This window comes from Pagrus major, chromosome 11 (assembly GCF_040436345.1).
Source record: "Pagrus major chromosome 11, Pma_NU_1.0".
NCBI classification, from domain to species: Eukaryota; Metazoa; Chordata; class Actinopteri; order Spariformes; family Sparidae; genus Pagrus; species Pagrus major.
In genome coordinates, this window is record NC_133225.1 from 14,085,813 (window position 1) to 14,156,314 (window position 70,502).

The window sequence follows — 70,502 nt, forward strand, 5'->3', positions numbered from 1 at the left end:
GTATACTGCAGGCCTTTTCAACGACTTTTTTTAGAAGTGCCAAGGCTTTTACTTTCCCTATGTGTGTAAAAAAAATGCACCTCCTTAAATCTTAGAAAGAGGATGTCCGTTTGACACATAAATTCCCTCTGCTTAAACAGCCTTTGTTAAAACTTTTAAATGAAGTGTTGATGAAGGTTATTAGTCATCCAGGTCATGGTAATTCTAAGTGCTGTATCGTAGGCAAGGCAACTGGACGTGTTTCAGTTTCTTGAAGACGTTGCACCTCTCATCCAAGAGGCTTCTTCAGTTCTAACTAACTGGAGGGGAGTTGCAGGCTTTTAAATCCTGTTAGGGAGTGTCCTTACAGAGTCCTTAAGGACATGTGTGAGCTCTGAGTTTCAGAGTCCTGAGGGCCACTTGTTGGTCGTTGACCCAACTGGCCTTCATGCGGGTTGCTTGGGTTAGTTAAGCCCAGGTGTAAATGGTTGTTAACCTGTCTGGATACAACACAGCGTTCAAAAGCCTTCAACTCCCCTCACTTCAAGAAACTGAAACACGTCCAGTTGCCTACGATACAGCACTTAGAATTGTAAATGAAGTATTTTTCTAGGGAGCCACTGAAATAACTAATGAATGGGCTAATTAGCCTACCAAAAAAAATACGTACAAAAAAAACCAAACATGATTTTTGGGTTTTGAGAGGTGTAACATTCAAACAGTTCCCTCTTGCTGCCATATGGGGTCGCCAGCGTGCGAGCTCGTCAGGTGCAGCGGCATACAGCACAGTGATGCCCACAGGATAGATGCTCTGTCTCTTTAAGACAGGAAGCGGACATGCCAACCCAAATAAAGGCATGTGCGAGAACGCACCATGTTGTCTGTCGCCAGCAGACCTGTGAACAGTCTCCGTGTCTCCGGTGTCCTCAGGAGAGCTGCAGTCACCATGGCAGACGCTCTAGCTAAAATCCCCGATGTGGAGATTGATCCAGAGGGAACCTTTAAGTACATACTGGTCAGAGTGAAAGTGAAAGATGGCGATGCGAATAAAGACATAGTCCGAGGCACAAAAAGTGCAGAGTATCACAGTAAGTTGATGACTGTAGTTTGCTGCGGAGGAGCGTCAAGTGCGTCAGTTCAGCTCGTGATAACGTGCAAACTGACAAGACGCAGATGACCTGTATTGTTGCAGCAGTCAGGGCTGAGTTGACCCACTTACAGTCTGTTGCTCTACCCTGCAAACATGTGCTTAGATACTAAACAGACAAAGCAGATGCAATGCTGCCAACCTTCATATTGCAAGTTGTTGCTTTTTTTGACTGCTAGATTGAAGGCTGTGTTTTGTTTGATGGAATGATTTGGATTATTTGCAGATCATATATTTGAGAAGGTCAATCCAGCCATGGAGGCCTTGGGGATGGAGTGTAAATGCCTCGGAGGAGGGAAGATAGAGCACAACAGCCAAGAGAAAAAGCTAAGGGTGTTTGGAGAATCAACTGTAAGTTCACCTGATTTGGAAAGCTGTTGAATCAAATACCAAATAGCTACTCTGTAGTGTTTTTATTCTCTCTCATTCATTTTTCAGGCCTACGGGAAAGCAGACCATTCTGCGTCTGTAGAGAAGTTGAAGGGTGCCTTCAGCGACTACCAGATCACCTGGTCTGACGACAAAAAATAAGAGTGTACACCTTCATCTCATTTCAAGTGTCTGCATTTATTTATCAGTTCCGAAATGATAACCAGAAAATAACGCTTTGACTTTTCTGTACAACCATCACCTAATTCAAATACACCATGCTGCATTCGACTGTTTGCATCTGATTTTGTGACAGCACAAAAACTGACTCCTAAAAGATATCTATACAAAGCTCTGCAAGTGCTGCGATGTGTTATTTATAGATTGATTGTTTATTAATTTTGACTTTTATTTGGTGGTTAATTGACTTCATCAGAATGTCAGTCCGGGTGCCAAGCGTAAAGTCCATACAGGAAGGGGAGAGCAAGCTGGAATCACGAATATATCCTGTTAGTCTGAGTCAAAGCTTCTTGTGTGTAGAGAAACACAGATAAGGGGGCTTTCACTCGTCATCATGGTTACGCACTTTCGGTTTTGTGGTCACTAATGTTAAACTTCTAACTAAATTCCACCCTGCTTTACAAAAGAATAATACAATAATTAATAAAAGCCTGAAAAGGAGTTAGGGTGGGATAGAATAGCCTGAGCATGGACACAGTCATTTTCCCTCCGTTCCTCCACCTCATTTCAGCCTTTCCTTAGATACAAACGTTTTTCTTTTGTTTCATGCATTACTCAGAAAAACTTGTGAAACAGCTGAGATAAGCAGGTGAATAGATTTAAGGTTTTCCCTCTGTGGTCTGAACAAACCAAGGAAAAACACACTGATACTGTGTTTCAAAACAATAATAAGGTTTCTAGCACGTTGTGAATTCCCCCTTTTCCCTCTCCTTTTTTAATTTGCTGTTGATGCACTCACACAATATGAATCAGAAGGTAAATGGAGGGCATACATCACTACTCAAAACCATCGGGGGGTTTAAAGCCCAGTAAAACTATTTTGATGTCTGTGTGGTTTAAAAGGAACATGACATGACATAGTTGCAGTTGTTTGGCAACCAAAATCACACATACTGTATCATTTCACTGTAAATATAAAATGATACTGTATGTTATTTTTTTTTAATACAAACTGCTCAAACAGTATACAATGATGATTAGAATGTAGTATGGATTCAGGACAGCCATGTTAGCAGCTCTGTGAGGGGTGTACTTACAGTACAAGTACGGGCGATGCTTGTAATAATAATACATCTAATAGTAATAATAAATATCTTTATTTATATGGCACCTTTCTTTACAAGGTTACAAAATAGATTTTATTTAGGTCAAATAAAATACAGTTAAAAGACAATGAAAAAAAAACATCATGCAAAATATACAAAATAACACCGAGACCAATAAAATAAAATACAAAACAAGTTAAGTTAAAATAAACATCACGCCAAAGTCGAAACAGTGAGAAAAACAATTTGAATATCAATTGCCTAGAAAAAGCTGGAATTTCATGGAGACCAAGCTGCCACCTTAAAATAAAAAAAAAAGCTATTTCATAAAAATTCAAAGATTCAAAAGTGGGTACTGACTGATGACATATTTGCTCATAAATTGAAGTATTGGAAAAATTGAGATTTATTTCTGATAATGGCGCTATAGAAAAAGTTCAGGGATATCTGAAGATCACAATTCATCCTGAGGGGGCATGACTGTCTGAATCAAATTTCATGGCAATCAATCCAACTGATCACCGAAGTCCTTTTCCATGTGAGAACCGCACCATAAATGTCTGTGAGACCTTTTCAGCCAATTCATCTGGTAGTTTTCACAGAGTTAGTGAAAAGTTTGACTTCCTGTTGACACAGAGGAAGTCAGAGGATCACCAAAGTCGGGATTCATACTCTGGTGAACATGAAAGTCTGTACAAAAGTACAAGTATACTCCATACAATGGGTCGGACGATTGAATTCAATATTCAGCTTTTTTGCAGTTATTGGAATCATTGTTTTTTCTTATTTGATTGCAGATAAAATGAAGCAATAAAGAATGCTACTTCTGATCTGCCAAATAACTAATAGGCTAACTATAGTTATCAAATATACGTAGTGGAGGAAAGAGTACAATATTTTCCTCACAAAATGTAGTGGAGTGGAAGTTAAAAGGAGCAGAAAATGTACAAGTACCTAAAAATTGTACTTAAGTACAGTGCTGGAGTAAAAGTACTTACGTTATATTCCATCACTGATATCATTGTTGTATATTTCAATCTGGACCAAAGTGGTGGAGCCTTTGAACATCTGTATGTAAAATGCAAAAAACACCACCTAAAAAACAACAACAACAAAAAACCCACTTTATCATAAAGAATAAAATTCAGCAAACCACAGGTCTAATCTGTGTCGTTAGCAGGCTGTTCAGATGACTTTAAGGGGAGATGGACTTGCTGTTGTGATACAATGTCCTGTTTTGTCTCTTATTTGCTGTTGTAAATCTAAGTTATTGTTATTAAAGACGTAATATACCTTTCCCATGAAATTCCACCATCCATTTCCATTGGTCTGCTTCAATTTCCTCTGGGTTTTCCCACAACAGGTTGACTGAGTCTTTAATAGCAAATGTGGAGAACATTCTTGCCCTTACTTTCTTTTTTTGCTTGTGACTCACCATGTGCCTCATGAGTAATAGAGAAAACACCAAGAGGAAGAGTGGTGTGTTACTCAGCAGACTATATATACAGAATTTGCCACTCTGGACACTAAAGAGAGTGCCATTCTCCTTGACCTCAAGTGTAGACTTAAGGTAGAAACCTGGACTGCATGCCAGTTACCCTGTGACCTCAAAAGAAGAAAACACAAAGCGATCTTCCCTCCGGTTTCCATCCCAAATCCGGAGCTTGTTTCCTGTAAACTGATAACCTCTGCATTATCTACAAACAGGGAGGTCAGCACAGAGGGGAGAAGACTTAAAAAGTGTTAGACTCTCCCCTTTTCCTGGAAGATGCATATGTTACAGGTAAATGACGACACAGACATGTTTCCAGTGAAATCTCATTAATGAGATTTCACTGGAAACGTGTCTGTGTCGTCATTTAATGGTTGAAAGTGAAAATTCAGTTGGAGACCTTCATCATAATCTTTTACAATCCCTCAAAACAAATACCCAAAGAATAATATGTTTTTTCATTTGTTTGAAAATACCCTGTTTATGTAATATATTGTGTTTTCTCTTTTTTGTGTACCTTTAAAATGTGTACTTTGTTAAATGAAAATGTGTCTATTTTTTTTATTGAAAAGCTTTGCAGTAATGGATAAGATTAACTTTACCTATAATTTCTAAAGAGTTGTCTTACAAATTAAACAGTACGATTAGAGAAGACAGACAGTCCATCTCGAAGTGCACTCGGTCAAGATGCTGTAGAGATGCTGCACATTGCCCTCCTTATCAACATAACAAGTGAAAAAATATTATTTTACTATTGTATTCCGCAGTTTACAAATACCCATGTACATACACTGGAAGCAGCACTGCAATAAACTGCACGTGATGAGTGATAAGCATCAGTGTGGAGTCCTGTTACCTAAACAAGAAGTCAGCCCCTTCCTGCATGGATTGCAGCTCACACCTCAGGCTGTTGGGAAACAGAGGTCCAGCTCCAGCAAGAGCGTGATGATTTACTTCAATGCTCCAGATCTTATCAGTTAAAACAATAGCCTACCAGACGACTGTTTTTATGGTGTCATTCAGGTCACAGCAGACAGAAATCCCAGACTCCTAAGGGAAATCATCCTTCCCTTAACTGATTTAAATACAATCTAAAAATTCTTAATTCTTAATTTTTCTTCAGGGTCCCAGGAGGTGTTTGCTTAAGTTTTAGAATTAAGAATTTGAGAATTAATAAAAATAGTGCATGCTGCTTTCATTTCCAGTTTATTCCATCTGTTTAGTAACAAACGTTGATAACTTCTCCTTGTTTCCATATGCTTCTTTCTAATCTAAAACTTTGCGGATGTTTTTGTCCCTGTGTACTGTCCCTGCTATATGTCACTTGTTCACTGCGATTGTTGCCTCCAGAAACCTAACTCACCAGGGTCAAGCCAGTAACCATTGAAGCAATCAATCGCAACAATGATATTATCATTACATGTCATCAAGCAATGCCCTTATGAAATTTACACTTAATTAGTTACATCATTTAAAGTTCATTAAAACATACTATAGAAATGTCACTTTTCATAGGTCAAATGAAAAATGCCTAAAATATATGAATGACTTTATATTCATATTATTCACAAATGTATAACATTATGTTATTGAGACTTCAAGTCATAGAAAATATGCATTTTAATATCAATATTGTATACTTAAAAGTCTCCCATACGGATAGTACTTGAGTAAAAGTCTTAATGTATCTGATATTAACTGTATCAAAAGTAAATAAATGTACTTAAGTATCAAAAGTACATTTAAAAATCAACTATAGTATACTAAAGGTCGACTGATTATTGACTCTGTCAATCTGACATTCAATATTTTTTCAGATTTGGTGTTTTTTTTTTTTTATCCGATTGCTGATTAAATGAATACACTTAAAAATACATTACTTTGGCTCTGATGCAGCCTGTAATCTGCAAAGTAATTAGTAACTGAAGTTATCAAATAAATGTAGTAAAGTCAAAGTACAATATTTGTCTTTAAAATAAAGTGGAGTGGAAGTGTGAGGTAGCAGAAAATGGAAATACTAAATTAAAGTACCAATACCTTATAATTGTACTTGAATACAGTACTTGAGTAAATGTATTTAGTTACATTCCGTCACTGTTTAACATACAGTATGTATAAAATGTATATTTCACCTTCATGGGGACTGTTGTTATTTTCAGCGATTTGCAGTCGTTTAGTTCTCTGATTGGTTGAAATCTTCGGAGTTTAATATTTCAGCCAATCAGATTAAGGGTAGATGAGCCGCTGTTGTTACAACGTCACATCCGACTCAGTCAGCGGCGGGCTGTATGTTTGTTCACAGCTCAACTCTGCACTTTTCCCTCATTGTCTTCTTCATATCAGTGGCTAAATAAAATATAAAGGTGGCGTAAAGAGAAATAAACTCGTAGTAACGTTTGCGTGTCTTTATGCTCCTGAACTGTGAAGACACGGTGTCGCATTTATGGTAAGAAACATAAAAAGTCACGCACTACCATGCTAACGTTAAATGTTTCCTTATAGCAAAACATACCGTAGCAAACACAAGCTAACGTTAGCCTCAGTGCTCTCTAGTCAAATCTGTAAGCGACTTTTCAATCACATCAGCGTTTTGCTTTGTAAGGAAATACTAACAAAGCTATCGTGCTAAACTGAGCCACAGAGTGATTCACTCGCTGTTATTGTTCTAAAACTGTCTGTCGTCGGGACAGTTGTCCTGAGCTCCCCAGTGACTGCTGTCATCATGTCCCAGACCAACACTCCTCTTCTGGACGAGGTGGTGCAGTGGAGTCAGGAAACCTGCCGCCAGGAGCTCAAGTCTGTCCTGCCTAAACTCACTATATCCTCTCAAACGTAACCCACTCACAGCTCGTAGCTATAATACAGAAGTTTCCATAAGGAGAGTCCAGTAATATCCACGGTCTTGCAAGGTTTCTCTAGTGCTTTAAATATTGGAAAGGGATGATACTTTCTTTGCGATTTTAATAATGGGGAGGTTGTTTGCCTGTTATTATCAATCACATTGAACATCTAAGTCTTAAAATTCTCTCTTGATGATAATGTTTGGTTAATATTAAGTGTATTCTGTGTGAAGCTGTCCACAAGTTCGTGTTATGCTCATACTAATCTATCATTTATTTGCACTACTATTGCAGTCCTGACATACTGTATTTGGCAGCCTTATAAAATGAATTTGCTGTAATGCTGTGGTGTTCCTTAACTGTTTGCACTCTTTGCATCATAAGTCTGAGAGTTGGGATGATCAAATACGTAAGTTTCTTCATTGCACAATGTGTTGTTACTGTAATTTGTGATGTGAGTATGAATTGTCTTAAAAACATAACGTCCCTGCAGGTATAATGAAGATAATTACGGAAATGTTCCTCCCTCATATGGGATTGTCAGAGCTGGAAGATGAGTGCTTATCCAAGATCTTACCAAAGGTAAACATGATGAATTCATATTGTCTTTAGGACCTATTATGTGAGTACCTTCACTAGCTTTTACTAAATAATATACAGGTCCTGGAAAAAGTCTGTAATAAGGAATTAAATAATCTAAAACAGGACAATTTAGTTAATATAACATTTTATAACAATTAGGTTCAGTTTTCCATGTCAGTTGGCACTGTTGTTCTTGTCGTGAGACCTGTAAACACCCTGAACCGCTTTTAATTAATACAGTGGGTTTTCTGCAAAATTAGCCAGATTAAATATTTGCCTTAAGAAGATTTTTTTCCCCCTGTGATCATAGGATTTGTTGATTGAAGTATTATTGTCTTGTGAATTACTGGTTTGTTTATATCTTCCCTGTCATGTATTGATTTGTCTGTGTGAATGTCTCTGTCCTTGTCTGTCACAAATGTCTGCAGGCGGTGACGATGTTTGACAGCATGGTGAAAGAAATCTTGGACCAAGTTGGAGGGTTGTCCAGTCAAAACACAGAACTGTGTTCCTTACTGAGGAACATTTTGCAGGTACTGTTATTATTGTGTATTTCAAATGGTGCAGTTAGTACATTACAGCTTTATAGTATGTACAGCAGTATGGCACATTTTTCGAGGGTCTAAGGACAGAGGATGTCGTTCAGTGTACAGATTGTAAAGCCCACTGAGGCAATGAGATTGTGATTTTGGGCTATATAAATAAAATTGATTTGATTCATAATAAAGTGTATATGACTATATATTTTCTGAAAAACATTGTTCTCATTTCAAACCTTACCAATATTTTGACATGATCCTTCTGTCTTTTTCAGGCAATGATGCAGATAATTGATGCACTGTCCACTTGTGTGCGTCACGTTGGCACGTTTGAGGAAGCACCTGACCTAGTTACTATCCGCTCGTTACCAGCTTGTATCCTGAAAATCCTGAGGGAAACATTTCAGCACTGCAAGGTTGGTCTTTTTGGTTCAGCAGTGCTTGTAACTGCTACATTTATGTTCAAGATAATCTTTTGGATAGAGACAGTGAATATGCAGAAAGGAAACGAGGGAGAGAGAGGGGTATGGCATGCAGAATGCAGTTTAACCATTTAACTATGGCTAGATTTAAACTCTGTGCCAAGCTCACTTCTGTAATGCATGTTTTTATGATGCTTACATTAGGCTATGCAATTATTTCCTACAATTCTGGCTGAATAACTTGATGAGTATTTATAATATTATTAGTTATAAAACATAAAATGTTAGTTATTCAGATTGAATTATAACGATTTAAAATATAACTTTGTATAGATATGTACAAAAGACTTGTAAGGTAAAGTGAAATGAATGGTTTAAATTTGTGATAATAAAAACGTTTATACATAGGACTCATTATTTTCAAAATTAGGGAATTTTACAGTGTGTAGTTATTTACTATTTGAAAATGGGTTAAAATTTTATTAAAAAATGATCAGAGATTCCAAAGTTCAAAAGTTCCTAGAGGGACTCGGTATCTCATCTGTGTTTCCTCCTCATTTTCTTTCTTGTTTTATCTGAGGTGTCACAAGTTCCTGAGGATGTCATTTAGAGAAACATGTTGTGATAAACATCTTGTTGCAGCAGGAAACATGACCACTTAGGGATGAAAAAGAACATAAAAGCCTGCCACAAATTAGTTTAAACAATCTCTATCTGTTTAAAAAAAAAAAGGGGGGGGGGGGAGAGATCTTTGATGATAAGTTAAAGCGTACTGCACGTTGTCCTCAGGACAGTGAGGTGGTGTACTGTGGTCGTCTGTCCCTGGTGGCTGACCTGCTGCAGGGACTCTTCAAGGAGGCCTACACCCTCCAGAAGGGTCTGTTGGAGCTGCTGGACAGGATCTCCCTTGACAGCAGCGCCTCAGAAGAGGAGGTCTTTGATATTGTAACAGGTGTGTGTCTTTCTCTTTACTACCGCCAACCCCTTTATCATAAAGCCTTTTCATTGTTGTTCTTGTATACCTTCAATGCAATCTACGGTTCACTCAAGTTATTTTTTCTTCTTACTCAGTGATTCACAGCCTGCTGGATATCTGCTCTATTATCTCCAACCTGGACATAGCACTGCATGCAAACACATGGAAATTCCTCATCAAGTCAGTACAACAGACACTCTGTTTGTCTTGTTTTTATTAATGTCAAATCTTCATACTAGATGCGTCACTTGGTGGTTTGATGCATGTAGTTGTCAATTTGATTACTGAGTGACTTATTTTAATGGTCATTACTTTGTTCAGGCAGAGTTTAAAGTACCAGTCATTGGTTGAGGAACATCTCCATCACAGTGACATCAGCAACAGCCTGTGTGACAACCTGTTGGCCTCCTTTCACAACTGTGTGGAGCTGGCTGAACAGATTAAACATGTAGGTCTGCAGGTAGGAAAGCTCTGACTGGTAGTACTAAAATATAAAACATGTATTATTTGTAGCTTTTCAAAGTTTTACAGATGCAGGGCTAATGAAAAAATGATTGATGAATTTTGTAGCTTTTTGTTCTCAGAAAATGTGTTTATCAGTGTAAGGTCAAGGGTAGACCTGATCTGTGTCACCTTTTTGTATTAATGCTCTTCCTTTTTTTTTTTAACAGGAGGCAACACAAAGCACAGAATACAAGCTGTTCCAGAAATCTGCAAAGATGTGCAGATTTTTTGCCAACACTTTGGTTCATTACATAAAGGTACTAAAAATAGTATCTTCTTGGAACCCTCTTGACTTTACAAACAAAAACACTGAGCATGTTCACATGCACACTAATAAACCGATCATTATCTGATTTATGGAGTTACCAGATTATTCATGTCGACAGGATGTTTGAAAAAAAATCAAAAATGATCAGTTTTACGAATTGACTGAATCATGTAAACCTGTTTTTTCCATTATCGCATTACTAAAGTGCATGTAAACATGTCAAATCAGATTATTATCATAACCTGATTATTCCCAGTTTATCGGATTATTGTGGTCATGTAAACGTGCTCACTATTATGCTATCACTGTTACTTTTTCATTCTCTACTTCAGAATAAGGAGCTGCTGAACTTACTTCCCATCATTTGTTTTCTTCTGAACAGGAATTCAAATTTTTTCTGGCAAAGTATTGTAGCTGCTTTCACCAACTCTACCTCCAGATCATCAGGTATGTGTGGTTTTAAGAAGCAGATTTAGACTACAATATAGCCTATGATAGATAGCTAGCTTTATTAATCCCAGAGGGGAAATCAGGTTATCATAGCAGCAGGTACATTCAGATACAAGTACAATCAAAATACAAGGGCAAATATAGAAACAATAAAATACTATATACAATAAAATGTATAAGTAGCTATAAAATAAGAGGTAGTAAGTAAAATAGAATAAAATTCTAAGTAAGTATAATAGGAACATAAGGTGCGAGAGGATAAGTATTTGCAGTATTTACAGTCATACTAATTTAAAACGCATTATTTGTGTGTTATGGAGTGAGCGTTACAAAATCTGACGGCACCAGGAAGGAACGATTTCCTGTGCCGTTCCTTTAGGCAGCGGGGTTGAATGAGTCTGTTGCTATGAGTGACAGTCATTGAGGAAATATACATTCTGATGTCTTGCAGTAAGTTCCCTCCCAGCCTATGTGCTCCAACGCTTCCCTCGGCTCTGTCCGAGGAGCTGAATGCAGCAGCTCTGGTTCCCATGGAGGCTCTCTTACTCCAGCTGTTGGCTTTCAGGCCCTTTGCTGATGTTGTCCTCCAGCAGGACCTGCGTGAGTTTAAAACTTTTCCTCTTTTTTTTCCAGATACTGTGGCAGGGTTGATAAGAGCTCTGTCCACCGTACAGCGGAGACATTGTTTTATAAACTTTTCATTGATAAGCTGTGACCAGTTCCATTCCCCATTCTAAAGCTGTAAAGTAGACCATATGTACTAATAATTTGCACTATTTTGTTGCAGTATTTATTGTAACTTTAACAGAAAATAATGGAGTTCTTCGGGTGGTGAATCAAACTGTGGCTTTGGAACTGTGCTGCCAATTTAAAATGTGAAAACTTAACAAAGAGGGCAAACTTAGTTAAGGTTATTCTACCTGTTCTTGTTTTATTTTTTTAAACTGTTGCACCACCGTCCACTATTTTTATTTGTATTCATTTTCATCTGTAAGTAGCTCCTTCATTTCTGTGAGAGAAGGCTGTTATCATATCATATTTAAATAACTGTTTTTATTTTCATTTTTAACTACTGTTTGGTTGTTACATTAATTGTAACAGCAATGTTAATAGGGTTGACTTCTCTTTTAAATACACTTAATATTCAGTAAAGCCAAACTCAAAATAAGACACAATTCTTTTAAATTTTAGTCTGCACAATAATATAACTTTTTAAATGACAACAATGTAATCTATACATAATCTTTTTATTTTCCAAGTGTGAGCATTGCCGGTCAAAACTTAATAGCACTGGATTATACTGCGGTAGAAATAAAGTTACATTTAGAGGAGGCTTCAGGATGCATGCATGCTGACTCTTTTGAATCTTTGACAATTTGCATATTTAAGACATTATGGAGTCTGCGTCATGTTTCTAGCTGTGGACTGACACTGAAATATTCATCAAACAACCCTAGAATTACTCCTTGTCTTGTTTGTCTGCAGGGTTAAGTCCTGAACATGAGCTTCCTCAGTGTCTTTTGCTGGTGAACGCCCTAGGTCAGCTCAGTTCCCAAACAGAAGAGGAGCTGCAGCTTTGGTACTCTGGCAGCCAGTTCTCAGAGGAGACACCCAGGTAATGATGGGGGTCTTGGTTTTTGTCATCAGCTGACATTTGGGTTATAAAAGTTAGAATGTATGTTTCATTCATGCAGTCCTGGAAAAGATTATACTATTTTTTTATTGAAGCTAGTGTGTAAATATATCTAAAATGGGTCTTAAGTTGTTTTTCCATCCCCTCTGTCTCCAGGCTGCCTCTCTACCAGGCCTTGTTCACCAGTTTCAGGCGATGCAGTACTGAGCGTCAGGTGCCGGTGCTGTTGCCAGGGGTGATGATGAAGGGTCAGGCCCAAATCAAGGTCACTCTGCACCACCACATCTGTGTACAGCTCTGTGCCAGTGTGGCTGCACTTCCCCCAGTCTACTTTCCTGTGCTGGTGAGGTCTACACACAGGAGCATGTACACTGTATTATAAGCAGCATCAGTAGGAATATTAACGATGTTTTGACTTTGTGCCGTCATGTATGTTTTGGGTCAGGCTTCATCCGTACCCACTTCTCCATTGTCATCGTAGCAGATATAACTGTTCAAGTCGTAGTTGCAAATGTGCTCTCATTTCACTGGCCAGAGGAAGCCGATCGGCAAGCCGCCTTACAAATAATCAAGAATGTTTCATACAAACAGGATTTGTTTTAGTTGTGGGTGTGGTGCTTTAGAACAGTGGAGCCCGACCTTCTCACAGCAGGGTTACGATGAAACGTGCCAAGATGTGTCTTTCATCAATTTGTCTCAAGTCTCACGTGGACCTGACCTGACCTCAAACTCTTCTGTAAATGGTTGCTTGGCATGAATTTGATTTTATCGCTTTCTTATTTCCTTTGATTACGATAACTGGCTTTTTCTTGGTCCAGAAAGGGATATGCTGGAGGATATTACTGGCCAGTATTGGTATATCACAGATATTTTATATCCATACTGGCAGATGTCAAATATTGGAGGGCGTTAGCAACCACAGACTGCATTCTTATTTTTAAACTATGAGGACATTGGTTTCAAAAATAACTAATTAGTTGGGATGTCGTTTGAAGCAATTTGGCATTTTTCGCATTTGGCCATAGCTGTGTTTTTGTTCAAGATTTCCTGTAATTTAAGTTATTCTTTCACTTTCATTTTGATCGTTTGTGTTAAACTTCTTGATATTTTGTTTTTTTGCCCCCTGATACTATCTGGCTGGCTGACTCCCGCTCTCCTTTATCTCTCTCTTTCAGGAGCGTTGTTTGGCAGATGCTGTACTGCAGGCCGACACTCAAACAGCTCTGCTGGCAACAGATGTGTGGTGCTTTACAGCGCGGTGGGAGCTTGTATACATAATCATTCACATAAAACAAAAAAGCATAGAACTGCTTCTTTCTATTCTATATTGAATCAACTGCATATTTTGTCATCTTTGCTCACAGGTATGGGACAGCAGAACTTTGTCTTCATCATGTCTGCCTCATTGCTCAGCTGGTGGGTAGAGACCAGGAAAGGGAATACAGTTTGTGGCTTTGATTTGAAAATGGCACTTTACTGCCCCTTTTCAGACATGACTTATAAAGATGCTTCATATTGCTGACTTGTCATATTCTGCAGATGTAGTTTACAGGATCTCATCTCAACTTCTGAGATCTTGGCTCTCACCTTGCTGATAGACACTACAAGGTCATGGATGTGTCTCCATGTCTATGACCTCTCTCTGAGCGCTTTCTAAAATAACTCTAAATCCCCTTAATCTCTCTCTGTAGGGATATTTATTAGTATGGGGTCCTCCCTGTTTTCTGTGGCACCCCGACAGAGGTGACAATTGGTGTTGTTGGACCTTGGGGCCACTTTCTCATAACCTGTTACGTCATTACGTCATCAGATTGAACTGGTTTCAACTCATCTCCATACACGTCCCCCTCCTTCAGCTCTTCACCTTTCCTCATCCCTGATGCCCTGGTGATTTTACTCCCCCTGAGCCTTCACACTGACACTCACACTGTTCCTCACCTCCTCTCTGCTTCTCCTTCAGGTGAAAGCTTGCACCACTGAGTGTTACCAGTCATTCCACCTGGGCCTGCTGCTCAGACGCATGGTCTTCCTCATGACACCGAACCACCAGGTTAGAAACCCTGGTAACTGAAATCAGAATTTTTTGAACTCACAAATTATGTGTCACTGCATATCTAATTTATACTGGTTGTATATTGACATTCATTCAAAAACTGAGAACCAACAGATACTGCCATTACAACAGTAAGTATTTGTGATAATGGAGAGAAAACTTCAGAACAGTGACTTAAACAAAGGAAATTTGTATTGCAGGTATTTGATTTACTATTAAGTCATAGTACTGACAAAAACTGAGGCTGTATATTTTGAACATCATTCAAAACATACTGTAAGATTTTTCAGTGGTTTCAAACATTTGGAGGAATTGGGCTTGGCATTGTTATTGTGTCACCCAAAACAATATATATTAGAACAAATTAAATAGGACAGTATATTTACAAACAATTATAAAGACTTTTTTATACTTCATATACATATAGGTGGCGTGAAAAATCCACAAAATAAGGTGCTGTGCCACCAAAACAGAGAGGACATTCTCCCATAGGTCATCAGCTGGGTTGAGATCTGGTGACAGTACAGTCCATAGTATATGATAATTTTCATGCTTGAACCATAAAAAACACATTGAACTGTACAACTTTATTACCTATAAGGTGATTCTTTATTAATCCAAAGTGTTTGTTTTTCCAGATGGAGCTGGTGGCACGGTTCCCACCGTCTGAGGTGGAAAACCTTCCAGTGTGGGGACATGTCCTGCTCAGAGCTCTTTCACAAGATGCCCGTTACCGTGTAGAGACAGACATCATCGGCCTGACTGAGATAGCTCTGACTGACTGGCAGAATGGAGGGTACAAACTAGGACAAGTGCACAAAGTGGTGAGGGCAAGTTCAGATAAACACATGCTCATGTAAACTCTGCATAGATGTTAATTCAAATTGAAAGATAGAAATAAATGATATTAGCGTGCATTTACTCGCATTTACCTGAAGGTCAAAAACATTGTGGAATGTTTTATCTAAATTTAACTTGACACATGAAAGATCTGTCTTTCCATCCCCCTTCAATAACAAGCGTCTGCTTCAGGGGTCATTTTGTCTGGCTATTTTATGTTAAATTCTTGCCAAAAATGATTAAATCCAGTGTAGAGAACAATGCAAGGAAGCAGGGTGGGGGAATTTCGGAATGGAAACATACAGAAATGTAGTATTTACAAAGTCCCTCCGGTGTCCAGAATGTGGTGCTGTTAGCCCTCCTAGCGGCGGTTCGAGGGCAGTCATCTCCAGAGGAGCAGTGTGTGCTGTCTGCAGTGAGGATCATCACACAGCTCTGGTTACGAATGAGTCCAGACCAGGTGAGATCCAAATACACAAACACACACCAACAGACACACACACACACGCGCAGAGTTTATGCGTAATTATTATCCCTGTAACCCATCACACTCCAGGTGCAGACCCACCCTGTCCTCCAGTGTACTCTACAGCTGCTCCTGTCAATATCAGCCATTTTAGTGAAGAACCTCGAACATCAACTCATTCTTCAGGTATACTATTAGTTTTCACAGTGCACATTAAACAGATGCCGAATGGAGAATACTTCTGTTGACTCTATGTGTGTGTTTGTGTGTCCTAGGCTTTGTTGTGTGTGGATGCTGTTGTGTCTCAGGGATGTGCAGAGCCTCAGCTGCTGCTGGCTGCTCTGGAGTTCCTCTCCTCTCTGGGGAAGATCTTTGTCCCTCTTGACAGCCAGGTAATGAAACCATATTATTACTACTGAGGATCTTACCTTTCACTTCCTTGCAATCCTTAGGTTGCACAAGGAAAATTATTTCATTGTTTTTATTGGAAGTCACTCTCAAAATCTTAGATCTTGCAAGACTCACGAGTGATGCCTTGCGTAAAAAAGAAATTGGCGTTCATGAAGTTAATTCAAATTTTGATCATCTGCCGTTTGTAATTTGCCAACTTACAATACCAATAATTTGCTGTTTATTAATTTAGTTGCTTTTTTTCTCTGTCATATATTCATTAATAAGTGAATCACCAACTATTTTGGTAAGCAGTTAAGTGTTTCAATCATTTTTTAAGCAAAAATGTCAAACATTGGCTGTTTCCAGTTTCGTAAATGTAAGGATTTGCTGCTTCTCTTTGTCATTTATGATAGGAAATGAAGAGAATTTGGGTTTTGGATTGTTGGTTGGACAAAAGAAGCAATTTGAAGACGTCATTTTGATGAGCATTCTCTCAATTTTGGGAAATTTTACAGACCAAGCTATTAATTGTAAAGACAATCGGCAGATTAATCAATATTGAAAATAATCATTAGTATGCTGTTTGGAAAATCACTTTGGTATCGTGCATTTTGTGATGATTTGTTTTCAATTTTGACATTTCATGGACTAAACAAATAATTTATTATATGAACAAAATAAGTTATGTTAAGAAATGTTATTTCTGAATTTGCTTTTCTGAACTCCACAATGTAAACATATTCTCATATTTTCTCTCTCACACCAACTTTTTTGTCCCTCAGAATCAAATTCTGCCGAGGCTGAGCAGCCTGTTTGGAGTCCTGTTGTCCGACAAATCCTGGCTGCTTCACCAGCACGCCCTGGAGGCCTTTTCTCACTTTGCAGAGGTATGGTTGGAAATCAGTAGCCCTTACCAATGTTTCAGAAGCAATCCTCCCTACTGTTGATGTCAAAAACTTAACGTGTTCTTTTGACATTTAAGATTACAAACCATGAAGAGGTCATCTCCCAGAGTTTGTGTGAAGAAGATACCAAGACGAAGGTGGTGAACTATCTTAGCAAGGTAAGGAATGCCAATATATTGCAATGAAGATTAATTTAAGATGAAACATATGGACGTGAACAAGTATGTGTTTTGTTGTAGACTGTAAACGCACAGGGAGATGTGGACTCGCGGCTCCAGAGGCTTAAGCTGGAGACTGCAGTTATTGAGCAACACAATGAGAAGCTGGAAAACAACAAAGAAAATGCTTCCAACAAACAGGCTGCTGACGCTGTTGCAGATTCGGAGGTTAGTGATGTCATCAAGTTAAATCAATCAGGTTAAATTAAAACTTTATTCACAGGCTTCCTGTTTATGCTCATGCATGCAGATTCTTCACATTTATACTGTTTGGCAGCTGGACAGCACCTCCTAGTGTACATGGCATAATATGAACCAGGCTATTATTAATGATTATTTTAGTATTTTATATATTATTTTATTTGATAATTTACAGAAAACTGATATGTGACCAAGTCTCTGGCTAAAAAAATGAACTGGGAACATCATGATTCCCAGTTAAATTTGTTTCTTAGAAATGTATTAATTGGTGAGATTTAAGTGTTTGCTATCCTGAGGTTTATAAATATATTTCTAGTAGCTCAGTCCAAACATCCCCTTGCAATAGCACAAGCACTCTAAGATATTGAATTAGCAAAATACTTCTCTGTAAAAAGTATTACATAATGTCCTGCTCAGCAGGTTTAAATTGAATCTGTAAAATCAAGACTTCTGCCTTGTCTGATGTAAAAAAATAATAATAATAATTTCAGTGAGTGAGAATTTAATTCATGAAGATGTATTTTCCCTGTAATTATTCCTCCCTCTCAGCCATGCCCAAAGAGAGCTCGGCAGGAGACCAGTGCAGAGGAGGAGTACAGCCGCTACATCCAGACAGCTGAGAGCGCTTTGAAAGCCCTTCAGGCTCTCAGTGAGGGTAAAGCCAACACGGCTGCACCACCTCCACAGTGGCTGGAATCCAGACTAAAGGAGCTGCAGACCCTCATAACCAACATCAGTACAGCCAGACACACAACCTAGCTGCTCCAGTTTGTTTACTTTATTGTATAGAAAAACTATTTAATCACAGTCTGACCCTGTGGAAGGCTGTTTACCCTTTACTGCTGCTGCTGAAAATCTTCTATTCATTTTTTAAACCTGTGTTCAGTCTTGATTGATGCTGTTGTTTATTAAACTTGTTTGATTACAAAGCATTAGTCATTTGTTTGTATTTACCAAGTCACACAGAAGTGTTTAACAACTTAGTTATCAAAATTGCGCTGTTCTTACTGACTACCCATAGTGAATCGAGGCTTTCCCTGTCTGTAAGTAAGAACTTCCTCTCAGCTGCCCAACACAAGTGCAATTATTTAATAAAATGTAAATCTGACATACTAATAAAACAACAGGGTCATACTTGATGCAGTAAATTCTTTACTTCACCAGCAACCAAAAAACTACTAATAAATTATGTAATTCCTATCTCACATTCATTCAAAGTGCAAACCTTCTGTAAATCAAACCTGACACATTTTGGACACGTTGTGTCTTGTCAAAAAGTCTATGTTGATCTTCATGCCAGTAGTGAAGTTGGCACATTTAACAAAAAGAAAAAAAAAAATAGAAGCAGATGAAAACAGGATGATATTCACCTCTGATTAAGATCCTCATTCGCCTCCAGGTAACAAGTGTCAGTTGGCAAAATAATTAAGAATGGCTTCAAGTCCACCACCATCTGATTAACGTCCAATCCTTCCAGTTTAAAATCAAGTAATCTTAAAGAACAGGCTGATAATAAATGTCCGGAAACCAACAGAATAGGATTAAAAGGTCCCATCCCCTTATTACTCTTACTGCATCATGCTGTTAAATGAGAACTGGAGCGACTTTCAGCTTATAGGCTCACTGAAATGGTGCATCTCAAGGATTTGAGTTCTCCAGTGGTCAAGTCTTTTGCTCCAGATGGATCAAACATCATCACCAGGCATTCTCATCCTCCCAGTTCAGGTCCTCTTCATCTCCCCAGCCATCTGTTTCAGCCTTTGAGAGAGAGAAATAAACAAAGAACAATTACAACAGCGCTAAGTTTGTAAGTTCTCACTGAAACTATTAACAAAACAGAAAAAGTGACATTTTAATTATGGATTATGTAGCTGAGTGCAAACAGTTGGTCCACTGCATTTGTACTTTTAATGTATTTTTTCACCTTTTTACATGACACACACAACCTTCTGTCTTCTTGCACCAATGTCGGTTTTAAATGCTATTAAAGTGTACTATACAAAAAATCCTGATTCCTTTTTCAGATATTTTAAGTTTATTTCTCCAGGCCTTTAAAAACTCTTGAAATGAAATGATGTGAGAAGAAAAACTGTTTTTTTTTGTTGTTTTTTTGCACCTTTCACAATTCAAACAAGCACCCTGTGATAAAGGTGTTGCAAGCAGACATTGGCTGGTATTAAGGGATCCCAAAAGGATCCAGGGAGCCACATGTTTAGTGATTTTAAGTCTTCTTTTTTGTAGCTCTGGTTCTAATAATCCTTATAATGTCTGTAAAGACTGCTGTGAATGCCTAAAAAGTATCGAGGCACATTAATTCAGCCTCCTTCAACCTTAGAAACCTTATCCAGTCAAAATCCCTGGAGATAAAATTTGATCCACCACACACACACACTCACCTCAGTCAGGTTGGCAGCTGCAAACTTGGCAGTGAGTGTTGCAGTATCGATGGACGAGTCAACCTGCAGAGATTTTGTGTTTTCTGAAGATGGTACAGACAGTCCAGCATCACTGACACTGCTCTCCTCCAGGGGCAGCAGAGCTGGAGAGGACAGCTTAATGTCTGGCACCATGTCCGCAAACAAATCCAGCTCTGGGTCCAGCTCTACCTTTTTCTTCACCTTGATGGTGAACTCCTCGCCCAGACCTTCTGTACCCCCGTTCTTTTGCGGCACTTTAGGTTTGGGCTTGGGGTTTAATGGGCTGTGTGAGTCTCTCTCCTCTTGAGCCCAGCCATCGTCCCATGAGGAAGTGGTCTTGCTCTCTGTTGACTGTCTCAGTGTTGAAGTAAGTTTGAGGGGTTTGGAGGAGCCTAGTCTCAGTGCTTCAGGAACATGTTGTACAGGTGTAGTAGTGCCCCCTCTGGGTGGTGTGAGTATAACTGGGTCTGTTAAAGGAGCCGTAGGGGAGAGATCTGAGGTAGGTTCAGTGTCCTCAAAGTCGTCCCAAGGCTCCTCTTCCATCTGCGGATGTGAGAGTGGTACTCTGCTGCCGACCTGATCTTCTCTCTCTGAGGTCTGAATGTGGATCTGGACTGACTGTCCACCTCTGTTCTCATTCTCTTCAGGGTCGCTCCAGTCAGGCCAGTCCTCCGCTGGGCCTTCTGGTCTGTCAGCCTGCTCGGGGCTGTATGACAGTGGCTCCACCTCACGTTCCTGACGAAAGCCGTTCAAAGGTAGAGACATCTGTCTACTGACATCTGAAACATGTCACAAACAGACAGACTTAGCTGCAGGCACAAGAACGTCAAACTTCGGATTTAAATTATAAGTATGAAGGCTGGGGGTTAGGTCATACCTGATTTTGGTGCCAGAGGGTAACTTCTTAAAGTCTCCTTACTACCTGCTAAATTACCCATGTGACCCAGGACCAGGCCTTCAGGCCCCGATGGCCTGGGAAACAAACTCAAGACTTTGGAAGGCTGGGCCATCTGAGGGTGGGAGCCTCCAACTTTATGGACCGGTGAAGCTAAAGAGAATGTAAAGAATGTTTTAAACCCAGATCTTCTAGTTTGAACTGACGAACTCAGAAAACCTTGAACCTTGAGGCCAATTCTTTGACAGACACAACATTGTTGACAGCATGATCATCCCAATATACAACTACATGCCTTCAGCTTATCCCAATTACTGCTGCAAGGGTTTGAACCTATCAATGATTAAATTAAAGATTTTACTTGTACCTTAATACAAAAAGGGAGTCCCAAACTAGGATCAAAAAAGGGCAGCTAACCCTAACCCTTAAGAGTCTAAATGACTCCGGTCTTAAATCACTTCTCAAATCATTCATAAACTTTCTGTTATGATTCTCGGATTGTCTTGTTGTTTAATACTGCCAGCTGTTCTCATTATCTTGTTGTGAGTAGGCTTTAGAGCAAATAAAAATGTATTTGAGTTTGAGATGACGAAAGATGGCAAAATGTATGCACATCTTTAAGTTCAACAAACAAAACAGAAGTAAAGTAAATTCTATTAAAGACGATTGATATTGATAAAGTAGCTATCATTGTAATTGTCATTATTAGGCAAGTGTTGCTTACTTTCCGGGGTGACCTCTGTAGACTTGGTGAAGTTGGGTGTGGTGCGTTTAAAGACCTTGGTTCTCTCTCCACCAACCACCACTTGAGCCCCTAGCAACGGCACCAATACTGCCAGACTCTGCAGTGTCATGGCAACCAGTGAATCATTGGTGTCTCTCATTCCTAACAAAACCTGCAGCCCGGAAGAAACACAACAAATATTATGTAACAAACAATATTACATAATGACAATTATGGCGATCCTCGAATGAAAAAAATACTTCCCTTTCAAATGTAATTTCCAGATAAGAAAATGCACATCTTACTTATTACTTACCTATCTCATACTGTATCATGATCAAATTTTTTATATAGTGAAAGAATAGTTCAACATTTTTGGAGTAAGCAAGGCTAGCTTTTACCACCTACTTCCAGTCGTTGTGCTAAGCTAATCTCTTCTTGGCTCTAGCTCCATAACTAATGTACAGACATGAGAGTCGTATTAATCTTCTGATCTCTCAGCAGAAAAGTGAACAAGCATATTTCCAGAAATGTCAAATCATTCCTTTATACTTAGCTTCCTGTTCACCACTGATATCAAAGTCAAATATTCTGGTAATATGTCAACACTCCACCTGAGGTAGGATCTGGTTTTTGAGTTCATCGTGGGAGAAGAACTCAGCATAGATGTGGATGTGAGCCAGCAACACGATCCTGATGTGTTCCTCGTTGACCTTGAAGAGCTTGAGAAGCTGAGGAACCACGTGTTTACGGTAAAGAGACACGGACAGCAGGCATTCTTCACCGCTACATCCACCACTGGAATCTGTCCAGATGAAATAAAGAGCAGGAGCATTAGCAACTACAACTTTTTTTGATTCATTATCTAGATAATTTGCAGGTATACAACAAAAAATAACTACTGTCAATATCATAACTATAGATATATCATGGCAATACAAGACAGGTCAATAAACAAAACACAACATAATAACTAATAAAATATTCTTACCTCCTCTTTATAAATTAATGCCTGAACAACCACTTATAATATCACACAACATTTATGCCTGACAGATACAATACGCTTCTTTCTCTTTGATAAGGGATTAAAAGATGCGAGTTATTATTAGCAGCGTAAGAGATCCATCTTACCCTTCTTTGGCCTTAGAAGATGAGGCAGGAAGCTTTTGACAGCCATGGGCTCTGCAAAAACCAGAGAGTTGAGGAGTTTGGGGACAAGGCGTGCAGCCATGAGCTCTTCAGGGAGACTCTGGGCCCGATCCAGAAGAAACCTACAAAAAAACAAACAATGAGCTTGTTGAGCAAAATAAGTTGTAGTTAAAATGATATATTATTTTACTTAAGGATAATCATAATCATGTATAATCAACACTATTTAACATTTCACTTGTCATCATCTACCCACAAAAACAATATGATGCAGATATACTTATATCCACCTAAAAGTCTAAAAGGGTAAAATGTGACATTAGTGTATGATACTCATTGCATGAAGACAATGCATTAATTACAAAAGGGCACACTAAAGAAAGATGACTATATTTAAATCATGACCATATTTGTTCTCACTTGAAGAATTCGTTCTTTTCTTCTTCCGTCTTCAAGGTCAGGCTCTTCAGAAAATTCATCACATCCAGAAAGTCGTTCCTGTTCATAGAAGAATACGTAATGTGTTAAAAATCACAACATTTTCAGTTTGTACAAATAACAGCAAAAGTAAACATAACACCACTTACCTGAAAAAGTCATGAGTCAGTAGGGAGCTGAGCGGAGGCCGAGACAATTGGTCAGAGTTCAGCAGGCCCGCCTGCAGGGTCTTCGTCAGGCTGTCAGACAGCTCCTGTGACACTGGAGACAACAAAGGAAGAAGAAAGATGACCAAATGTGAGAGGAGGTACCTGACTGCATACACTGACGCCATCTGACAAGATGCACTTTAAGGTTGACGTAAACATTGCGAGGTCATCACTCTACTTACCATAGCCATTCAGGAGAGTGAGAAGAGTCTCCACCATCATACCAAAAGAGTAACAGTCCCGAGAGTGAGCGTTCTTCTCTGGCAGCATATTAAAGCCTTCAACCTGTCAACAATAACGCGTTTCATGAGAACATGTGAACAAAGAGTAAGTTCTTCCATTTTTCTGTCATGATCTGTAATTTGCTTACCTGCTCTTCTGGAGGAATACAGCTGGCCTCTCTCACATTCTGAATGCTTGTAAGAAACTGAAATAAAAATTGAAAATCAAAACATAAAACTGACATGCTTCAAAGGTCTGAACTGGATACCTTTGATTTTGTGGAACCAAAAGACATTCAACCTATTTTTTGATCTCTTACCTCAGGCGTTGCTTCAGAGAACTTGCAGACGGTCTCCATTCCTCCAAGTTTCCAATGACCATCTTCGCTGACAAATACAGATGAAATGCAGACGTTGTTGTGGCTTGATTTGCCCTGGTGTTAAAGGAAGACAGGTTAGGAACTTACATGTGCCTGTTCTACACAGACAAAAGGACAGGCAGACACCAAATGCCCTTTGACTAGTATTTTTTACAATGATGCCTTCAGGATAACATGTTTCATTAAGATAACTGCCCACCAGATGCATCTACAGGGACCCCGCCATGCTTCATTTTGCTCACCCTCTCGTGCAGAAAGACAAGCGCCTGCAGGAGGTCGTAGATGCCTGCACAGATTTCCTCTGGGGAGAGGCTGTCCAGCAGCAGCTCCAGAGGCTGCACACGCTCTGTCACCAGGTGGATGCCGCCGTCCTGCACTGAGCAGGACAGGAAGCGCAGCAGGCATGGATGCCTCAAGGTCTTCAGGTGCTGTAGGAAATTAAAGTATTTCTTTATTTCCTGTGAAAAGTGGATGTCATGCTGCTGATTGAAAACCCAATACTAGGAAGTGATTATGCATCCTGAGAACCAAAACCACTAATTAGCAACTTCAGTCAAATACAGAGTGCTGGTGATGGTAAGCATGAAGACATCTTTTTGCAGCATTAGAGTACTCTGCCTGAGCGAGGAGAATGACTGCACAGATTTCAATGCAATCCAGTTATCCACCAGTTTCCTCTGGGAAACTTGTATGTACAAGACACTAAACAACAACAGTTAATACAGCTACAGATACTGTAAGGCAGCCAGTGTGACGAAGCTTAAGAATAACTACCTTGGCAGCTTTGTTGACTTTGTCCTCGTTGCCTCGCTTGTGAACAAACACGGAAGCGGGCTTTCCATCTTGGAGCATCGCCGAGTACATGGTTAGCCCGGAGGGCAGGGTCAGGAGTGGCTCCTCCAGGGTGCAGCTCCGCACCGCGCTGCTCTCCGCACCCATGACCGCGCTTGTACCCGGACCTGGAGGGCAATGAAAGGGGCAGAGGGACGTCAAACATGCAAGCCAAACGTGAAGTATGGCAATGCAAAGTTGTCAGTCGTTAAACATGCACATATAAACGTTGTTCAGAGTGATGTCGACATACTGGTACCTGTTTCACTGGATTGGTTGACCGCTGCTGTGAGAGAAGTTAGCTGCTGTTATTAGTTGCCTAGCTGGCTAACCTCGGCGCTACGTTAGCCAGCTTGTCATTGCTATGCTCGTCGGCAGCACTTCCGCCTCGAAACTATCATGCTACTCGCGATAAGCGCAGAAGTGACTAAGTTATTTTGCAAAATTGTCGAACGGTTAGTTAAAAAAAAAAAGCACAAAATAAATTCCTCGTTACTTCTCGACAAATCACATATGCTAACGTGGAGCGAAAGCTGCGCTGTAAACACGGACTCTTCCGGTAAAGGACTAGCGTCAATCCACGGAGCAGGGGACGGTTTTGCTTTTAAAACTGTTAAAATGACTCGTTTAGGCTCGTTAGCCTCAAGAATGGAAAACGGCTGTCAGTGTGTACGAGATGGATTTAAATTAAGCGTAAAGTATTACACTAATCGGCTAAAATGCAACTTTTAAAATCACACAAAACCACAAACACCCCTACTATGAACGCTAATGGTTGAGACCAAAGTGGTGTGAGATAACGCAGGTATGTGTCCGGAGAGGTGGCTACCATATGGTGACTAAAATGTAAATAGAAACTGTCAGAATCTGTCTAAAAACATTAAAAGTTTGTGCTGCCTTGGTCTCAAAACGAGACTGTTTGGTCCACTTTGTATCTTTGTTGTGGTCACAAGTGTGACAAAGTTAGAACGATTTTTGTGAGCCCTTACGTGACAGGTGTCATTTCTGCTACAGGACAATGCATTTTACTTAGGGATTAAAGGGACAGGTCTTATTTTTCAACATGTATAAAAATGTATCATACCATGTGCATTCGCTTATCGACAGTATTGAATTCCACCCTTTTGATGTTAAATAAAAAATATTTCAAGTTTATATCAACTTTAACGCCTGACAGGAAATACTATTGTGTGAAATTATAATGAGGTGTTTGTTCAGTCAATAAAACCCTTCTGTTTTCATTTCTTTAAAGGTCATTGTAACCGATAATACTATTTATAATAATTATAGTGTAATACTGTATACCATTGCACTAAGAAACATGATATGTGATATTTTCTGAGACATGTACAGTCAAAATCTCATAGTATTGCAATATGATTGCATTGCCAGCATCTTCTTACCATTCTTATAACATGTAATTGAGTTACTGTATACACACTAATATTACAGTTGAAGCTACAGTAAGGCTAAATGTTAAATCTCAACACAATGGCACATTTAAATGTATGTTATTTTGTTTGTTGATCATCTGTATCTGTTGTTTGTGAAACAAAAGAACCACTGAGAGCACTGAAATTGTATTACACGTCTACTTTTTGTCGATTTTTTATCATTTTTTTTATTTATGCTACTTATGTTGTCTCTGTTTTACACTTAATTGTGTTTTTAAATGCATTTGTTTGTCTTAGTTTGAAATGCCACTGTATCTGAAAATTCCTTACAAACTCTTTCAGTAATCTTCAGTGGAGATTTCAACAGACTTTAAAATACTGAATGACTGAACATAAATGTCATTTGTTATCTCATCCTGTATCACACATACACACAAACCTTTCTTGGTTTCCTCTTCTCTAGGAAACAGAAACACCTCATGCAAACTATGTAAAAGATCTTGATTAAGTAACAAAACAAAACTTTGTCAGAGGAAGTGACGGTTTCAACCAGATGACAAATTGGGCCGGTTACCTTAGTAACTAACCAGCTGCAAAATAAAAAAACCACACACACACACTCACACTTTAGTAGTGAGAGTGGGAGACGCCATGGAAGAGCTCGGTAAGACAACTGTCTGTCATACTTTACACTGCTGATGACCTTCAAACCGAACAGTGGATTGATTGTTAGATATTGAAATATTACTGTAATTCTAAAACATTCAGTGCCAGGTGGAGCGATTTAAAACTGATGTAGACAACAGAAGTGAAAAGAAGTATTGATCATAGAATAAGATGATGGTGTTTTACAGTAGGCTATGTATTCTGTGACTCACGCCATGTACAGTATACATTATATCGCCTACTGTATTATGAAATGCAGTTGTGCTTGTGATTATTTGAACAACACTTAATTGTTGCTGTTCCTTAGTAATGTTTTGCTCTGTGTCTGTATGTAATCATGCTGTTTATTGCTTTTAAATTAAGCTGCCGTTTAGCCAGGACTCTCTCAAGAAGAGATACTTCATCTCAGTAGAGTATCATGGTAAAGTGAAGTTAAAGAAATATAATCAAAGAAAGATCAAGCTTCACTGATTAAAATATGCAATCTACAGTATGTCTCGCAAAAAATAGAAGAATTCAATTAAATTTCTTTATGCCTCAAACAAATGAGAGGATGTGCAGATCTTTTTGAGATGTGAAGGCATTAGAAGACATAAACTGATCATTTGTCAAAGACAAGAGTGCTAAAAGCTGAACCTTTAGTCTTTTCTTTTCAACAGCCATTGTTGTCCCTACATGACTTTCAAAGAAATAGCTTCCCATTTTCTCAAATGTTACATGACGTCTAAGAACACATTGTTTTAGAGAAAAGTTGAATTATGTGTCATTTTTGTCACCAAAGTCTTGCAACAAGTCTCACTTCTGCAACATGTCCGCCATCACTTCCTGAGGAAGCTGACTCACTGTGGCAACGTCAAACTGATCTGGCAGCACCTGTATCTGTACATCTAGCACAGTTCGCAGGAAGTGTTTTGCAAGTACAACACTCTCGTTTAACATTGCGCTTTAGTGGTTGCTTGGTGTGAAGACCTACATGCATGCTTGCATATGTGTTAATATTTCTATGTGTGTGGTTAGAAGATTCATGGCCTGTATCCTGCCACAGATTTGCTGTTGGAGGAGCTGGCCCTGAACCCAACAGGTTCAGAGAGTGTCCATGAGAACAGGAGCAAAGGTCCAGCTGACAGAGAGGTGAAGACACAAAAATGTGCTATTTAATTGTGACTGTCACCTATTTAAGCTGTAGTCACAATTCAAATCATTCTCAACCAAACACTTGACAAGTTAATATCTGCATTTATCAATCAATGATAGGATGAATGACAGAGACTCCACTATATTTTGGTTGTGTGTCCACAGGTGCTGGGTGCAGATTATGGCGGACTTAAAAAGAAAGAAAAAGGCTCAGTCTGCTCAAATGTTTACAGGTGAAGATTGAGGCTCCTGTTGACCCGATTCACATTTTCATTGTGTAAACTACAGGAGAAGAAACAGGAAATTACTTTAAATTCATTGCATGTGCTGTAGTTATAAGGTCCTCCACTTTTAAAGCATCTTATTTTACACTACAATCTCAATGACTTTACTTATTTGTAATTACTTAATTTACTTAACTTGATTTCAATACCAGTAAAAAAAAAAAAAAAAAATTCACATAACGTACAAGAGATATTGGAAACAGCATCAAATAATGTAATCCCCTATGTCAGTCTTTGTACATGAAGATTTGTATTATTAAAGGGGCACTAAGAAGTTTCAGAGAAGAATTTCAAATTGTAATATTTACAGTATGAATGAGGTAATAATACAAACTCAGACATATGTATTTTTTTCCATAACTGAACAAACAAGCTGTTCTCAGAGGAAAATAAGGTCCCCAGTACACTATTTGAAGAAGATAAAAAAGTGGCAGGGTCCGCCAAATATAAACAAAGTACAACAGAATGAAATTGTGTTGTCCTTTGAGGTCAGTTTTGTTTATTCAGTCATGAAAACAAAGATAGTTTATTTATTTAGTTTGTTTAAGCATAAAAAAAATCTCCTCTGATTAAGATTTCTGCCCCCAAACTACATAGTGCACCTTTAACGCTCTTTTCTGGATTTTCATGTTTCCTAAATCATTTAAAACATCACCCAGGACACAGCCTTCCCTCATTATGAATATTTACAGTAATCTTTGGGAAGTTGTTGTTCTTGAAGGTAAATATGAGCTATTATGCTTTCTAATTTTCTCCTCTCTTGCTTCTAGTGATCTGCCAGCTCCTGTGGCAGCTGAACAGCGCTCCAGCTCACCCACTGACGAGCTGGACTCCATCTTACAGGATCTGATGGGGATGGCACAAGGGGTCAGTACAGTGACTGCAAGTGCATGTCTCAGAATGATTCAAAACTGTCAGTGTTAATCTATTTCAGCACGTTAAAGAATAATTCACAGAAAATACTCATTTTTACTTTACTTTTCACTTAAATTCATATGAACTTGTGATGAATATGGAAAGAGAGAACAGTGGATGTGCAATAAAGAAGCTTTCCGAACGTGAATGAAATTAACCAGGATTAACAGCAGAGGGCAGCATTGTACTAATGTCGACATCCTCTATAGCTTCATGCAATAGAATTCAAGTAGCCATATAAGTGAATAATAAAAAATAAAAATTAATAAAATGTAAAGCTACAAATAATAGATATTTGTGTTTACTTGTGTCATCATTTAGGATCAAGGGCCTTCAGTGACTCCACCACCACTGACACAGAAAACTTCAATCAAAAAGAAAACAGAAGGTGGGCAACAGGAGAACAAGGAGAGCAGCAGCAGCGGCACCGCAGGTTCAGATGCAAAGGCCTCGACTACGAGAAAGAAAACAGATACAATAGATGATCTGCTGGGGGGGCTGAGCTCTGACCTGGAGAAGATTGGCATACGCACTGTGACCAAGGGCCACTGCGCTGCCTGCAACAAATCCATTGTGGGAAAGGTACAGCAAGTCACGTGAACAAATGGGACAAAAATAAGTTCCCACAAAGTTCCCAAAACCCACTTCTTGTTTTGCTTGGATTTATTTGTCTTTTCCGATTCTTTAGATTATTACAGCGCTGGGTCAAGTGTGGCATCCTGAACACTTTGTGTGTGTGGTATGTAAAATGGAGCTGAGCACCACAGGCTTCTTTGAGAGGGACGGACAGCCGTACTGTGACAAAGACTACCATGAACTCTTTTCTCCTCGATGTGCCTACTGCAAGGGGCCCATTCTGCATGTAAGAACATGTCTTTTTGTTTAATTTTGTATGTTAATGATGTGACATTGCCTTTGTTTCCTGATTCATATTCTAATTTGTTCTGTCATATATTACATTCATTTATTGACACAATAATCTTTTGAAGATTGGATGATGACATACAGTTAATCTTTCTTGACGTATCCCACATGACATCTTAATAAATAAAGCACAAACCCGTATTGGGATTCTTCAGTCTGGGTTTATGCTGCAGACCAAAGTCATTTATCAAAATCTAATGCAACTTCTCCTCTGATTCACTTTTTGTGGTTCACAGACCTCATTTCTGTGCCTCCTGACATTTAAACATGTGATATGAGACAGACCTTACTAATCCTTTTGGGAAGTAAAAGCATGATGTAATATATCTATGTCTGGCTGGTTTACCAGAACATCCTGACAGCTCTGGACCAGACCTGGCACCCCGAGCACTTCTTCTGTACACACTGCGGAGGCCGTTTTGGACCTGAAGGTGAGCGGCCCCTCTCTGGAAACCACAACTTCAGCAAATAGCCAGAAATTATTGCATCCATTATCATTCAGAATTAAATTTATATATGTTATTCCTGTCCCAGGTTTCCTAGAAAAGGAAGGGAAGCCTTATTGTTGCAAGGACTTCTACCACCTATTTGCTCCAAAGTGCTCAGGCTGTGGGGAGTCAGTGAAGGAGAACTACCTGACTGCAGCCAATGGCACCTGGCATCCAGAGTGCTTCGTCTGCTCGGTAAGCCTCTTACCTCAGACCACACACGCGGCTCTGGCTCGCACACAAGCCTGAGAATAAATGAGAAAGATACCCACACATTTGCTTTATTTGCAACATTTTGACCACAAGGCTGATGAAAACCTTATGCCTGATGAATACGTTGCGCTTGAAATGATGCAAATAAATCAAGGGAACCATATTCCTCTGTGTGGGTATCTTTTACATTCTCATCAAACATACTTCTGTATGCAGCATCTGGTCAAAAACGGTTCAGTGTGCAGCCCCTCGTCTGCTATGAGCAGTTGTTAAACATGAAATGCTCTCAGTAGGGATGTTCTGACATAAGGAAGCAGCTTCAACTTGTCATATTTTACAGTCTCTGAAGAAAATGATTCTTGACTGAAAGTACAATCTTCATAAACCTGAACATGAAATAAAAGGAAAACATTCCTCTTAATACAGTTAAGGTCCAGAAACCACATTGTTTGATATAGAGCAGTTATGACCAGCCAGGTCAGATTTCAACCTGGCCTTCAATAACCTAAATCTAAAATCTAACTCCGGAGGGCAGAGGCTCAAACACTCCAATGAGAGGATGAAGTGGACACTCAAAAGTGGCCGAGCCTTTTTAATCAACCTCTTGCTAAAAATAAATAAGGGGGTTCATAAAATGTAGCACCTCTGATCTTACTGGCCACTCTCTCTGTGCTGTGCTGTGCTGTGCTGCAGCCTGGTCTTGTCAAAGGTAGAGAGATTTCAAAATTATTACAAATCTACCAAAGCTCCAAAAGTTGAGGCAGAAGCACAATCATTGCTGAGCTTTTCTGCAGATCGTCGGTGTATTGTCATCAAAACATTATTATTAGAGACTTTGCAATCTAAATCATTTTGATTTGACTGTACTAGAATGTTCAAAAAGTCATAAACATATCTGTAGTTTTAGTTTCCACATGGAGAAATTCTGATCCATGTGTGGATAAAAGCCAATCACATCAACATGAAAGAGACATATTAAGCTCATTTTCAGGCTCATAACTTTATTAACAGGTTAACATGCTTTAGTGTTTTAAAAAAACATTATTTTTCTCATACTGTCCAATGCTGCAGCACTGTATTTCCTGTAAATTTTAGTTTACATGTGAAAATGTGACTAAGCAGATTTCATGTGATTTATGTTTTGTTTCCACATGTGGCGAGTCTAATCCTCATGTGAACAAAAGCCAATCACGTGTGAATGTATGTAGTTCACATCTGAAAATGTAAATTGTTGAGCGTAAACTTTCATGCGAAAATGTCCAGTTCACAAGTGACATTATTTTCTTCTCAGATGTTTACAGTTTCGTTCACATGACAATGAGCCAATCACACGTGAAAATATTCGATAATATATGTGAAGAGGCAAAATTCACATGTGACATTTTAAGTAAGTGTACATTAAGTTTTAAGGAACAGTGGTCACCGTCACTGAGCAAAAAGAGCTTTCTCACTGTGACTTTTTGACTTGTTAAACACAGGTGTTACAAATGTCATTAATGGATTTTTCCGCTCAGGTGTTCCTGTGCCAAAGCGCTGGTGTTGTGCTTGCTGGCATACTGTCATACTGGCACATATAAATGGAACAGAGACATTGCTAATGTTAAAAGTTACACCTGTGCTTTTACTGCTGTGACAAGTCAAAATGTCTGCCAAGAAAAATGTCTGTAATCAACCACAGGACCATATGCAGTTCCCCTCCTGTACAGATCAATTTAATTCAAGTTCTAAGTAAGGCAAAATACCGGATGAGTTGTATGTTCCATGACTATAATGGATATGAACCACCTGACGCAAATGCTGCACACGTTCATGGTCTCCAGAGGATGAATTGTCCTATTTTTAATCTCCTCTTCTGGAGCCAACACCTCATCCAAACCACTTTGTTAAATGACCTGGTCAAACAATGTGGTTTCTGGATCTTAACTGTATTAAGAGGAATCTTTTCCATGTAATTCATGTTCAGGTTTATGAAGATTGTAGTCAGCCAAGAATAATTTTCTTCAGAGACTGTAAAATATGATAAGTTGAAGCTGCTTCCTTATGTCAGAACATCCCTACTGAGAGCATTTCATGTTGACCTGCTAAACTCATGACATTCCCATCAGCCTCAGCTTTACCTTGTGGTTAGGGCTAATTATGTGTTTTCATGCTAAACTAACACTGAGAACATAACAAGCATTATACTTGCTAAACATCAGTGTGTTAGAATTATCATTGTTAGCATATTAGCAGCCAACCTTTCAAATATCTAAGGTCAGCATGTTCTTGAACTCACCATGGAGGGACAATCTGGGATATATTTCCAGAATTTGATAATCTAACTTCATGCAGTCCTTAAATTATAGTATGGTTTGGAAACACACCTCTAATCCAGATTTTACATTATTATCCATCTCGGACTTTTCTCTCTCTGTATCCTCCCTCCTCTCTTCCATCTTTTCCCACACCACTTTGCCTATGTTTCTCTACTCTACCCAGGACTGTATGAAGCCTTTCACTGATGGCTGTTTCATGGAGATGGACGGTCGACCCCTCTGCTCACTGCACTTCCACTCCCGGCAGGGCACTCTGTGTGGCAGCTGTGGTGAGCCCATCACGGGCCGCTGCATCTCTGCTCTCGATCGCAAGTTTCACCCCGAGCACTTTGTGTGTGCCTTCTGTCTGCGGCAGCTCAGCCAAGGCATCTTCAAGGAGCAGAAAGGGAAGCCGTACTGCGGGCCTTGCTTTGACAAACTATTTGTGTGAGACATTCGGTGCATGACATAGAAATAACGCAAAAGAAACCAGTCAAATGTTGCATCGCTGTCATTGTTGGGATTATATAAGTGAAAATGAGGCAACTATACTGCTCCTACATTAGAGTAAATTCAATTATAAGTGCTTGCAATGTTTCAGATGAGCAATAAACGTTTCACTTTTCAGTACTTCATGTTCAACTGAGGTACCGGACATAACAAGTGATTTCTGAATTCAATTAAATGAGGAATGTGTAACATGAAATGTGACAGAAATTATTAATAGACTGTAAAAAATATGTAATATAAATAATGACACGGTTGTAAAACACAAAGAAAACACTTATTTCCAATGATAAAAACGTCGAGGAAACTTTTTACACATGTGCATTTTGGATGGTTCTACAAGGTGTGTTGCTGACACTTGTGCTAAATTAAATGGGATTTCATATATCATGATCACAATAAATTCATAAATGGAGAAAGGAAAACACAGAGGTGCAGTTTTAATCTGTGGTTTCCATTAAACTATCCTCAGTTTGCCGTAAGACTTGGCAGTCCGGAGATGTTCTCTGGCAGTATGGAGCAGTTCGTCCAGGGGCTTTTTCTATGTGCCCTGATAGCTTGTATTGGCAGTGACTGGCACAGACTTGCCGTGCCAACCGGAGTTTCCCCTTACTCTGACTTACCATTTGGCCCCTGGCATGCATTGGATTCAAACACCCTCTTCATGCTCCACACAGGCTCCATTATAGACGCCTATGGAAGATTAATGAAGGTGTTGAGGTGAACAAAGGTGGTTTCAGAAGGAGCTCAGTCACATCACTGCATCTCTTCAGCAGCTCACTTTGACTGTCGAGAGATGAATCGACCACAGAGTGTTTTAGAGTACACTTATATTTGGTGATGTACCTTGCATGTCTAGACCCATTTTTTTTTTTTTTTTTTTTTGTTGCCTGACATTTTTTTTTTCACTCCCACTGATAACTAATAGTGTGGATGGTATGTCAGGGTCAAATATTTACAGCGTAGTTAAGATGCAAAGAAGAAATGTTTTACCTATTTAAATGTGAACTTTGCTGTCAGATCTGCAAACTCATACATCAGAATCAATGTTTTTTTCACCAATACAAACTGCAATTTTCACTATTGCGCTATAAACAATAAGCTCTTGAATTCAATGAGGTATGTTTCCTTTCTCGGGGTGAAAATTATCCTGCCATGTACTCTAGTAAATCTTTATTGACATAATATATAAGACATCTGCATTATAATTACATATTTTGATGAGTTGTGTACTTACATTATCCCAAATGTTTACAACAATGTTCGCATCAGGAAAAATCCACAAGTTTACTCGAGGTAACTGTGCTATCATTTGGTCGCCCCTTACTACTTCCGGGATAGGGAAATCGCCAAAGAGACAAAATATAACCTGAAGACATTACCTTGTCTGTGAACATTACTGCCTGAGTGACATCAGATAGAGTTTCATCAGCAATGGTGGTTGTTTTATGGTGTGTTCCCCACCAGCAAGGCATTATTCATGTGAGTTTGACTGGAGGATCGTGCTTATTTATTTATTAATTCGGCCCCAAAAGGCCAGCCATTTCTTTACTGTACATTAGCCTTATTAAAATAGTGAGCAGCGGCACAGAGGGTGTGTGTGTGTGTCAACATGTTTGAAATCAGGTCAACCTCTCACTAAACCCAAAAGTTAAGAGGTAATCTCTGAGCTCTCCTCCCATCTGTAAACAGCTCAAGATGAGAGCAGAATCTGATATGACTCTCACACAACACTTGCACTCTTTGTTTTGTTTTGATTGAGAGCCCATAGTTTTACACATTGTGCATGAAGCAACAAAATTCACTTTTACATCTTCATGACCTGCATGCTCCCATTTTGCTTGCCTGATTTTAAGGTAAGATTCTTTGTCGGTGCATCCGTCTTTCAAATGTAATTCATTTAATTGAAAACAGGGACAATGTACAATAAATGTATTGCAGCATGTGTATACAATGCAAATATGCAAATAACAATATAAAAAAAATATAATTTCCACTTAATGCTAATAAAGACAGTTGGCTCTGGATGGACCCATGTGTATTCATTCAGAGAGGTATTATCATATCTTTATTTGGCATTATCAAACCAATTCTTCAGACGTCTGCATGTCCCTGAACACATCATAAAGGACGATGTGACAATTGTCAATAGAAGTTTCAAATCTCTGCAAATTATTTTTATATAGCACTTAAACTAGAAACCAGTGGAAGGTAGGAAATTAATTGAAGCTATAAGAAAAGTCTAACTGAAGTAAATGAGGCTAACTGATGGATAGTGCATCAGAAAAGTAAATTAAACGATTTCATTAGTATAAAGTGGAAAGCTGTTTAATAAAGGATTGGAAATCACAGAAATAACTTGGATATAATAAAGGTAACCAAAATGCCGACCTTGACTTCTCGCTGATGTCAAACTGTATCTTATCTAACAGTGTCTATCTTCACATGAACACTGGCTACTTTCTGTAGCCTGTGGGCAGCTTTCTCCAGCTTTTCTTCGAGCCACTTAGACTTGCTGTGTGAGAAGTTAGTGTGCGAGTGTGAACGGAGGTGAGCATTAATCATGCTGTCATCACTGTCAGACCGGGCCTCTGCAGAATATGGACCTTGCATCATGGAAGAAGTGTGAATGTATCGTGTTCGGTCAAAGTCCAAGATCGTAAGTGTTTAATGATCTAACGGCCTTGTGCCCAGATTCCTACTGAACTCAAAGACATACTGTAAAGCTGAATGTTAAATATGTTTACACCAGAGAGATTTGCATTTTGTTGAAACAAGAGGAACCAACACGAACCATAGACTGTCATCAGCTAGGATCTGATCCGAGGCTTGACGTGACAAAATTGTGAAATTTCATATCGTCACATGATTTGAGAGGCAATTATGTTTACTCCAGTATTTAAAATGTTCTTTTCTGCACTATTCACTGTCACAAATGCATGGTGTTTTGCCTGAACTTGCCAAAACCGTCTTGTGCCAAGTGCCAAGACTTGTTTAATGTTCGCTTTCCTACATCAAAGTGCCGTAAACTAGTGGTTAGCTTAAATTTAGATTAGCGAAAAACCTCAGGGAACACTCGTTCCAGCTGTCGAGAGTATTTACTTATGGTAAATACAGACAACAACAAAGCTTTGCAGAATCTCGAGTAGAAAAAGTTGGAAAACAAAAATTACGATGCAGGGAAAGAAATTCTGGCATTCACCGAAAAAATATGAGTGTTATGGCTGAGCGAATAGGGAGGAAAAGGGTTCTCTGGCACGTAGTAAAAATGAGAAAACATGAAATGTGAGCGGGGGTCTTTTTTAAAAGGGTGGCGAATAAAGGGCCGTCTGTGGAAAGCAGAGAGAGTGTAACTCAGGTGACATTTACAGCAGTGAAACAGAGTACGAACGGTCTGGGGAGCGCACTGGGCCATGATGGCAGCAAGAGCTCAAGGGAAAGGGAGGGAAAGGGAGTGAGGAGTATATTGGGACATAATGGATACCGTTGGTGAGGGAGGCAGGGTGAGGAGGGCAGGGGTTGAGGAGTGTAGTTGCAGGAGTTACCCCTGTGTGACACTGAAACCCAACACTTACCTCCTCTCCTGTAAAATGGCTCTGTCCGCTTGGCCACCCCTGATGGGGACGGTGGAGCTTTTCAGCCTCACCGCGGGCCACACCCAGCTGGTGCTGCCCCGTCCTGTAAACCCAGCGGTTCACATCAGCTTTGAACCCATAACTGTCAGACAGGTCTTAGGTACAGACTCACTCATTAATCAGTATATTTGCTTATAGACACACATCCATGGAAACACCATCTGGAGACAACTCCAGTTGCAAATCAGTCCTGACAATGTGAAATCACAGCTCCAGTAGGTGCAGTAAAACATGGGTGGATCAGATTACTCAAACATCATTACCAGGCATGTCCATGTATGTACGTGTGAACTTAACAGGTCACTGCATCTACTCTAACTGTTTTTGAAGACATGTCCATTACTTCGAAGATTATTTGCTGCACCGATAGCTTTGTGGCCACATCATTTTAGGAGCCCATATTAGCTACTTTACGTATTTGGAGTACATTACAAACAAGTGAAAACAGATACAAACAAATGCTGTGTAGGTCCCTTTAAAAGGAGCTGATTTAACTATGTCAATGTTTTAGCTAACTTTATGTCAGTTTTGCAGTTCACAATCCCCTCCGTCCTCCCTAAGCCACCACATGAACTTGCAGCGGTAATCACCAGACATAGCAGCAAACAGGAGGATCCTGCTCTCTGTGCGTTCTCTGTCTTGCCGTATCTGCCATATCATCTCACCATGAAACTGTCAGTTAGCACGGGCGAGACCAAAAGGATACGGCGACTTGTACGGCCAGAAAATGTTCATTATGTGAAGAACTTAAGTGGCCATAACTGGAAAGAGCTGGTGTGTCCAACGCAATTGGCCAAAATGCAAATTTCAGCGCTACACAAAGGTGAGCCCTTAAGCTCACAGAGCCTGTTTAGAGGGTGAAGTTTTATGTGAAATAGAGTGTTTCTGCTTGAGAGTTCATGAGAATGTGTTTTTTAAAAGCAAAGGAAAAGTGACAACTTCAACACCTCAGTAATTACTTCCACACAGAGAGAAGTAGAGTTGGAGTGCAGCTCCACTTCTGGGTGTGTTTGTTTTGGCGTTCTGCTGATGCTAGGTGCAGGTATCACACCTGATTCATGACTGCCTCCTCTGTCCAATAGAAACTTCTTGTTGTCCTTGGCCGAACACTGAGTGCTCGTTGCTATCTCGCACTCCCTCACACACCAGCAAGTGTATGAATGCACACACACGTACAGACACACGAACTTAACAAGCTTGTAAATACTATTTGTAGACTTTCTATTCATACTATCTATGGTTTGGTCTACACAATCACATGCACAGACACAAAAAGATGCTAATTCAAATAGCTACAGCTTACCCACACATGCACAGATATATGCATATGCACACAATTTAATTCGACATATGCATGCTATCTACAGGATGGGTTTGGTGAATAGTATCACGCACACACACAGATGCGAAACACATGCACACACATAAACATATAAATGCTGAGTTTGGTCTTGGTCTCTTTTTTCATCTCTCTCTCTCTCTCTCTCTCTCTCTCTCTCTCTCAGACACCCACTCTCACTCTCTCTCTCTCTCTCTCACACACACACACACACACACACACACACACACACACACACACACACACACACACACACACACACACACGCACACACACACAGCCAAGAACTCTATGGTCTTCTTGGGTTTGGTTGACACAAAGCATTTCTGTGTGAGCATCACTGCCTTCTCTGTGTGCCGGCTGATCCCTCACCAAGTGAACTTGAGGTCTCCGCTTTTATGGGTTAAATGGAGTCAGCTCCCAAGGGGGGGATGCTCTGGGAGGTTCTCAAGACAACTTCAAAACACTTCATGTCCTCTTCCTCCGCTGCATGTCTTTGTCTCATCTCCTTTACATCTCCTGCCAAGTCTCTCTCAGTCGGACCTCCATGCTCAATGCGGCAAAACAAGGAGGAAGAGAGGGAGAAAGAGAACAAAATGCACCATCATTTTGCCTGGATCCCAATAACGGCACAGACCTAACTGGCTCGGGTTATGAGGAAGATTTATAAGACAGTAAGCTCCTTCTGTATGCTAGCCTTTAGTGTCAAGAGGATAGATGGTTTCATTATGCCGCTTCATTGTGTCCATGTGTGGGTGTGCGGTACAGTGTGCCAGAACGGTACGGTCTTGTTTGGGGAAGCTATTCCTGCGATCGATGGAGCTCTTTCAGAAAGTTTTAGTAATTGTTAGAACATGTTTTGAACGGTTGGTGAGCCTCTAATGATTTGGCAGCTCTTTAAGATTACAGAGGTTCAGACCAGGGTTTAAAAAAAGGGTCAGAGTTGGGTTATGGATGGGAATTCGATACTGGAGTAGAGGTTGAGGTTGTTCAGACTTGGATCTCTGTGCTGCCCCGCAGTGTTTGTACGGTACATAGTTAGGGGCTAAGCTTAGGTAGCAAGGCTAAAGCGTGGATCAGGGGTCAGACACTGAGTGGCTCTGGGACTGGGACAGGGCCAATTGGTAATATGGCTGTTATCCAAATCTGCTGCCACTGTAGCAGCCACAGCATGGATCATTATGAGATTTGTTTTGAAGAGTGATGGTTGACCGCAATACAACCCTGTTGCCTGAGAGCTGAACGGCCTCTTGGGTTTAGACGAGCTCGTTGAGGTTTGTTGAGGGCTGGGAAGGCCTGCGAGGAGCAGATCAAGGATGGCTGGTAGATAAATCACAACCGCTGCAGGGGGAGCCCACAAGCCCGGCCTCTTGTCAAACCTCCAACAGGCCCCGCTGTGGAAAACACTGGGAAACTTTGTGTAGCGGTAACATACACACACGTGCAGAGGCCTAATTGCATCATAATGAGTGTAATAGCGAAATACACTTGGCAACTCCAATTGCATGCCGCAGTAATTTCATTAGCAGGTGTCCATTTTCCAGCACCTAGCTGTGGTGTGTTTGACAGAACATCAGTTTAAATTGGACTGAGAGGATTCAGGCTCGCTCCGCTTACGAACACATTAGCAGCTCGCTCCAAACCTTCAGAGTCAGAGGAGACATTTTTCTTATCACTAATCCCCCAGTACTTTCTGTGACACCGTGTTCCCACTGAACCCATTAAGATGCAATCATAAGCCCTTGTCTGAGCCCATGGGCCTCGTCCACAGCTATGTGATGATGGAGCTGGAGTTACTTCTTTGCATAAAAATGATTTAGTGTGCAGTAATTCAAAACCACCGCATTGCTTTCATCATAAAGATTACTTCTTCATTTTTATAATCCTGCAACTTCAGTCGTTGCCGTTGCATTCATCTGTAAAGGCAGTGGAGCCTTTTACAAAGCGTTCTCTCCGAGGATATGCAGCGATCCAAAAAACATCAAGTTCTTAAAATGTAATATTTAATCTTCAGATCTCACTTCCTTAATGGGGTTTACTGCCAGTTGACTGAATCAACTGTGTTTGATCCAAATTCAGATAAATGAACTTTGAAAATATCTATAGCCAAGTGACATTAGTTAAAATGTCGACACATTATTTGAAACGAAATAAAGCTACCTCCCTGATCATACATATTTCTATTTGTTGAAATTATTTGTACATTTATGTCCTGGTTTCCCTTTCCAACTAAAATATGGAGAAAGAATAAAAAAGTTATTTTGTTTGATATAATAGTATGAGGATGCGCCAACCTGTGCTCCAGAATTGGGTCGCATTGTGCAGGTTTAAATGGGCGTGAGTGTCAGGCTAGGATTTTGGCTGGTCTCCCATGAGTTGGTCTGGTTTTTAAATTCATTAAACAGTATATCATAAATATATTTGATAGCAGAATGGGGAGATAGTTCTGGTTGCATACTGAACTATGTCATTTCTCTTCAAGTGAACACTTGAACTGTTGTTTAATGATTATGTCAGCTTGAAAAAGTGTGATGAACCACAATACTGCTGCTATTATTTATGAATTAATTTGTATTGTTTATTCTAGATAGAGTTTTTTCACCCATTTGAGTGTATTTAGAGCAATTATTGGCTGGAAGAACATCAAACCAATCTGGCAACAAGGGCACCAACTTGTTTACTGTTTCTAAAAACTGTGTTGTACTTAATGATAACCAACTATAGGAAACCCATGACAGGATCCTTCCATTTTACATCAGTCTGGGACGGCTGTAACACAGGAGTGGGTTAGAGTGGGTCAACCACTAATTGGAAGGTTGCTGGTTTGATCCCCAGATCCCCCAGTTGCATGTCGAGGTATCCTTGGGCGAGATATCAGAACCCCAAATTGCTCCTGACAGCTGTTCCATCGGTGTGCGAATGTGTGTGAATGGCTAAGCATAGAAATATCATGGGGCACTTTGGATAGGAAGCACTGTATCGCTTGCATTAACCTTGCATGACAGCCTCTACCATCAATGTATGAATGGGTGAGAAGTGTTGCAAAGCGCTTTGAGTAGTTGGTAGACAATAAATGTAAGTACATTTACAAGTCTGTCCTTGAACAATACTTTACAGTGCTACATGTTCTCGGCGAACAGAAAATTTGTGAGTTTTAACACCAAATTGACTTTCCCCCTTACACCAGAAACTCTCTCAATCTACTCTACAGCTCGCTGTCTCTCTTCGTCTCCCTTCCCACACACACCATTGTCACATAGCAACCAACAAAGCCAAGACAAACAGGAACTCTGGGATTATTCAGTCATTTGAATAGACATCTTCTTCACTCTCCTTCCCCGAATGATGTCTGGCTTCGGAAATGTTTCCACTAAACAGTTGAGTCTCCGTGAGGGCTTACGACTGGATTAGAGCTCAAATTACTGACTCTGTGGCTCATTTACGCTCTGAATCCACGGCCTTCAAAACAAAAGTTGCATGTGGACATGTCCAGTGATATGATAATAGCATGAAATGAGAAACACATTTTAAAGAGAGAAACTCTTTCCAGAGCCGCAGAGACGCTTTTATGTGTAACGTTTGATGTTACGACGCAGAGAGGATGTGAAAGCCAAGAGCAAAAGTAAAGATGTTCTGGACATTGGATCAGTGAGAACAAGAGAGGCAACGACACTGGGATAGGTAGGTAGGTAGGTAGGTAGGAGACTTTAGATTTCTCTGAGAAAATGGATCCAAACGGGTGAGGTAGAAGAATAGTTGGCATCAGTATAGCAATAAAAAGTTACAGTAGGAGTAGTAAATGTACGTAATTACTTTCATTACACCATTATTATTTTTATGAGGCTGGACTGAGGAGAGAATAACAAAACAAATGGCAAATGAATATGAGACAGTTGTCTCTGATTCAGCTCTTTTTTAGGAAATTGTTATTTAATTATTGCTTTAATATAAAAAATGTATACAAAGTTTTGGAGCTGAACCAAACAAAAGTGACAAAAACGACAAGGTCACTGTATGTGTTCAACCCAGTAACGAGGTTCTTACCACTGACTACACAACAGGAGGCTCATTTTGGTCACTGGTGTTGTAAAATATTTGGTTTTGGATCAGTCTGTTTGCAGTGTTAGTGGTTTGCTGAAGCCTGCATCACCCAGCTTATTGTTATCTCCCTCTTCTGTCTGCCAAACAACATGGTTGACAACCTGCCAGGTCCCATTTACCATCTCCTGAGATATTATCACTGTATGCTGCTGATGGCTGACAAAGGCTGACTCCAGTTATGACCTGCCCTCACCACGTCCAAACACAACACAAGCACGCTGAGGAGATGAGGGTGAGAATCCAGATGTATGTGGTGATCAGGAGCGGCATCGCATTCATGTAGCAGGCTACTTTGTGATGAAATAACATTGGAAGAGAACTTACTGTTTGCCGTGGCTACAGTGCAACCAGTTTCAACAATTAGATTAGATTTCTGATTTATGGGTACCATTTTTTTCCTCCAATACCTGAACTTTGTTGCAACCCTATAAGCAATAGTGTAAAAAGAGAGTGTTATGAAAAGGAAGAAGTCTTCCCAACTATAATGATATGGCATGTATGTGGCATTAGGTATGCTAATATTTCCAGAAATGCAGAATATTCAATATATCTAATAGCATAAATGCAGGGATAGGATAGTGTGTGGCAGAAAATAAGTGGAGGGGAGTGGAAGAGAAACTTATGAGGGACAAAATTCAAACACCACTTCATAAAAACAGTAGACTCTGTATCCTGTGCGCTCAAATTACTTTGTAAATGCTACTCTGTCAACTTCATTTGAGAGCCTACGATATCAAAACAGCACACAGTTATCTCTGGGCGGGTTCAGTGTGGTGAGCGAGTGGCTGGGACATTGGCTTGGATGTGACTTTCAATCATGGTGGCGTGACTCGACCCAGTAGACTACGCCGGGCTCGGCTCCGGCTCATAAATCAACCGACTGTCTCACCGAGTCTGCTGCAGAGTTCTGAACTCCCCAGAGTGTAATGTATGTTTTAACCTTCTGCAGTCAGACCGGGCTACTCAGTTCAGGTCTCTGATTGGCCACAGTGGACAGCAGAGTCACTGCTTGAGTCTCCCTTTGTGATTCAGCTCATGTCTGTACTCTACGTGGTGTTTGTCAGCAGGTAAAGGATAGAACACAGCAAGAGAGCAGACATTTAACAATAACTATTCTGTTTTCACGACTTTGTTTTTACAAATTATGGTCCTGAAAAAAAGTATTTTTATTGTGTGTTACAAAAGATTAAAAAGAGTTTCAATAAATGTGGAAAATAGATTACCTTGGCATTGATAAGAGGCAGATGGGTTGATTGATAACAGGTCCTTTTACGCAATGAGGGAGAGCTACTGACCAGATGCTGTCAACATTCATATACTGAAAACTTACCTAAATTAAAGGAAGTCCAACAATGCAATGACTATAGTGACCCCTACTATAAGCAGCCCGCAAATAAATTTAGACTTTAATTAATAAAATGTGACATAATTCATATTATTGCATTAATTTTTCCCTTTGTATTAATCCAACTATTTATTTACGCTAACATTTAATTTTATTATTTTTCCTTTGGAATTTTACCCCATTTATTTCCACAAATGTATTTATTTATGGATTTCTTTTTACTTTTGCTTCATTATGCAAATAAGGGGGCTTTATTCTTAAGTGGCTGTCGACTTTTTATCTTGATGAAAATACATTAACTAAACTGCTATTGTGATTTAGTCTTGAACACTTTAATGTACTTGATAACCGAAAAACTGTAGCAAAGGAACTGAACTGCTGAGTCAAGTCCAATTTTTCTGTCCACATTCAATATATTCTCTCACAAATGTTTATGTACAGAATAAGTGTATATGCTGGCAGGTTACACGATGTATGTGTCCACTGATACAGTTTGTATATGCATCTGTATTGCTCCTACTGTATTACTGGCCTCCCTGGTTGGCCATTAAGGTCCCCAGTATGCCCTCCACCTGGACCGGTGCATCAGAGCTCAGTCAGATGCAGGCTGTAATTCATCTTGTATGAGGCCAGGTGGAGACTGGAGGCTGTCATCGTCACGTTATTGATGGGTTGAACTTGGGCCACAAGGAACTGAGCTACATGTTCAGCTTGGCTTGCTAAAAAACAAAAAAACAAAAACAAACTACGTTTACACTGTACTCTTCACTATAAGATTATAATCTTTCGGGAACCAGTCTCAGACAAAGTGTAATGATTACCTCTGTGATGCTGTGAAGTAGTCAATACCAAGGTAACTTGTGGTAAGTGGTTATCGTCATGGGAATACAACACACAAGTCTTGTGGCAGCCCAAACAGAGCCCCAGGCAAGACCATAAATAAATGTAGGAATGAAAGGAGTGGTGGAGTCGGTATATTTTCTTTTCTCTGTCTCTTACAGTAGATTACAGTATAAATCTTGACACATGTTCAGGATCAGCTGAAGAAGCAGAAAATTACCTCTGCAGACGTTTCCTGGGCGGACTGTTTGTGTATTTGTCTCTGCCTGTGTGTGTGTGTTTGTGTATTCAGCCATAACGGTCGTATTGTTCAGTGCGTTTCTGTTCTTTGTGCGTTACAGTTGAGTCACACAAGCCGTGCTGTTTAACGTGTCTCTTGACCCCTGTGTGTTTGTGTGTATTTAGTCATCGAAGCCATGCTGTGTGACACGTTTCAACTGCATGTATGGATCTGTGTTTATATCAGTGTGTGTGTGTGTGTAGCAGTGTAGCGTGGTAGCCTGCTTCTTGACAGGCTCCGGGCCTGCTGACAGCTCCTCTGCTCCCTGTCAAGCACGAGAACAGCTCTACGTGTGAGTGAAGAGTAGCTGTAGGAGTGATGCCAGAGAGCAGAAAGACGTCTGGAGTGTGTGTACGCCATGTGTGTACCTGTGTCGCTGTCTATGTGCGTCTGTGTTTATCAGACTGCACACCTCCTCCTTCTCTACCCTCTTTCTACAAACCATTAATTCCAGACACTTGAAATATGCCCTTCAAAGTAATAAATTATGTCTGTGTTGTATCAATGCAGAGTCATTAATCAGAGCTAATCATCTCAATCTCTTGCATTCCTGCAGCTCTTCACATCAATTGCTTTCCATCACCACATTTTCCTTTTGTGTCTCTCTCTAATTTTTCCTCATCTCCCTGCTCCCAATCTCTCTCTCTCTCTCTGTGAACTGCCCTCGTGTCTCATATTTAGACAAATGCATATCCACACTGACACATGAACTCAAGCCTTCGGGTTTGAGAAGAGCAGACCAGCCAAGTGTTACAGAACCGCGCATTGATCTTGAAAATAAACAGAGCCAAAAAAACGAAGTAGATGTGGAGGGGAAAAGACTCAGAAAAGAGCAGTTGATGGAGAGGAAGCATGAAATGTCATATTGTGTTACCAGAACAACATTACATGCATAGTGGAAAAAAACGAAAAATCACATCATTCAGCCCCCCTCTCCCACGGCCTTACACTGGGTCTGACCTCACTGCTGGAGTCCAGTTATATTAATCACAGATATCTAGGAGCTTTTGAATGCATCATATGGTTCTCTTTGACGAGCCAGCTGAGTCAAGATGTTTGCCCTCCTGTGCCTATTTCTCTGACCCAGAGGAAGCTCATACACAGGTCAGGCATTTGAAGTGTTTTCATACTCATACTCATGTTGAAGCCACATGTCCCTCCAAAACAGCAGAACAGAAAACAGAAATCCACAAGTGTACTCGAGTTAACAATGCGTTTCATTAGGGTGCTGCTGCTCCTTCCAGAAGACAGCGAACAAGACTAAATTCAAGGTGTGAAAACATTTGTGCCGGAGTGACATCAGATAGATTTTCATCAGCAGTGGGGGTTGTTTATTGGTGTATACATCCACAGTGAAGCAAGTTTGACGGCAGGAACATTTGTGTTTATTTGCATTACTCACGCAGTGTTTATATGTGTGCCCCAAACAGCCATTTTACTTTACTGTACACTAGCCGTAAGCTACGGCACACACCAAGGGTGTGTGTGTCTGTGTAGTTAAATTCAGGACAACTCTCTGTGAATTCAGTAGCCTATTCCAGTTCTTTGTTACGTTACGTTCATGAAGTAAAGTACATTTCCCCTCCAGCTCCGGTCGTCTTTTACAGTAATTACATTAATCATCCAAAAGTCAGCTCCGCGAATCACTGCTCCAGTCAGGTTGATAAACAGGAGTGAAGATAAATCTGCTTTTTAATCCCAAAAGTTTAAAAGTAATCTCTGATCTGTCCTCCGGTTGGTAAACGGTTCTGCATAAGACCAGTATCCAAAGTGATTCCAGGTGTTTTTCTTCAGAGGGTCTGACTCTAATCCAGTATCTCTAGGCCACTCTAAGCAGCTGAGAAGCGGCTCTTGCTACCCCGCTACGCCCGGCCCTCCACACTCTGCAAACATATTTTGTTTTGTTTCAATAAAGAGCCCCATGGCGGCAGAAGTTACAAGGTTAAATCCGTAGACATCAGCCATTTTGTGCTGTGTATCTGCCGAAATGCGGGCACGCTCTATGTGGTATTTTGGACACCTGGCCTCACAGATGTGTGCAAACAAAGCTCAAGACGGCCCATGACTAAGACTACCCCCTCAAACACTGCCCACAGCAGCCAGGGTACATTACCACTTCAGACAGAGCTGTGTCAGACTTACACCAAATAAACCTTGAATAAATGCATGATAAACACAGTTAGAGCTTCACAACCACCAAACCCAACATTTTACATCCAAGCAGACAGAGACTGCACTGACTCAGGCTCTGCTTTCTCTACACGGTCCTGTAAACTCACGTTACACAAGCAAGGAAGAGCACCATGTGCAAATCCAATGTTGGCTGACAGCAGTTAAAGCAACTCTTCCCCATCTCTGTTGATCTTTAAGCGTGACGTCTTTTTACCGGGGCCAGCTTTGATGCCACGAATTTACTATACATGTGACATAAAAGCATCTCGGACAATGAGATAATCTTCAAAGAACCTCATTAGAGCCGATGACCGTCTTCAAAAGAAGGTCAAGTCCAAATCCAGATTTTTGTCTACTTAAAGAAGAGCTCATCTGATCCTTCAGGCTGAAATTCATGTGTGGTTCCTGCACATCAGTGCAGACCAGGGGCTTTGATTTAATGGTATCATAACACATGCTGCTTATACTGTGTTCCCCAGTCAACGCAAAAGGCCTTATTTGGCACTGGCAGCCTCTGTCGAACCCCTGCTTGGATAAACCACAAACAGGACATTGACAATGAATATCAAAAGTATTATACAGACTAACATTAGGTTTATATATATATTGTATTTCCATGATATCATGATATGAATGCATCTATTGTCTGGTGCTGAGAGTTGCACTGTGGTTGTTGAAATGACAAGAGGGGACTCATCATTATTCCGTCATATCTTACTCTTTTACCATTCGAATAGCGAAAGGTAGATCTGCTTAACAGCAGGAAGGCTCTTTTCAATCCTCCACCTGCCCTGCTTTGGCTCTCAGGGGTAAATGTGGCACAATGAGAGGAAATACAGCAGGGGGGGTTCCCGATATGGATAATACAAATACTCATAATGCCAATGATCAGTGGGAGAGAACACAATGCATCATGGGGTGACTTTGCCAGCCATGCCTTTGATGTGAGAGCATTATAATTTCAAGAAAACAAATACAAAATATGGATCTCTGTCAGTAAGTATGTGTGTATTTGTGCCAAAAGAGCAAAAATAAACACTGTTGCTTGATTAAAATCTCAGTACAGGAGCCACCTTGACAATGTCTACTAGAATATGTTTGTGCCAAATAAAAGAGGCCTCCTTTACTTTGAAATGAAAATTAATCTCAACATAAAGTGGTTGAGTTATGAATGCTCCTTTATGGAGATTTTCTAATTTTTCGGATCTCTGCTGGAGGGATGAGCACCATTCTCCCAAAGGATATACCCTCATTTGGTGTTTTGATGACGATGGTGGAGAGGGCTGTCTAACACGTCTGTCCAAAAACAACCACATGTCTCTAATCAGGTTGAAAGTGATTCAAATCAATTTCAGACCAAAGCAACATTTTGGGATATGCATTCCCTTTCCTGCTGAGTAAGATCTATTAAAGGCTTAGCACAAAGTCTGACAACAGTTAGCCTGGCTCTGTCCAAAGTTTTAAAAGAAATCCACCTACCAGAGCTTCTAAAGTGCCCCACCTAACATGCTGTATCTTGTTTGCTCAATCAAAAACTGAAGTGTAAAAATGAGCCAGTGTAGCTGTTTGACCATTTCCAGTCTTTACGCTAAACCAAGCGTTTCGGACAGATATGAGAGTGATATCTGCTCATCTAACTCTGTGCCAGAAGATAAATATGTGTATTGCTCAAATTATTGAGCTAATCCTTTCTATCTATCTTCAGCTCTGCAATCTTTTAAGTTCCACTGCAGAGGGCTTCCTGCTGTCACATGAAATTAGGCTATAGCCTAATTGTAACACTTACTGACAGTGTTGGGGAGGTTGCTTTTAAAATGCAATAGGTTGCAGACTACGAGTTTAATTACATCATAAAAGTAATGTTACTGATTACTTTTGATGACTTCGTTAAACAGCAGTTTGAACTAGGCAATAAAGCTTAAAAGGCAGATTAGCAATGGAGAGTTGATGCAATTTCAAAGAAGAACCAATCAAAAACAACACTTAAAACTTGAAAGCATACTGCCCAATGAAAGAAGCCAATCTGGATGAAGAGTTAGCTTCTTTGAATCATCCTATCATTGATTGTGTTGCGCTCAAATTTATCTAAGCAGATTTGCTGATCTGTGTTGTCTGGCATTCCTGTGGTGAAAAGGTTCAGAGCAAGAGAGTGAATGTTGCACATACAACATATAACAGATTTTTGGAAATATGTTGTAATTTAAATAAATTGGTTGAACAACAGAACCTGCTGCTGTTTGTTCTGTTGTAAATTAAAATCTTCCAGCTGCTGCTGTGGATACAAGCTTTGCTTTTGCTGAATTTTACGATCTGTAATGACAAAGAGCCCAATCAGCTCTATACCAAACTGTGTCTGCTCTGACTGAACTGAATTACTTCAGTACTTACTGTAAATAATCATCAATGTTACTGTGATTCTTCCCCTGTCTTTAATTCACCCCAAAACAATTACCAAAATGTGTAAAATAAATAAATAAGTAAAGAGTGAGAGAGAACCCATTTGAGAAATTGCTTCCAGAAAAACAACCCTGACCATGACCCCTGTCACTTTATCTCTTCCTCTCATCTTTCCCCTCCTGCTTTTGCTCATTCTGGATGATGAAGATAGACAGATAGCCATCCACTGCATGTGTCAACACGCCACAGGGGACGTCACTGCAGAGGATACAGGGAAAAGAACTTGATATAGACCCGCTGTTGCTGAACACCATCTAAATCAGACTCTTTCCACAAACACTGGAAAACGTCTAAAACACAAAGAAGAAATTCACATTTTGGTCCATTTAGCTTAGCCCCGTTTATCTCTCCCTGTCTGGTTTGACTTAAGCAGATTCATTTTGAACCCCCTTCTGACATTCTCTGACATATTCCACCCCCTAACACCATCCTCCTCCTCTACCACCCCCTATCCCCTCCTTTTACCCCCCTTTTCCCCAGGACGTCCGGAAAGGGAAACCACAATAACATTTCACCAGAGACTCAGTCAATATTATTCCTTGACATCTTCAAAGCGGGACAGAGGATATTGGAGCCCGAGCAACAGACGGGTGGAGATAGTCAGGGAGTGTGTGTGTGTGTGTGTGTGTGTGTGTGTGTGTGTAGTCCAGCTGTGAACAGAGACAACAGACGGAGAGAGTGTTCGGTGTGGCCTTCGCAGTCAGTCTGACAGTGAGTCTCTGAAGTATGGCTGCCTAAAGCTATGAGCCACTCCTTCATATCCATCATACTCACATTTTCTTTGAAGCACCTTCTCTCTGCCCTCGGGTCAACCATCCGCCTGTGTCCCTTACCTTTGTCCACACCGTGCATCATCTTAATTCTTCATCGCACCACCAGGGGTCCCTGTGTGCATAACAAACAAAGCACACACTTGTCCAGCCTCCGCTTCTCTGTTCATATTTCTTTTTCATGTGGCGTAATAGCAGTGGTGGTAGTTGTAATAGAAGCAGCACCTCTATCATTACATACAGATAGACGTGTAATGATGCTGAGGCAGAGGCAGTGAGTTAATGTTGGGGTTTTGTGGCAGTGCTTCTGCACAGCATCAGACCGACAGGCAGCCGCGGAGCCACAAGGACAAGCAGATACAGGATCCTTCAAGCTGCAGGGGCCACAGACATTAACAAGGTCTCTTCATTCTTTCTTTTCCCTCTTCCTATCTCCCTCTGGGCTTTTCCTCTATCTGTCCATATGGCACCAGTGGACTCAGGGGGGTGCAGGGGGGCGATCGCCCTTCCCGTGAAAAAATGAGATAAAGTGTCCTCTAGGGTGACCTTTCAGTTTACTATAAATGTATCACGACTTTGTGCACGACTATGTACTGGTGCCCTTTTATTTCTCCCCTGCCCCTCAAACATCCTGAGTCCACCACTGCCATATGGGATGCATACTATAGAATGGAAACATTCAAGGAAAACATGCAAAGTCAATGAAAGTAAAAGCAGGGGTATTCCATTGTAGATATACTTTGTTTAACATTTCAAAACCTGCCTACCTCTCTCTAACGCCTCCCCAGATGTGCGCTCTGTAAGCGAGCGTTTCTGCGGTCTGCTAACAGAACATTAACTTTAAAGTCTTCTTTCGTCCCCAGCTATATGTGCGCTATGCTGTAAGCGCTGGCCCCCGTCCAGGAATCTCCTGCAGCCAGCCGCTCATAAGCCCTCTTCTAACCGGCCAAGAATGTGAATAGCTCCTTCAAAGAGAAGCCCTCTCTGCAAGGTGTGGTTAAAGCAAGTACCTGAGTCCACAGGTGGACATATTAGAGCAGATGAAGCCGCTAACTGAAATCCCACACCTGTCTCAGAGCAAAGGGGAGAAACAGAGCAGCGGGGATGAAAAGATTAGATCAGATCAACGTGGTTCCATTGTGTGATTCCTTTATATGCTGCCTTCGTGAATCTGAAACCATCCGAAGTTTGTGCAGCTGTATAAAACAAAGAAATATTGACTTTCCAGTCTTTCAGATTCTACAAGCTTGATGAATGGTGCCCAATAAAAGAAGTCAAGGGGTCAAAGGGCAGAAGTGTCACAGTTTTACAACGTGAGACTGTGTTAAAAGACAAGCTGATCAAAGACACTCAGCAGAAACGCCCCAATCGGACGGAAAATACAATGAGCGTACAGGGACGGTCGGCCGCTAACAAAGCTGCCCAGTAACACAAGTGAGCACGGAGTGGTGAGAAGAGGAGTGGAGAGGAGGGGAGAACATGGCCCAGGACAAAGAGCTGCTTGTCCGAGGTCTGTCTGCCACTGGCCTGCAGGGAGGGGCCCGGTGCCACTTGTTTGAGGGGTCTCCATGATAAATTTCCCACTACTTGACTCTGTCACACTGTCTGCCACTCGGACAATAACTGAGGTCATGGCAGAGTAGCGAAGCGTTGACATGGTGGCCTCCGCCTGCAGAGAGGGGCCACTTTCTCTCAACGCGAGCGTTTATTTCAGATCTCTGCCTCCCATCATGACTAATACATCTTAAGAAGAGCGTTGGACTGAAAATAAATAAAACACTTCTCACAGTTGTCTTTACTTGGACCATTAATCACGGGTATAAAGTCCGAAGCTCCAGACCTTCATACGGATGTAGTGCCGCGGGGGTTGTCAAACAGAGACGGACAGAGATAAATGTAATCCCGCTGAAGAGGAAGCACATGACAGCGTATGAAATATTGTTCATTTACTTCTTTGGAATGACTGTGTTGAAAACCAAACGAAACAAAACTCTGCGTAGCTATGCCACCTGACCTCTTGGCTCTGCAGTTTTCTTTAAAGGAGGAAACCCAATTACACTGTGCATTTTTAGGAGAAAACACCAAACAAATGTCACAGTGCAGAAGTGAGACTGATGCAAGAAAATACAATTCAGGGAACCGGACATCAGGCCTTCCACCTGAAGGACGACTGTGAGAACTTTGAGTGATCATTTTTAAAATCTTTGGGCTGCAAGAGCTTAGCCAATAACAGGCATAACATAAATAAATACGATCAAGTTAAAGGGGTGGAGAAGAAATTCAAACACAGGATTTTAATATTTACAATATTAGTGAGGTAATGACACAAACTCAGAAATATTTATTTTTCCCCTAACTGAATAAACAAGCTGTTCTCAAAAGAAAAATAAGGTCCTCGGAATACTGTTTGAAGCTAAAAAGGTGGCAGGGTCCGCCACATATAAACAAAGTAAAACAGTATGTGTTGCCCTTTAAGGTCAGTTTGTTTATTCAGTTTATTCATGAATAAGAAATCAGTCAATGAAGAGCTTTCTCTCCTGATTAACATGTATTTCCCAAAACTACATAGTGCACCTTTAAACAAGTTCACTGCTAAATTAGTGACCTCATAAAATGATACCAGAGAAGATCTAAAATATGAAAACAACCATATGAACTCCTTCTTGAGCCTGACAGACATCCTAGCAGACTATAAACACTGCCTTATGTCCGAGCTCTCACTGCAGACAGGACGCTATAAGAACATTCATTCACCACTCCGCTCTCTTTTTGGGTCTGTCTTGAGGGGCTTTACTCACGCAAACCTGTCATCCCTCTCTGAACCTGCGCTCCCTCCTCTTAAAAGAAGCAGGTTTGTGTGTGTGTGTGTGTGTGTGTGTGTGTGTGTGTGTGTGTGTGTGCGTGTGTGTGTTGGGCTGGGGGTAGAGGGGCTACTCAAATCGTCCCACCTCCCTCTCTTTACCAGTCCAGGCGCTCCAAACTTTTCGGAGCGCACCGCGGAAACTCTCCAAAGAGTTTGGAGCAGCAGCAGCAGCAGCTCCTGCTTCAAGAAGGAATAGTTTTTTAGACAGACTAACTCAACTGCAGCCGCGGAGAGCAGTCGGGAATGTCGAAGGGGCGGAATGGTCCTCCAGCCGAGCGGCACATGTGAGCCAAGAGGCCACCGGTAACGTTTTCTGTTCTTTTTTCTTTTTTTTTTATTTCAAGAGGAGAGGGCAGTGAGAAGAGCGCAGACTTTAAAGTGTCTGAGAGCTGACTGTTGGAAGTGTCCTGTCACCTCGACACGATGGTCTGTCTGCCGGGATTCAGCTGGGTCTTCCTGAGCGCTCTCCTGCACACTGTGGCACCCTGGGGCGCACATCGACCGGACAGACCGAGGCAGTGCGACCCACCAAAGTCGGTGAGTCGTGTCGGGGCACTTTATCAACTCAAGGACACCCTTTTTTTTTTTTCCTTCTACCGAGATAGACGCGTGTTAGAAACTTCATGGAGACGACTACACAAGATTTCAGTTCGTTGAAGCCAACAGAAGTGACACTTGTTGTCAAAAATGAGCCTAAGTGAGCTTTCTGGGCGAGAGCGTCACTTTGTGTTGAGAAGTGGTGGGAACATGAGGGCTCAGATGGAGAAATTAATTTTAAAAAAATAAATAAATTGCGTAATGGCACATCAAAATTCATTTAATTCCATATGTTAGTTCATATTTCTTGGTGGAAGCTATTTTAGAACATACGCCTTTTCAGAGTAGTGGGGACAAAACTGGTCATTTCAAAAATGTTTCTTGGTTCTAGCTGGAGAAACAACGGTGAGGCTAAACGTAATTATTTTTAATAGTATTTATAGCGTTTTAAGATATAATGTTTATGGCAGGGCGAGACAATCACACCTCATGTCGTTTATCATTTCTCAAAGTCCTGCTTTATAATGAGGTCAAAGGTTATGGCCTATTTAAAAAAAAATAGATTTGGATACCTTTTATGAATAAATAATAAACTGATGATAAGATGAACAAATAATAAATAAAGATGCACTAGTTAAAATTGCATGATTAGGATTGCTTGTGAATTGGCATACTGTCTACAATGTCTAATAATAATATTAATGATAATTAATAAATAATAATAACGTGTGTATTGATATCAGGCTAATTAATATTAACTAGGAGACAGTGATTAGAGACAACACTGACTTATCTTCAGGTATTTTCTGTACTGGCTCAGAAATGAACCTCCCAGAACTCCAGCTGGAATAAAAGCGGTTTCCAGGAGAAATTGTTAACTCTCGCCAACTTTATGACTGTTTATGTGACAAACGCAAGTGGGGGGAACACCCACGGGTGACTTGACTTCATTTGGAAAAAGTTTCCCTGACCTTTTCTCAGTCGCGATCGTGTTTCACCGTAACACAAGGCCCATTAAAACACTTATCGGGCACATTGGTAAGAATCATGGATGTGGCTTGAAGTCCTCATGGCGGGGAGGCGCAGCGGCACTCAGCCGTGCTCCAGCTCCAGTTCACGCGTCTTGTCAGCCGGCCTCCCACTGTGAACGCATCCTCTAAGGAGGGAGGGACATTAATTAAAATCATCACATCCAACAAGCTTCATATCTGGAGAAACAAAACCAAAAACACCCCACTCAGCAACAGGCACATTTATAGATATGACTCTTGGCTGTGCGCGCGGGGATCACTAGGAAGGCTTTTGTTTCATGTGTGCATTATGTCCTGTACATGCGGATAATGAATGTGTTGTCAGCGATCACTGAGGACTTCATGTGATTTGTAATGCGTCAGTACAGTGGTCTCTGTTTTCTGTTAAGAGTAATTACCCCCATAAAAACGGAGCCGTGCGCGTCAGGGCTCTCCAAAAACGTCCACGCAGCGTCAGCTTCAGCAGCAGAGGGGAATCTCTCCTCTTCCTCTCTCCTCTCCTCTCCTCAGGACACGACCACACTTACTTTCCATGTCGAAAAAGTCCTCATTTAGGGCCCTGAGTAGCTTGTTAAGGGATGACAAAATGCTGCACACGCATAAAAAAAAAAAAAAAAAAAAAAAGGCTCTGCTTTGTAAGTTTCCGTGTCTGAAAAATATGATGGAGAATGCACTAATGCATCTAATGCCGTCCAAAGTGTTCCCGTCAGTGTGCGCCCTGCCAGCCTGAAAATCGAGTTAGAAGCAAACATTTGGGTAAAGAAGGAAAAGCTGCTCTCGGATTAAGTGCAGCACTTTAGATGCGTTTTGTCAGAGACACAGAGAGAGACCGTGCCAGAGATGACTGCATGTTCATTGTAGTTAACTGTGATGATAACAGAACATCCCACGGTGGAGACTTGACTCGCTCTTGGCAGAAGTTGTAGAGAGTTTTATGTGACAAAGGCAGTGTTGGCAGCGCGCATCATAATTGGAACACATCTGAAGGAAATTCTGATTGAATTTTAGAAGTAAACATTTTCTAAGAATAACTTTATTTTACAGTAATGGGTTTCATCCCTCGAATGCCTGATTGCAGCGTGTCTCAGAGGCCAGGAGTTTGATTCTGTTTATAGAAGCTAATTCTTTCTTCATATTTGAATAATGCCAACATCAAAGTCATCGCACATGCACAGCACATTCACAGAGCTCTTAACAAGAAACATATTTTAAAGGCAGTGTGAGGCCTTACGCTCATTTTCGGTGGCTTTGGTGATTCAATTTCCATCGCGGCATTGTTTTGTGTAAAGATAACCACAGTAGACAAACACTTCCTGCAGAGGACAAAAACAGTGTTGTACTTAAGGCTGTCGGCAGCAGATCTCCCCGTCTGGCGTAAAAAAAAATTCACAAACAAAAGTATCACAGTGGGGTCAGAGAGCCGAGAGCAGGTTTCTTTCAGCTTTTTGGCTTTTATGAGCTCCAGCGCAGTATATTTGCACTGCAGCCTTCAAAATGCTTCCCAGGCCGAAAGAGGCTTTGGCAACCGAGGTATGCACCTCAACAATACACGGGGGTCTGTTTACAGCCCAGAAGGCCCCTCTATAAACCCGCTGCCTGCACCACAGCAGCAAGCCCTCGCAGCTCAGCCCCGAGCTGACAAGACTTCATGCTTCCCCTGCCGTCGTCTCAAAATGGTATTTCAATCTTTAACTTGTTGACCCGAGCCTATGAGCCAGTAAACCACAATAGAGGAAAAATATGTCAGCTTTAGTTTAAAGGCGCGCTGAATTGCTCTTACACGACGGCTCTGGTGTTTTTATTTCCTTTTACTCTCAAAATCTTATTTTCTTTGCTTCCCTCCTTCTTCTTCCACTTCGACAGCAAAGCGACATGAACTCTTTCCTGTGGCGAGTACAGCGTGCGCCTCCTCACCCACCTTCGTACTTATTCGGTACCATCCACGTGCCCTACACTCGGGTCTGGGACTTCATCCCTGACAGGTCCAAGCAGGCCTTCCACAACAGCCGCAATGTTTTCTTTGAGCTCGACCTGACCGACCCTCTCACCATCTCCAAGCTGACCAGCTGCCAGCTGCTGCCCCATGGCGAGAACCTGCAGATGCTGCTACCTCGAGACCTGTACCGCCGCCTCAAACGCCACCTGGACTACGTCAAACACATGATGCCCTACTGGATGACTGCCGACCAGCGTGGCCGCGGCTTGTATGCTGACTACCTGTTCAACGCCATTGCTGGAAACTGGGAGAGGAAAAGGCCTGTGTGGGTGATGCTGATGGTCAACTCGTTGACGGAGTGGGACGTCCGGTCCAGGGGGACGCCGGTGCTGGACCTGTACTTGGCTCAAGAGGCTGAGAGGATGGGAAAGATCACGGGGGCGGTGGAGCGGGTGGAGGAGCAGTGTCACCCTCTCAACGGGCTCAACTTCTCTCAGGTAAGAGGAGGAAGGAACACTTGTTTGTTTTCTCCCTTTTACATTTGATTCCCTGTGTGTACACAGCTGGAATAGCAGATGTCAGATTGTTTATTCTGTGTGTCATTCAGACAAGCAGGTTGGGCTCCGTAATATACAGTAAAAGTTGAGTGTGTGTGTGCACAGATTCTGGGTGTTGCAGAGAAACAGTCAGAGAATGTGGGAAGAGACAATATGAGGATAAAAAAAGTGATTAAAACCTTTCTCCCGGGGACAGCTTTACGGTTATGGATGTCCCTCCACCTCACTAAACAAACACACTCATCAGCTGAGTCTGCAGAGGGTGTCAGGCTGAGCGATGCACATGCAGAACAGATTAGAGAAGGTGAGAAGAGCGGAGAGATCCTTCTTCCATTAATGCAGACTGTCTGTCTGACTCTCTGCGGTATTGCAGAGGTCGCACTGTAATAGGAGACTGGAAGATGAACGAAACAACCTAATTACTTGATGAGCAAAACATGGGGAGTGTCCCCATCTTTAATTTCTTGTCTGATGATAAAGAGGTGACGGGAAGATGCATCTATTTAAAGAATTAGTCAGTCGGAGGTCCCCTACCATAGAGACTGGAGACCATTTTTCGAACTGTGGGAGGTCGCTCAAAAAAACTGTGACGAGCCTCGACAGCACGAGGAAGATGCTCTGTTCTGATTTACGTTCTCAGACGACCTTTGATCGACATTAAGGAGGAAAAACACTTCAGCGCGACCAAACACACGTGCCTTACAAGCACACCACACCCAACACGAAGGCACGCAAAAGCTCCACGCATGCACTTTGGCGGTGCAGTGCAACAGAATCTGTGAGGGCCCACACCTCCATGTGACAGGTCGGAGGGCTCCGGGGCTAATTTGAGAGGCAGTGGGCTCCCAGCCTCTCCTCTTTCATCAGCACCTCCTAACTACGCTGTCAAAGTCGCACTCCATGCCCTGCACATGCCAGGGAGCTTTGCTTCCCCTAGAAATAAGCTCAGCGAGACACACCGAGCTTCTCGGTAATGAAGAGCAGAAGTGCTAATGCTGTCAGGAGGGCTTTGCAATTTGTGTAGTCTGTTATCTCCTGTAGACGTGTTGTTTTTCTTGTTATCTTAAAGGGATTAGATCTATAAAGTAGTCTCAGTTTAACCGTCCCTGCTGCTGATCTGTATTTAGTGCGGCAGGCACGGCAGTTGCCCCTAAAAACAACACTGTTTTAAATTACATCCTAACAGAGTTGAGTAGCAGTCCAACTTTAGAAAGCGGCGTCTATGTTTCCTGAGAACATCTATTTGACTTTAATAAGTATACTCAACTATTGTTCTGCAGCGGAAAGAATGGGCAGAATGCACTGAATTTACAAGGCCGGGTAAGATTTTTACAAGACAGGTGCTCAAATTCAGATCAGAATTTTATTGCCGTGGAAATTCAGTCAAAACTGGATCATGGATAACTTGAGTTTCACCCCACCAGAGCACAAGCGCCGCTGGACTTCTGAGCTTCCAGCCCCCTCATTTCCAGATATGTATGAGAACAATTGAGAGCTGAACTGAAACTGACATGGAAACCATTATTCTCAATTATAATAATTTGTGATTTAATCTGAACACTATGGTTGATTGATTCCCGCTACGCTCGACTGTAACAAGGATGAGGTCAGGAGGACGGATAGAGGAAAAAGAGTCGAAGAGAAAGCCTGTGGGTGGGAGTCAGGAGAAAGAGAAGTGAGACACAAAGACGAAGGCACAGATAGAGACTGGCTGGGGAAAAAAGAAAAACTGTAAAGGCAGCGGCGGGGTTGAAAACGCAGGGAGACTGATGTGCGTCGTCTCACCGCTAACGCTAATCTGAAACATGAGCAATGCTTAAAGGGAGATCTGAGTCGGGAAAGGTTCCAAACCCTGACGGCCCACATTGTTTGTTCTCAATAAAAGTAGCTGCTTACAATATCCTGTGACTTTGACTTCACCAAGAGGCTCTTAGAAACATGAACGCTGGTGATTCATCATTTGGTCGGACTGGAGGTTCCTCAGAAGGGCCTGATCCAAGAACCACTGGTAGAGGGGCGGTCTTGAGCCGGGAGGGGATTTTATTGATCCCAATTCATTATCGATTCCCTTATTGAACCAGTTCTCAACCGTTTGGGTACTCGATTCCCATCCCTAGTCTTGAATCACTGGTCCTCAGAGGAAGTAGTCTTTAGATGAAAACTGGCAAAGCGGATCATAATCATAAAGAGGCGGAGAAGTGTGTGTTTTAATTCAGCGATCTCTTTCGAGTGGTGTTGGTGGTAGCGTAGGAGGGACGAAGAGACGATAAGTATGCCAGAGCCGTCTTTAGACCATTGTGGTCTAACAAGAGCTCTGTCTGTCTGAAACTCTCCATGGTCTCTTTAGATCACAGAGAGCAGAGGTGTGGATGTCTCTGTGAGAGGCAGTTTAGAGTTTTATAGAAACAGAGGAGGATCATGGTGCCTGGTTCTTCTCCAGTTCTTTGGAGGCTGATGTGGGTTGACAGGCGGGCGGGCTGGACAGCACTAAAGTCTTTGTGAAACAGAAGGGTTCAAGCTGCACAATCGCAGCTCTGAGAGGCGACCCTGATACACCCGCTGTTCCCTCAACAGTGGATCAGTGAATAATCATCATGATTTATCAGGTATTATACCATACCAGTCTCCGTATCACAGTGGTCCACTTCCAAAACACAATGGCTTATTTTCACCTGCATACCGTATGTTATTGAGGTTAAGATAAGGAACAAAAACAGCTCCAGTGCAAAGCTGCTTTTGGGAAACTTGAGGGCGGCTCCAGCCTGTGAGCCTCTCACGCTCCCACCAAATAAACACCCGTATTTATTTTCCCTGGGTCGCATTGCAGCTGAGGCCACTGGTCCATGTCGGAGAGAAATTGCATCATATTGGTGGCGCCTGTCTCCTGGGCAGGGGTCAAGGGTCATGGCGGGAGGTGGTAGCGGAGCCGAGGAGCAGCAGAGCGGTAAGGAGACTGGCAGTCTGCTAGGGTCAGTCTGGGCACCGCTGAGCAGGCAGGCAGCGCCCAATCTGATAGAGTACCTGGCTCAACCTCCGACCAGGCTGAGTTTCCATTAGCTCGGGCTATTTTGTGCCATGACTTGTGTAACTATGTGTAGTAGGTGTTTGTGTGTGTGCATGAGAGAAAGAGAGCGGTGGTTGACTGTCGGCTACACCCAAGTGTTGTGGGAACACAGGGCAGTGGGAACATAGGCACGCTCCTGTCCCCTCGAGCGGGTTAAGATTGTAAGGGATGGGGGGGGTGGTAGGTGACAGAATCTGGTTTCCTCTCAGCAGGAGGGCGCCCTCCTCCTGGTGCGCTCTGTTTACAGCCTCAGTGTCAATCTGACATTTCTATTTCAATCAGTGAACCCTCCTGTGCCATCTCTCTGCTAGGGAAGACGTCAGGCTGAGGCCTTTTTGTTGTGCTGACACTGCAGCTTCACACACGCTGTGGTGAGGAGATGTGGCTGAAATATCACAACAGTGCATTTCTTTGTGGTAAAGTAATATGAAACATGAGTTTTTCCCAATATATGCATGAAAATATATAATGAAAAGTGCATGGTGCTAGGATAGCAAACCACCGAATTTACACACAGTGGTCATAAAGTGAAACTTTTATCTGCCTGGGCCAGAGGCATTCCCTTAACTGTGTTTAGAACCACACAGTCTGTGTTTCCCATAAGACACTATTACTTTATATGATTTTCAAATTTGATTTGTGTTTGTGTTTGGTTTTCCCATTCAGATTGGACCTTGTAAAGTATATGGCCCAAGGATACAGATGGGTGATTTGAAAATGATTTAAAAACAGTAAAAATAAAATACTGCTCACATCCAGGAGGAATGTCTGTCTCTGGACAGATCCAGAGGTTTTCTGGCTGTGGAGGGCAGTTTATTTGATGAGCATTTATGGTAAGCGGTGAAAATAATATTGTGAGCCCGGCTAGGAGTAACAGCAGCACAGAAATCAAAATAAGATTCTCATGCGTCATATCAAATCATGCAGAATACTTCTCCTTGTGTTCTTTGGACTGTGTTCAGCTAAACAGGACATCTTTACAGGGAGGAATTAAGTCACATCCAACTTTACCCATATCCAAATATTTACATTCCGTGACGGGCGTGTGCGTTTTGGTTTGAAGCGATGTGTTGGCCGCCGAGGCTGATGGATGGAAAAAGCGATTCTTTGTCTGCACTCTGCTCTTCTTTTCTCTGACCCCCTCATTCATTTTGGATCTCTGTTCCCTCCTTCTCGCCCCCTATCTATTCTCTCTGACATGTCCTGAGGCTCTGGTTGTCCCATTGCTAACCCATTGCTCATCTGCACACCCCAAGTGGAAAAAGAGGTGGAGGAGGAGGAGGAGGAGGAGGAGGAGGAGATTACCTTTAAAGTGTGCTGGCGACATGTATCCCCTCTTTAAGCGTGACATCTGAGGGTGTTTCACATCTAAGCTATAATTACCTGCGCAAATATGTGGAAAACTGCGAGGCAACGCGTATCAGACCGATCATCTGGTGCTGTCGGCAGGCAGACGGCAGTCCCACTGTTGCACTAATGACTTAATAGGCCCCTTAATGACCAAATAGCCTGCTGCCATCCAGAAGCACTTAGACAATTATGTGCTGGCCAGAAACACTGCAGGCTGACAGCGAGGTAGAGAGGCTGGTTGTGGACGCTGAGAAAACAGGCGCACTGTGCACTTGACTACTGAATAATTCACAAATTCTTTTAACTGGATTCATATTTTGTGAGAAAAAATGAAATGTTTAAAGAAAACAGGAACCAGGTAAATTGCAGCGACAAGATAAAAAGCGATAAAAGAAGTCCAACGTTGTTTTCTTTTTTCTGTACTCCCTGCTCCTCTATAAACCTGCTGCGTTGTCCCCATTCAGTGAATCCAGCAGAGGTCACATCCCTCCTCACTGCACCTGAGAGACCTGAAGTAATGACTCCGCCACATTGTCGCTGAGCTGAGTGCTGCTGAGGTACTGAGCTAAGCGTGGCAGGTCGGAGTGCTCTTCCATACTTTAGTGTCCGATGTGCCAAATCCTTCCCTCCTCCCTTCGCCCACGTCCTCCCTTTGGCGGAGAAAATGAGCGCTGCTGTCTGCTTCAATTGTTAACGGCCTCACATCACACTGCCGATCCGTCTTCGCTGCGCAGTCATCTTCCCTTCAAATGAGGACCAGAGCTTCCCAGCACACGCCCACACGAGCACTGTACCGTTTCCGTGTAATTATTTTGTCATCCTAACAGTGGAAATTGCAGTAAAGTGAATGGTGGTTGAGTGTGTTTTCCTGCAGGCAGGTAGTCTCAAAGACACACACACATTATATTTCTACAACACATATCTGCTCATCCCAACAAGGGAGACTGCACTAAATTGTACAGAGCTGGAGGTTGTTTTCCACGGGAAGGGCAGGTAGTTTCCAGGAAGGCTGAGGTTAATCTCAGGTTGTCTGGGCCAGGGGCTGATTGATCACAGACAGGAATGTGACTGACTGATTTCCTCAGAGACCCACTTGGCCCCTCTGGAATGTTGTTGTCTTTTGGGACGTCGTTTATAACCTTTGTTTAACCATGTTAGCCCCCGCTTAAACCAGGCGTCGTCGTATGTAGCTGCGATGTGATGAAGTTTGTGCTTTAGTTGAGACAAGAGTCTTTACACTCTGCCTGTAATTTGGAGGTTTTTCTTATCATTTTGTTGTGTTTGGGATGTTTCTGAGGGTCAACCTTTTGGCAGTGGTGTGTTGCCTCCCTCCTCCTAACAGCGGTCACCATGACCAGGTTACATCACTCTCTTTATGTGCCTGTGCTCTCTCTATGTGAGTTGAAGGTTTGGTTGTCTCAGCTACAGGACAGGATGAAAGGTGCGCTTCAGCTGCATCCACACAAAATCTGGCAAGTAAAAAATCAGAACAGTTTACAGTATTTCTCTTTCTTCCCTGTTTTATCCTCAGTATTGTCGCTCCCTGTTTGTATTCACACTCTAGCTCGCTCGACCACTACTGCTCTCTTGGTCTCATTGAGGCTGTTCACATTTGGCATCAACATGTGTCCTGAGTGATCCGATCACAAGTGGACATCTCTGTGTACAAGTGTAGTCGAGCAAGCTGAGGACGCATTTGCGATCCAATCACTCAGACCACATCCAATGTGGTCTGGGATGCATGTGACCACATTGTTTTAGCAGCGTGTGGGCACATGTCCTGGGCCACATTGTAGGACTTCCTACACAACTGACATCCTCTGTGAAACAACAAGAAGAGGAGGCCACAACAACAAGCAGAATGGATTGAAGGCTGTCCGATTTCTGTGTGGTTCACCGTGATGCAAATGACATGTTTGTGCTCTCGTTCCTGCCGATGTTAGCAGCAGATGTCTGTTTCTGTTCAGCTAACCGTTGAACTAGTAACGGCAATTTCCCCAGACTCCCTTACAAATCGCTTGATTTTAAGAGTTCTCGTGGGAGGAGAAACTTGAAGAACTTAGTGAAATGGCTATGGCACATTCTGAATCACTGGTGCCTTCTTGTAAATTCGGCATTAAATACAATATATTAAGATGTTTCTATTCTTATAAAAAGTGTCAGTTTGTCACGGCATTGCTACACCAGCCTGTCTGCGTCCCTGTCCAAAATGTGTTGTACCTTCCAACAGCTCTTTGAACACACTGCTCAACTGATTTAATCATTTAGACCAAATTTATTAAAGAATATAACAAATTGATGGTAAACATTTTTAAACTTACAAATACAATAAGCAGTAACTAATAATGATTCTTATTTTTTGTCCATGGAGAAAGTAATGGTACATATTACAATATTACATATTTTTTTAACGAAATATTTTAACAAGTCTTTCAAATTAATGACAAAGCAATATGTAACTGCCCTCCAGAAAAACACATCTGACACCTATATTGGCTGGACATATTTTCCAGCACCTTCCAGAGTCATCATTACAAATCACTGTTGCAAAAATAAAACCATTATATGACCAAACAAAGTTTTGAATAAGGTTTGGTTAGGCTTAGGCAGTCTTTGTCACTTGAATTGAAAAACATATATCACTTTTGGACAACAGATGATGTCTTTGTCCTTGGAACGACTGTTTGAATAATTCTTAGTCTGTTCCCTATCCATGCCATCTTATTTAAATTTACTGAGGAACCAGATCTAACTGCACAACAGCCACAAAAATACCGTATATTAGTGCTTACAAACATAAAGAGTGAAAGAGCAGCAGCCGACGAGTAACCGGACAATGTGTGTGTATCAATATCGCGGGTGAACATGGAAAAATGACTGCCAGCACGCCGTGGCATGCGACTTTCCATGTCGGATGCTTGGTGGTCCGAGATGAACTCAGCGTCCCGGCCTGCGTGTGACATCAGCCACACATACTACCACACCTCTCACACACCACTGGCCAACAGTCGTAAATAGGTGCCAGCGGAGAACAACTGCGTGCATGTGTGTGCGTTGAGAGAGCCGGGCTTGTCGGGGATTAGGTAGCATTAGTGGAGCCCTCTCACTGAACCCGGTTCTAATGTGACCCATGCGTCTTCTCTGCCCCCTCCTGCCCTGTCCCCATTATACACAACCCAGTGGAGCACTTCAGCTCTACTTACACCTCTCACCTTCCTACACCCCCCTCTCCAAAAACCTACATGTTCACGCTCATTTTCACTTTCACACCATTTACTTGCATTATCCCGCAAGTCCAATAATAATGCTTCAGTTGTGCTTTTAATGTTTATTTATCCACTCAGACTTGTTGGGAACATGTACGTCATTTTTTCTGGCAAAAGTGTGTGTCACACATTCACACAGTGGAGCATCTGTCCTGTATGAAAACACTTTGATTTTACTGTAGTCACATTTAAAAAGTGTTGATTGGGGTCAAATGTAATTGTAGCTCATTCATGATGAAACAATTGGCCACTAATGTGTTGAGTCAAGATAATTTCAACTTAACTCCGCAAATGTCAAACGGGAGAGCTCAGAAGAGAGAAACATCAAGCAATGACGGATCTTTTAGGCCACGCTCTGCGGTGTACTTCAAAACAAGAAGGAAATCCAGGCGCTCCAAATACAAGGAAGTATTAAAAAGTCTTTATTGTAGTGGCTAAATCATTAAAAACGCAAACATGTTTCAACCCCAAAGTCTTTGTCAGGTCTCCATAAAACAAGCATCACCAGAGGCGCATCGTCAGGCAACTTTTTGGGAAAGGGGGCCCTGATGGCCATGACACATATAAACTCCTATATACCTCCCATAAAGGCACTGCGCAGTGCTACCTCAAAAACCCTCTAGGAAAAAAACATCTAAGAGTACCTCTCCGTTGAAGGAGGCACAGAGAGAGAGAGAGAGAGAGAGAGAGAGAGAGAGAGAGAGAGAGACAGGTAAGAAGTGAAGCAGGAAGACAGAGAGTGAGACGCAGCGTGTAAAGATCATTGGGTAAATAGACTGGCAGGAGGGGAGGCAGGTCATCAGACAGACAAGCGGCAGGAGGCAGGAGACAGGCTCCAGTGCCATTAACCAGACTTGAGACACAGATGCTCAGATACCAGCACAAACAGTTTTCCAGGGATAGATTACACAGATAAGTGAAAGCACAAACACAGAACTGCACAGGTCAAACTGAGCTGAGTCACTTGTTTGAAAAATGTTACCGTCTGTACATACTTTCATCCTCCCATTGCAGATCTGTTCTCAGTCACGAGTTTCTGTACTCCGGTTCCTTCCTGTAACACATAATGCCAGGTTCACACTAAAGGACTGTAGACCTGATTTTCTAGTCGCCGACAGTTTGTGGAGATTGCCGACAAAAGCCCCCAGAATAGTGGTAAAATTCACTGCACTCGATCACAATGTCTGAACTGTTCAAAAACCCTAGAGCCCGCTGATACCTCGCATCAGCTGGAAAGATATCAAGCAGGCTGACAGGGACAGATTGGCGATCTTAAGCCAATGGGCGCAGACCCAGGCTGTGGAAGGGGAGGAGTCGATGATTCTTCCTGATGAAAGGTCTGATGATGTTTGACTCACTGTCGCTTAACCTACATGTACATGTAGTGTACAGACCATGACGACTATAAGATTCCTGATTACAAGAAAGAAAGTTGTGTTGTGTGAACAGCGATCTGACCACTATGAGAAGTGTCTTTCTTGACTGTAGGTTTTCACAAAACAGATCTACATGTGGATGCACATTATCACAATACAATACATGTAGTTGGCTGCTTTTTAAAACGCCAGACCTAGTTAATAAAAAAAATAAAGGACCTGCATTTAAAAACTGATCCCAAACCAGCAGCTGACCACCTGGATGGGCATTAGGCCTCAACTTACTGCAGCCTTCATCAGAATCCTTTAGCTCCTGGTCAATAAATTTGTTTTACCCCAGTGTGCCCTCAGTAGCTCAGGGGATTCCAGGCATTTGTGCATTCAGGCCTCTGTTTCACCTTTCAAATTAGAGTTCCCAGAACTTTCCCTGAGCCGGATTGACTGAGGGAGCCGGTTGCCCTCGTCCTTGCCCTCTGGATGACCTCATCCCTTTGGCTAAGGCCCCAGGAACCCCCTCCCCAACCCCCCTCTCCACCGCCGTTGAACATGACTTCTTCAGTTCTTTGTAACGACACAGGTCTGAGTCAATTAGTCTTTGCAAATTTGGTTTTAACGAGATAATCGGTTTAGCGAATTCATGGATGGATGGATGGATGGAGATTGTTTTTAGATTTATTTTTTGCACTAAAATATCAGGACAGTGAAAAAAGTACACTAACGTAGTGTCAAAATACTTCACTGAACTATTTGGCACTCTTTCTATAGTCCTATGTGAAAATTCCTATCCATCTGGCACGTAAAAGGGATAAGAAATAATGATAAAACTGGCTGCCCTGCTGTTGACGTGTGACCTGGTCAATCCCTACCATGAGAGAAAGGACCAAAAGAAAAGGAACATAAAAAGGGATTATGAGAAAGAGAAGTGGAGGAAGGGGACAAGGAGGGAGTGGGGAGAGGCAGAGTAACCCCACGCCACTCAGGCAATACGGGAAAGAGAGGAGAGGAAAATAAAATTGTTCAATTTGGTGGTACTGGGAGAGAGCGAACGCAACAATAACACAGGAAACCTTTCACTTTCTCCACTCCACACTTTCCTCTGTGCCAAGATAAAAAAGACAACAATGAGAAAGAAAAAAATAAAGGATGCTGCTGTGAAGTTTCTCTCTCTCCCCTTCTGCTGGTTTGGAGTTTTTTTCCCCTCCTGCTCCCTCACATCACGGCCAATTTCACCTGTCATTCACCAGTGCAGTTTTTCCAGCACAGTTCCTCTACCTTTCCCAAGGCACACACTCTCTTGGCGTCCACTGCGGCAGTTTAAATATAATATCAAACATATGGCAAAGTTTATGGAATGTAAATGAGATGAGAAATCAAATTTACTTAGAGCGGGACCGTGGTCTCTGAGGGGTGCCCTTGTTTAGGGAGAGCCTAAATGATGGGCAGCTGTAATTACAGCCACAAACCGTGTGGGAGAGCTGGAGATGGAGGGGATGGGACAAGTGAGAGAGCCATGAGGAGAGGGAGAATGGGGGAGAGGGTCCAGAGGGGAGAAAAGAGCGTTGAGAGGGGGAGAAGTTAAGAAAGAGGGGCTCTCAGTGGGTGGCGCTTTTCTCATTTTTCTTCCTCGTTCTCTCTTGTGGGTGTGCATCATGTGACGATGTGTAATTGGCCTGTGGTCACACCAGAGTTGTGCAAACAGATTAGCAGGGAAACATGTCAGCCTGAGGGGCTGCGGAGGTGAATGTGTGTGTTGTGTGAATCACAGCTGTGGGATTGTGTGGGAAATGGTTTGATGGAGTAAAACCTATATTAATGGTGAACAGGTGGGGCAGTTGACTTTGTCGCAGACAAATTTGTTCCCGTGGGCGCGCGGGGGATGTCTAGAGCTCGAGTCTTAATGCGCAGTCACACACACATATGGAATACAGAAGTATTCATGCATAGACAGATTTTCAATGCTTCAGTTGCATCCACTAAATTAAATTATGTTTGCACTCTGCTCATATATTCCAGAGGTTCAGTGTGGTTTGAGGACATTGGAGGATACCAGTCTTGGTTTCTGCCATAAAGCCCGGCTTTACTGCTCACACACTGAACAGAAGTTCATTGTGTGATCATTCGGGGAACGACTACAACTTCTCACAGTGAGACTGTAGCTCACACGCACCAACTTATGCCACTTTGATGTTACACGACCCAGATTCCCAAAAATAGCGACGCAAAAATAAAAATAAAAGCAAAATGCAAATGAACTGTCAATCTGAATATAATCATGTGCTTTACAAAAACCTCGCCCCATCCTTGCATGTGAGCGACTGAGCCTTTCCATGACGCCCCTTTTATACCCAATCATGACACTATCACCTGTTACCATTTAACCTGTTCCAAACAGGTGTTTTTGGCTCAAAAAACCTTCCCAGTCTTTTGTTGGCCCTGTCCCCTCTTGTTTAAAATGTGTTGCTTGCATCAAATTCGGAATAAGCATATATTTATACAAATTAATAAAGTTGATGTAAATGATGTAAAACATTAAATATATTGTTTTGCACTGTTTTAAATTGAGTATATCTCAAAAAGGATTAGCAATAAATTTACAGTTCAAAATTCAAAATAAATAGTTTGAAGGTGTGGGAAATACTCTCTTTCGCTTTAAAGCTACCAGTTACCTTAGCATAAAGACTGGAAATGGGAGAACCAGTTTGCCTGGCTTTAAAGCTCACTAATTAACATGTTATATCTCATTTTTGTGACATTTGAGTGTAAAAAAGACAATTATTTTTGGTTTTAATGGAGAATAAATGCTGGAATATTTCTTGGCCGAAAGAGCAAATAAGTGTATTTTCAAATTGTAATTTCTTATTCTGAGAATACTTTTAAAATACTTTTGAAAAATTCTGATTTATTTATTCAGCTTTATTACTGAAAATTAATAAATCATTGTAAAAATTTAATTACTAACTTTTATATACAGAAAAGAAACAGTCTTGTAAAGTACAGTGGTGTTCTCAGCTAACATTGACTCTTGGAACAGACAGATATGTGAGTTTAACTTGGCTGAAGAAAGGCGGTGTGTAAGCAGACACAGTTATTGGTTTCTGATGCTTCTGTCAGCTCTGTGCCAGTAACAGCATCTCATAGTGTACCACCCAATGAAGATGGCAACCACATTTTGACCTGAAATAATATTAATTTCATGTATAGTGTCACTTTCTAGCACAGGATATGAATAGCACATTTTCATGCTGATACAGAGTCTGATCCCAAGTCTGAGCCTTTACATTTGGCCCACTGCATCTTTCCACAAACAACCTGATCCAAACACTGAAGGTCCTGATTCAAAACCATACTGTTGACAAGCTGCAATTATTGATATGATATGAATGATAGTTTACATGGAACAGAGTGTAACTCCTGAAAGTGATGTGAGACGAACAGCAGAAGAAGCAACGGCAACAACAGAGGAAGATGAATCGCGGTAAATCATGTAACAGTTAGCGCTGGCAACAATGAGAAACTGCTAGATGAGTATTTTTAATACTGCTCTTCGCTAACAAGAGAGTAAAGATAACAGCTTTCTCATAAGGCTTTGTGATTCCAACCTGGAATTTTGCCAACCTGGGTTTTTAGAGGAAAACCAAATCAAACCGAATTATTTTTCATTTTCACACACTAATTTTCATGTATGGTGCAAAATGCTCACAGTCCAGCTTTCAGGAAGGAGAGCTACAGGCAAAGGTGTGTGTCCACCTTACATAAACAGTAAAGAAAGGATCGGATTCATTTTTGCCAATAATGAACTTATAAAATATGCCTATATCGGCAAAAAAAAGGGCACCAGCTGTATGCAGTGGGGTACCCTATAGGCCCTTTTATCATGTTTTATCTACCATAGGGGCACCCAAGGGGGCACTTCTGTGCGTTTTTTTGAGCCCTG

At 41.4% G+C, this 70,502-nt stretch overlaps 5 protein-coding genes across 7 annotated transcripts; 4 read left to right on the forward strand and 1 right to left on the reverse strand.

Annotated features, from left to right (window-relative positions):
- Window positions 1–846: 846 nt before the first annotated feature.
- LOC141004973 (14 kDa phosphohistidine phosphatase) lies at window positions 847–1,786 on the forward strand. The gene is made up of 3 exons (XM_073476697.1): window positions 847–1,067; window positions 1,353–1,477; window positions 1,565–1,786. Exons 1-3 carry the CDS (start codon window positions 854–856, stop codon window positions 1,655–1,657), a joined length of 432 nt encoding a protein of 143 aa, XP_073332798.1. The 5' UTR covers window positions 847–853; the 3' UTR covers window positions 1,658–1,786.
- Window positions 1,787–6,629: 4,843 nt separating this feature from the next.
- On the forward strand, window positions 6,630–18,492 carry firrm (fignl1 interacting regulator of recombination and mitosis). 3 transcript variants are annotated; one of them, XM_073476119.1, is made up of 25 exons: window positions 6,630–6,719; window positions 6,964–7,091; window positions 7,483–7,522; window positions 7,607–7,695; window positions 8,124–8,228; window positions 8,510–8,650; window positions 9,446–9,608; window positions 9,728–9,812; window positions 9,954–10,092; window positions 10,304–10,393; window positions 10,787–10,851; window positions 11,306–11,454; window positions 12,340–12,469; window positions 12,644–12,830; window positions 13,663–13,745; window positions 13,852–13,903; window positions 14,448–14,537; window positions 15,179–15,364; window positions 15,721–15,840; window positions 15,937–16,032; window positions 16,122–16,238; window positions 17,022–17,126; window positions 17,222–17,302; window positions 17,384–17,530; window positions 18,113–18,492. In XM_073476119.1, exons 2-25 carry the CDS (start codon window positions 6,996–6,998, stop codon window positions 18,320–18,322), a joined length of 2,766 nt encoding a protein of 921 aa, XP_073332220.1. In that variant the 5' UTR covers window positions 6,630–6,719; window positions 6,964–6,995; the 3' UTR covers window positions 18,323–18,492. The 3 variants fall into 3 exon arrangements, with proteins under 3 accessions (XP_073332220.1, XP_073332222.1, XP_073332221.1); XM_073476121.1 differs by having other exon boundaries at window positions 9,954–10,080; XM_073476120.1 differs by having other exon boundaries at window positions 6,658–6,719; window positions 7,005–7,091.
- On the reverse strand, window positions 18,445–25,391 carry scyl3 (SCY1-like, kinase-like 3). The gene is made up of 14 exons (XM_073476123.1): window positions 25,090–25,391; window positions 24,774–24,958; window positions 24,242–24,427; window positions 23,940–24,053; window positions 23,769–23,825; window positions 23,581–23,683; window positions 23,339–23,450; window positions 23,172–23,249; window positions 22,734–22,873; window positions 22,214–22,404; window positions 21,600–21,771; window positions 20,858–21,028; window positions 19,960–20,759; window positions 18,445–19,321 (listed from the first exon to the last, which is right to left on the reverse strand). The coding sequence occupies exons 2-14, from the start codon at window positions 24,936–24,938 to the stop codon at window positions 19,259–19,261; spliced, it is 2,352 nt and encodes a 783-aa protein (XP_073332224.1). The 5' UTR covers window positions 24,939–24,958; window positions 25,090–25,391; the 3' UTR covers window positions 18,445–19,258.
- A 1,447-nt stretch (window positions 25,392–26,838) lies between these two features.
- On the forward strand, window positions 26,839–35,674 carry lpxn (leupaxin). The gene is made up of 9 exons (XM_073476124.1): window positions 26,839–26,888; window positions 27,936–28,021; window positions 28,190–28,257; window positions 29,079–29,175; window positions 29,545–29,805; window positions 29,912–30,085; window positions 30,497–30,578; window positions 30,682–30,830; window positions 33,327–35,674. Exons 1-9 carry the CDS (start codon window positions 26,876–26,878, stop codon window positions 33,591–33,593), a joined length of 1,197 nt encoding a protein of 398 aa, XP_073332225.1. The 5' UTR covers window positions 26,839–26,875; the 3' UTR covers window positions 33,594–35,674.
- An 18,073-nt stretch (window positions 35,675–53,747) lies between these two features.
- LOC141004780 (metalloprotease TIKI2-like) lies at window positions 53,748–60,569 on the forward strand. The gene is made up of 3 exons (XM_073476440.1): window positions 53,748–53,988; window positions 56,883–57,452; window positions 60,405–60,569. The coding sequence occupies exons 1-3, from the start codon at window positions 53,875–53,877 to the stop codon at window positions 60,567–60,569; spliced, it is 849 nt and encodes a 282-aa protein (XP_073332541.1). The 5' UTR covers window positions 53,748–53,874.
- Window positions 60,570–70,502: the final 9,933 nt, after the last annotated feature.

What these genes read in the sequence shown, in the direction of transcription:
- LOC141004780 (XM_073476440.1), top strand. Translation starts at nt 53,875, where the DNA reads ATGGTCTGTCTGCCGGGATTCAGCTGGGTCTTCCTGAGCGCTCTCCTG. An exon ending in AGTGCGACCCACCAAAGTCG is followed by an intron (nt 53,989 to 56,882) that starts GTGAGTCGTGTC and finishes CCACTTCGACAG; the next exon opens with CAAAGCGACATGAACTCTTT. An exon ending in ACGGGCTCAACTTCTCTCAG is followed by an intron (nt 57,453 to 60,404) that starts GTAAGAGGAGGA and finishes TCTCCTGGGCAG; the next exon opens with GGGTCAAGGGTCATGGCGGG.
- LOC141004973 (XM_073476697.1), top strand. Translation starts at nt 854, where the DNA reads ATGTTGTCTGTCGCCAGCAGACCTGTGAACAGTCTCCGTGTCTCCGGT. An exon ending in AAAAAGTGCAGAGTATCACA is followed by an intron (nt 1,068 to 1,352) that starts GTAAGTTGATGA and finishes GATTATTTGCAG; the next exon opens with ATCATATATTTGAGAAGGTC. An exon ending in GGGTGTTTGGAGAATCAACT is followed by an intron (nt 1,478 to 1,564) that starts GTAAGTTCACCT and finishes TTCATTTTTCAG; the next exon opens with GCCTACGGGAAAGCAGACCA.
- scyl3 (XM_073476123.1), bottom strand. Translation starts at nt 24,938, where the DNA reads ATGGGTGCGGAGAGCAGCGCGGTGCGGAGCTGCACCCTGGAGGAGCCA. An exon ending in TCTTCTAAGGCCAAAGAAGG is followed by an intron (nt 22,405 to 22,733) that starts GTAAGATGGATC and finishes TCATCTGGACAG; the next exon opens with ATTCCAGTGGTGGATGTAGC. An exon ending in TACAGAGGTCACCCCGGAAA is followed by an intron (nt 21,029 to 21,599) that starts GTAAGCAACACT and finishes CATTCTCTTTAG; the next exon opens with CTTCACCGGTCCATAAAGTT.
- lpxn (XM_073476124.1), top strand. An exon ending in AAGGTCCAGCTGACAGAGAG is followed by an intron (nt 28,022 to 28,189) that starts GTGAAGACACAA and finishes GTGTGTCCACAG; the next exon opens with GTGCTGGGTGCAGATTATGG. An exon ending in GCAAGGGGCCCATTCTGCAT is followed by an intron (nt 30,086 to 30,496) that starts GTAAGAACATGT and finishes CTGGTTTACCAG; the next exon opens with AACATCCTGACAGCTCTGGA.
- firrm (XM_073476119.1), top strand. Translation starts at nt 6,996, where the DNA reads ATGTCCCAGACCAACACTCCTCTTCTGGACGAGGTGGTGCAGTGGAGT. An exon ending in TTAAACATGTAGGTCTGCAG is followed by an intron (nt 10,093 to 10,303) that starts GTAGGAAAGCTC and finishes TTTTTTTAACAG; the next exon opens with GAGGCAACACAAAGCACAGA. An exon ending in TGTCCTCCAGCAGGACCTGC is followed by an intron (nt 11,455 to 12,339) that starts GTGAGTTTAAAA and finishes GTTTGTCTGCAG; the next exon opens with GGTTAAGTCCTGAACATGAG.